This window comes from Chrysoperla carnea, chromosome 2 (assembly GCF_905475395.1).
Source record: "Chrysoperla carnea chromosome 2, inChrCarn1.1, whole genome shotgun sequence".
In the NCBI taxonomy this organism is placed as follows: Eukaryota; Metazoa; Arthropoda; class Insecta; order Neuroptera; family Chrysopidae; genus Chrysoperla; species Chrysoperla carnea.
In genome coordinates this window covers 92,238,219-92,310,307 of record NC_058338.1, presented here as the reverse complement: position 1 = coordinate 92,310,307, position 72,089 = coordinate 92,238,219, and the positions used below count along the sequence as shown (strand labels likewise).

The window sequence follows — 72,089 nt, the reverse complement described above, 5'->3', positions numbered from 1 at the left end:
GTGATAAAACTTTTCAATAAGAAAGAGGAAATTTTTCACTAAAAAATTATCGAAACATATAATAATTTATTATATTTTTATTCACATGGGAACACCCACAGATCACAACCGTCTACCATTTATTACAACCAAAAAAAAGAAGTATTCAAATGATCAAGAATATTTTATTTGAATTCATCAATAATTTTGTTCCTCTAACATTTTTCAAATTTACTGATACCCATTGGTCTTACTATAAACTAAAATATAGGTACGCCATTTTACGGACAATCTATCTTTTAAAAAATATTCAAAATTTAAAACACTTTGGTGAAAAATCGTTGGAGATATCATCATCATATGAAAAATAAATCACCTCTCAGAATCTGGTATAACGATTTGTCAACTGACACATGTTCTTGTACCTGCTTCTCACTCGAACTTTCACATGAACAAGCTCTTCTTTAAAAGCTTTCTTCAGTAGTCAATTTCTGCTACATCATTCTCTTTTAATATATATATATATCTTAATATATATATTTCTTGTGTGCGTGTGTATGTAATTGAACTCCTCCTAGACGGCTGGACCGATTTTGATGAAATTTTTTGTGTGAGTTCAAGAGGATTCGAGGATGGTTTAGATTTACAATTTGGTCCAGTACAACTGTTTTTGAGGGCTCCGTACCAAAAAAATGAAATTTCATTAAATGGTGGGAGCGCATATAAATCATATCACATTATGTATACTATGTGTACTATGTATTTTTAATAGTATTCAGGTATTGTCAATAGGCATTTCTTAGAGCCATATGCGAGCGCAGCGAGCTCTACTATCAAAGGTCAGGCCAAAGGTCGAAGGTCAGGCCACTCCAATAAATAGGAGTTAAATTGGGGTTTAGCGGGATGGGTTTAGCGGACAGGCTAAACGTAGTATAGGTATTCATGAATTGGAGTTACGTTTTTACGGGACAACGTCCGTCGGGGCCGCTAGTATATATATATATATTTTACACTAAAGTTTATTTTTAGTACAATTTCGTTTTATTGAATATTAATACAAAGTATTTAAAAATTACATTTCTTCGCATCTTTCGAGTGATACCTGTTATACCAAAACGAAAGGGTTTTGAAGAACTGGAATTTTGTATATTAATTAATGAGTACTTAGTAAGCCTTATGTATAAAATTTCAAGTTGATTCTCTGAACGGTTTACGATAAATTAATTATTAAAAACAACCGTCGTAATAAATCAATATTTCTCAAGTTGTAAACTTTAAAATCATATCAAACTTAAGAACTCATAAATAGGAAAAACTTTTTTGGTAAAAACACTGACTTTGATAATTAATTTCTCATAACAGAGGCGATCTCATAAAGAGGCGGGATATGAATTTTTCACAAAATACGTATAAAAGGATGATTAATTGATTAATAAGAATTCCAAATCTTTGGTATCATTTTCACGGTATCGAAATACCTTGATAATACCTCGAAATATTTAAAATGAAAATGAGAACAAAAATTTTAAATTTTATTTATCAATTAATCGCCCTTGTACAATTGATATGAATTTTTCACAAGAGTGAAAAATTAATATAATCATTCGTATAATAGGAATTGGTTTCGTGAGAGCGAAATGAAAATGAAACGCATTAGGACAAAACTTTGATGTAAATTTTCTCCAAAACTATAAAGGATAGCCAGTTGAAAATTTGCAGGTAAGTTCTTCTAGTGGTCTTATGGAAGATGCACAAATAATGAAATAAAAATACTAGAAGGTCATATTGGCTGTCCACGAAGGACACACTAGGTTATAGAATACATTGGGATATCGTATATATGTTTTACTATCTTTGCGCTGATAATTTTTTCATTTATCAGCTCCTCGATTTCAGAGGCTGAGTGCACCTCCTTCATGCATATACCATGCACTACCCAAAGCATACCGCGAACGGAATTGGTTACGCCTTAACCAACTGAGCCAATAGGGTGACCTAACCTTAGTTTAGGTTAGGTTACCTAAACTCTTCTAATGTATAGCAAATAATGCAAACAATAACATTCAACACTTTCAACACACAGGGTATTTCAATAATTAACTCAGTCAATTGTTTGTTTTCACTAGTCTTATTTGATTTGTGCAACCTTCTTCTGAAATACTTTGTAATATAACCTTAGCGTGGGCCACATAGACAAAGTACAACCTCTCCTGTAAGTTCCTATACATTGGTCGATTGGTTAGTTATTTATTATATTCCTTATACTTCCATATTAAAATTGTAACATTGTTCTTATCACGATATGATAAAGGTTAAGTATTTCGTGAGAATATTTTAGTTTTAAAACCGGAGGTAGAAACTATTCTGGGTGTTGTTATACAATTATTTCAATAGATTTAAGTACTTTTATTTTAGAAAAGGGTCTGTATATATCTTGTTGTTAGGGGACCAAAGATGTTGCATTTAAATTAATACGCGATTGGTATTGCATATAAATGATATAGAAAACGAAGATTCGGGAAGATATCATGATGATGATAATAAAATCAGGACATATATTAACGTTAATCTTCCGTCTTAAGGTAGTACGAGCGCCAAGGTAATTTGAGATTTAGGTTTGAAAATTATTTGTATCTCACCTTTGATGATATTTTCAACTTTGATGATATATGTTGTTGAATACGAATAAAATTTTTCGAAATATCGAAAGCTAAATAATTAAACGGAAATTTTTAATTTTCGATATTTTGAAGATTACTCCAGGTATCGAAAATTTTATTCTTTCTTTTCTTATATTGTCAAGTTATAACATAATTCACTATCAAAATTGTAAAAATATATTTTACTAGATTGATACCCGCCCGCTTCACTGTGCTTAAAAGTAAAAACCATCGCTTTATAGCCTCCACTCTCCCTTAATATACACAGTTTTCAATTTTTTTAAATGTAAAATAGTCATAATTCATTGAGTACTTCAGAAAAGTTGGCCATGATTTATTTGACATTTACTACTTTTAATTTTTACAGAAATCTTTAATTTATGGTTCAAAATGATGATCATAAATTTGCTCCGTCTATAATCATCATTTTGAACCATAAATTAAAGATTTCTGTAAAAATTTAAAAAATGGTAAATGTCAAATTAAAATAAAGTTTTTTATTTTATTTTTTATTCTTTAAATATATCTTTATAAATGCTAGTTCATGTGTTATTTTAATATATCAGCTATATTGCTGTACAGTTTCATTAAAAACCATTCGCTAGTTTTACCGTGAAAACGTAACAAACAAACAAATATGCTGACTTTTACATTTATAATATATAGGGATACTACCGTGCTCATACATCCTTAATTAGTCGGGTACAATAGGTTGTTTTTGTTTTCAATAATTTATAAAGATTTTAATTTTAATTTAAATAGTTTTCTTTAAATTTTCGCCGACTGGTTAGAGAATTTCGTTCGAGCTCGAGTTCGAAGAGGGTTCGAGTCCCGACTTCTGTGTAATTTGTTCGTTTCTTTCTATTTGTTTAAATAAAATTACGTAATGTGCGTTTTCCATTGAACTAAACAGTCTCATCCTCATATATTTAATGGTATAATGTGTTTAGAAAACAAAAATTTTTAAAACTTAATTGTATAAGGGACTTTGACTTACTGCAAGTACACAGAAATTTGAAATAAATGTAAAAATTTAATTTCAATTTCTTTTATTAACCCCCGAACTAAAAAAAAGGGATGTTATAAGTTTGACCGCTATGTGTGTGTGTCTGTGTGTTTGTCTGTCTGTGGTATCGTAGTGCCTAAACGAATGAACGGATTTAATTTTTTTGGTTTCATTTGAAAGGTAATTTTACGGAAAGTGTTCTTAACTATGTTTCAAGTACGAGCTTAGGGTTACATACCCGAAAAAAACATTGACGAAGATCTTCAAAATCAATTCAGTTTGGAAAAGGTATGACAAATAATTTTAACATATAAATAATAACTATAGAAATGAATGGTCAAATAAACCTGGTTCAATTCATTTCGAAAAGTGAAATGGTAAAATAATTAGTTGATTCAAAACAATAATTCAAAAGAACAAAGTCAACTCAAATATTTCAATTTCAATTAAAATATTTACAAAAATTGGTATAAAAAAATGATAGCTAGCTCTCTAAGCATCCTTTTCATCTCATCTGATGTCCTTGACCATCACTCTGATATTGATTTAAGTAGGAGTGTTATAAGTTTAGTGTTTATCTGTGCATCTTTATTTTTCTCAGTGTCATCGTAGCCCCTAAACGATCGAACCGACTTGATTGGGAACATTTTATAGCTAAGTTTCCAAAAATCGATTTACAAGAATTAAATCGCATTTGTTGAGGGTTTTTTAAAAGCCATTTAACCTTCCATTAAATCGAATTTATAATTTTCAATAAAAAAAAAGCCTTTTAAAACTCCATTAAACTGTGAGAAGTCACATGATGTGTTTCAGCAAACAATTTTATTTAACAAAAATGAGATCATATAAAAGAAGATAAGAAGGGCCAGCCAGCAAGGAGAGTCAGATCAGACAGATATTAACTACGCATTCTATTTTTTCTATATGTTCTTATTTTCTTTATTCTCTTCTTATTACTAAAAAGCAAATTTAATCGAAAGTGAATTTTTTATAGTTCATATTATTTGGTATTATGGGTTTATAAATGGAAATTAATTCGATTTATGAAAAATATTGTTTGTAGAGTAAGAAGAAAGCAATTTTACTTTCTTTTTTCCTTTGTGTTTGCTCTTGGTATATATACTCTTCTTTTTAAAGATAATGCAATAAAAATAATAATCAATGGATAATTTATCACAAAATAAAACAGCAGCAAGGAAGAGGAAACTGTTCAATTATAGTTTATTTATAAAGTAGATAATTTTTAAAGAGATTTAAAATGGAATTTTAAAGCAATCATAATTCTTTTTCCATTTATATTAATTTCTCTTCGTTTTTTTTTTTTTTTTTTTTTTTTTTTTTTATATCTGTTTATAAATATTTATAATAATTCATAACAAGGCTCTCATATTTTGATTTTCGATGTTTTAATGTAGAAAAAAAAGTGGAAAACAATAGAAATAAATGACAGACAATTTAGCTAATTTTCTACTTAAAATTCAGATGCATTCTTTCTATTCCGCTACCGCTATCCGACTGAACTGTTATTTGTTGATTTTGAAAAAATTTCTTCTTTGTGAAAATGCAAAATACGATAAAAATCAGAACATAGTTTTCTGGAGAGAATAATTATAACTTCTGTTATCTATCAATATAAAACTGAACCCCTATTTCTCCTGGTCACAATATAACTTAAGAATGAATGAATCAATTTCGCTAATTTTTGCTTGTTGTGTTATTTATAATCAGGAGAAAGTTCTTATGAAAGAAAAAATTAAGGAAGTTGAACGAAACATTTTAAAATTTAAGATAAAATATTAAATGCAATAAATGGTGGAAGCGCATATAAATAATGCATTTTATTACCTTGCTATGTTCTTATGCATTTATTTGCGCTCCGACCATATTTATCTAGAATTGTGAACTGGCATTTGAATAATATTAAGGTATTATTTATTATTATTCATGTATTGTGAATGGGTATTTATGAGAGCTATGTGTGAGTATAGTAAGAGAGATTGTAGTAAATTTGTGTTTAGCGGACGTGCTAAGCAGCGGGTAAGCTTGCGAGTGGACTTAACGGGCTTAGCAGACGGACTAGTATAGCTATTAAAGAATTGGAAACTGTAGGTTAATTAAAATAAATAATCGCTGATCAATAGTTATAATTAAGTAACTTGTAGATGAGACGAAGTTCACCGGGTCATCAAGTAATTAATAAAATGAGAATATTTATCCAAGTGAAGTTGTATTTATTATTTGATTATTTATCGTGTATGACTAATTTTTACAAAGATATTAGTGATTTAATTGCTACTTATGTCAATGCTATTTATCTATCGTGTGAAATCTGATTATTAAATACTCAGGTAAATTACGACATTTATCCAAAACGAGATTATAGTTATTGTGATTTTGACAATATAATTATTTACTTATAACCGATTTGGTCTAGATTAATAAGGATCCAAAAATCACAAAAATCTAGTCAATTTGACCCCCAAGCAAGTAGTTTCTTACATATTGCTAAACTTTATCTATTGTACCGAGAAAGCGCTTTTCGTGTGAGATTTTCGACTCTAATTCAGAAACTTTACATATCTAATAGTTGACTTATCAATGATTTTGTTTTTGGAATTTTGTTTTCTTGAATGAAGAAAAGAGCAGAAAATTTTCTATAAATAGTCTGGCCTCCCGGATATATTGCAAAAATATTTATTATTTTAATTTCGTTGGAAAAATGTCGCTAAAAGCGTATTTTATTTTCAATTATTGTGAATGTTGTTGCTTAAGGGTATTTCTTTGAATAAAATGGATATGTCTGTAAATTTTCTTATTTCTGCACTGTTTTCATCCCTAAATTAAAAGTATAAATATTGGTGGTAAAGTTCTGGAATATTATTTAGTAAATTTTCTATTCTTTCAATATATTTTTTTAAATTTCGGATATCTTTAATAGTTTTCGAGATATTTGCAAAAACACCCACTTTTTTTGTTTTTAATTTATTTATAAATTTTGTAATTTTTGTACCTTGATCATAATTTCCAAGAACTAAATCTGATTCATCCCAAAATGGATTGACTAGACTATGAATAAAAAAAGGAATATTGTATCTGTAGTAGAGGAGTCATTAAAAATAAATTAGCCTATAGTTTGATAGATAAATACCAATATGTTTTGAACCAAACGTAAAGCAACCAATCACTTCTTTGAGAAATCAGTATCAGAGAAAAGTTTATTTTTTTCAACATTTTTATAATTTATACATCAAAGTGTTTCTTTGAGTATTTTATACTTGTTGAAAATGTATAAACAATAGAATATATCGATGATTGTGTTTTTGTGATTAGAGGATTTATTATTATTCTTGTTTATCAACAATATATAAGAGAGTCGTAGTATTTTACAATAAAAACAATTTTTTATTTTATTTTTTTTTCTATCATTATTCTGCGAATAGTTGATAACATACAGATGAAAAAAAAATGTATTGAACGATGAATTAAAAAAATACTAAATCAACGACAACAAACAATTCTCATCGTGGTTTAACGTAAAAGCAATATTCTGGTGTTAAACACTCAAACGACTTCGTACACGATCTTATACCTTGGTTACAATCTCGCATATATGTATAACTTTGGTTACGCTAATAATCCAATTACCCTCAGAAAGTGGACTTCAAGATATCAATAAATGTTGTTTCCATTTCTCTCCACATTCAAATATAATAACTGCCTCTTACAGAATCTAATCCAAAATCAAAATGAAAACTGGAAAATATAAGAAACAAGCCGTGGGAAAGGTTTTGTGCGACCCTTAAGGTCCGCATAATAAATAGTTATGAAAAAAAAAAAAAAAAAAACTCAATCGAGTCCAACCGACTCGACGTCGAAATGTTATGAAATTGTTATCGGATTATATTGCCGTTAATACGCTTCGTTCGACGCCTCAACGAAGTCGATATCATTTTTTGTTCGATTGATATCGGTGACCAAAAAATCGACCTTGGACGTACGTATACACACATACACACACGTACACATTTACACACATACTTCTTCTCCAAATTGGTGTTAATGGCTTGTCCTGATCATGAAACCTTAAAATATGTTGAAAATTTCGATTTCGAAAATCTGGCCCATTCCAATAGTAGGTAGAAAGTTTATTATTTCAGAAGAAAATTCATACAAATAATGTTAAATTGCTTTGGCTGGATATGCAGTGACAAACCAATTTTCTATACAGTTTTAATGGCTTCAGCTCTTATTTTAGTGACTTTAATTGCGTCTTTCAAAGCCTTAATTGTCCCTGGATTGGATGATTTTTTACTTAACGACTTAGTGCAAATAATGGGGTCTAAACATGCAAATTTTTTCGCATGTTTCAGCAAATTATGCAAATACCGTAATACCCAATTAGCCAGAGAAAAAAAAGTAGGTTCATAATGTAATTTACTGCAGAAAATTTTTATACCATGTATATGAAATATATACAAGGTATATTAAGTTTAGTCTCAAGTTTGGAACGCTTGAAAATATTGATGCTACATACAAAATTTTGGCATAGGTGTTCATAAAATCACCTACTTAGTCCATTTCCGGTTTTATGTCTGTCTGTTTGTCCGTCTGTCTGTCTGTCAACACGATAACTCAAAAACGAAAAGAAATATCAAGTTGAAATTTTTATAACGTGTTTAGGGCGTAAAAAGTAAGGTTGAGTTCGTAAATGAGCAACAAAGGTCAAATTGGTCTTGTAAACCGTTAGAGATAGAACAAAAGTTTAAGTGTAAAAATGTTTATTTTAAAAAAATAAACAACTTTTTTTCGAAGCCTTTTATCGTAAACATCACTGTTTATCTGCGAGAGCGCGAATGAGGTGCACATTTTTAAGTATGTATTATATGGGAATATCAGTTACATGTTTGTGGATATCTAAGAGTGGATGATATCTTTCTTTATTTACATGACGTAAAATAACAAACGATTGAGTCATCAACACTGTCTATACATGGTATGTCAACAATTAACTCAGTCAATTGCTTGTTTTCACTTATGTTTTTGTTGGAATATGTTCAAAGGTATCCCCTGAATGTAAACCCAAGTTGGCGGACTGGAAAACACGTTTAATCAAACATCTCGATAAAATAGAAGCAGTCATTTACGTAAATAATAAACTGATTTATAACTTTTATTTAAAACTTTTTTCTGTATAATGCATACATAGGTTTTTAATTATTAACTTCCCGGGGAAGTAAATATAATGGGGCCGATTTTAAAAATCTCCAGTTTTACATATTTCCACGGTTTTAAGGCCGCAATATCCGAATCAAACCTTTTCAATGTATGTGTGTGTGTGTGTGTGTGTGTGTGTGTGTGTGTGTGTAGGTATGTGCGCATATTCGTTCGGATTCTTTCGCCTCGATTATCTCGCGAACCAGTTATGACATTAACACGCGACTGAGCTTATTCGACGCGTAATCTCGTATTTAAGAACTGAGTTTTCAGCAGAATTAATTGAGCCGTTTTTTAATGGTAATAAAAAAACTGGAAGAAATTGGATAATCCGAATCTAAAAAGAGAATAATCACCCCATTTATATACGGAGATAATGATCGTTCCATCATAAGCTGCAGTATATGTTCGAAGAATAATCTATGAAGGCTAACAAGACCTTTTGTTTAAAGCTTTTCCCCCACTGGGAAGTTAGTCGCGTGGACTACAAGGGTCGCACTCACACGACTTTAGTACCACACCAACTATGTACTGCAAATTTTTTTATCTATTTATTATTTTCAGAACTTGTCCTCTTCACTCAAATCAATTCTTTTATCACTCAATGTCGTTTTCTTTAAGACCTACATGCACAAAAATTTATGACTTGTTCTAAATAATTCCAATCGAAAAATGTAGGTTTATACTGGTCTAATAAGATACTAATAATTTTCTTGTATTAACAGTCATTTTTTCTTTTTAAATATAAATGGATATATTTTTCATTGTGCAGCTTTATTGTGATAATCAATGTCCGATCACGTATTTGATATTAGTGGAATGAACATTTAATATTTTATTATTATACCTATAGATACAAAAAAATACATAAAAATAAATATTATTTCTTTATAAAACGATATTTGAAACCTGTCAATATGTGGTATTATTTATCTCTATTGTACGAAGGTGAAAATGAAAAAATAAATATATATATAGGTTTCGATTTGTTCATAAAGTTGTATTAGCCGAAAATTAACCTGGGCTTTACGGTTAATAACACGAGACGAATGATTTTTATTGTCCGTGATAACTTTTGCCAAAAACATTTTTCTCAAGCTAGCGTATTTTCTCCGAGTTAAAAAAAAAATGTTTTAAATAAAAAATGTTAGTTTTTTAATGAGGATCAACTTCCTAACTTAAAGTGTTATTCTATCTCTTATCCTTTTAGGATCTAAATTGCCTAAAAACAGAACATAATGTCCCCGCGTATATTCCTGAGACTTGTTGTAAATAGACAAATAAAAAAATATGATAATATAAAAGTATGAATGATTTAAGAAAGAAAAAAATACTATCATTGAATTATATTCGTTGAATTTGAAGTTTAATAAGGGAAAAAAAAGCTTAATAAGTGAAAAAAGGTTTAACATTGGACTAAATGGAAAACATAAATCGATATTTCCCAAGAATAATATTGATAACTATACGTATACTTTAACCAGTTAAAAATTATTTAAACTTTTAATAGAATTTCAAAAAAATTTTTTCATTAATTTAAGGTTTTTTTATTAATTTAAGGTATAGTACTATCGGTAATAGACTTTGCATTCAGAATTAAATGAAACTTGGTATAGTTTTTCATTATTATATCATAATTAAGCAGTTAAATTTTTAGAGGCCTTCAGAGAACTGAAAAAAAGATATTTAAAAGATTTTTTAACATTGATTCTTATGGTAAATAACAGATTTTATTTTATTTCACAAAACTGGACGTTCAGATTATCAGTTCTCTGAAGCCTCCTAAACTTAACTGGTGATATAATAATGGACAACTATGCCAAGTTTCATTAAATTCTTAATGCAAAGTCTATTACCGATAGTACTACCATAAAATTAGTTTACATATTGTTTCCCTACGAACGCACATAGCAAAACAGGTTGATGAATAAACACCCTTAAATATCGAACAACCTTAAGTATGTAAACTTTTTCTATTTGTTAAAATTTGAGAAAGTTTTTTTTTTTTATAAGTCAAATAATACTTACTTTATGTATTAATAGATCATAAAGCAAAAAAAGGGTTTCACCACTATCTACTCGTAACAGTTTATGGTAGATATTCCATTTTCCCCTTACAGTAAAACTGCATATGTACAGTACATACCCATAATTATATTTTAAAATTAATTTATTAAACACTAGACTGGAAAATATAAAATTAAAATGCAAAAAAAGGAATTTTATACAATTGGTATTTAACCAACTAAAGTTGGTGGAGAAAATGTACAAGTAGGTATTAAATGGTTGTATATGACTAAGCATTAAATGGAATACCATGTACAGTGTCTTTCAGAAGGAGATCAAGCTGTACTGTCAACACCATTACACCATTACAGAAATAGCAGTCCAAAGGTCAGAGTACGTTTATTTAAGGTTTGTTTGAAGCGTGTCAAAAATTGACGTATATATTCACTCCTTTCTTATAGATGGATGGATGAGAAGTACTTCATCAAAATCAATTCATTCGATTTTACCTAATTTTTGTCAAAAATCTATTTTTTCGATTTCAAAGAAAATTGGTTTATTAAAACAAATTCAAAAGAGAACTTATCTTCTTTTTTCTATTCTGTAGTGCAATAAGAATCCGAAAATTATAAAAAAAAAAAACAGTATATTTGATCATTAAACAAATAGTTTCTAAGATATGGCAAGGAATCGATCTGATAAATCGCTGTTCATGAGGGACTTTAGATGGTATCTCAGTAACTATTCATCAAAACATTAAATGAAACCTTTTTTGTAATTTGTTGGTCAAAATTATCTTTTATAACGAGTTTAATAAAGTTTGAAACAAAAATTTGTTGGGGTTTTTGACAATTTTTTCAGGGGGTTACATAAAAAATTCGGGACAATTCATTTGTTTCCAATTGCAGTTAAACTCATTATTTAAAAATTGACAGATTATGAAATGTGTTTGCATATTCTCAAAATAAATAGCAAAGTGAATCGATTAAAATTTTAGTTTCCTAGGGAACCTATATTGTCGAATTTTTATTTGCAATTTTTTTTGATTTAATCTCCCACCAGCAAACAAATCATAACGTGCGATAAGGAAAATATTTCCAAAAATTATCATTATTTTTCTGAGAGCTTAAAATAATCAGATCTGTTAATCCAAAATCACCCCTCTATTCTGCAAATAGACGTCATTTATTTTTGTTACACGCTGTACGTATAATACGATAAAACGTACAGATCGTAGGGTAAATAACTATTTTAATACACATTGCTGGAGCTAGAAGGTACCTCTTCAATGATCATTCACTTTGTTAACAGAATGTACCTAGGTACTATATAGAGATACCGTCAAGCTAGAACCACCATATCATACCAGTCTGAATTTAATACCCTTGTTACTACCAACGTCTGCACACAAAAAGGTTTGTTAGTAGTTGCATGGACTTTAGAATGGACATAGTGGAAATACACAATAGTATATTGTGCAACAAGTGTACAAACTTGTCAACTACATACGGAAGCTTTCAAGTTTGGTGTGTACGAAATGAGTACTTTTAGCACTCGAGTGTGTAAAAGACAACTCTGAAAAACTCAAGAGTTTCACAAACTATTTATTAACCCCCGACTAACAAAGTAGGGTGTAATAAGTTTAACGTTTTTTCGAGAGCTTTTGTTGTTTTGTCGAGAACTTGATGTTTCAAGTTCAAGTTTATAGTTCCGTACCTGATAACAACTAGAAAAGACGTGATGATGTTCAAATCTCTTGAAATTACCTCTCCAACAAAAAATTTTACCGTTCGATTCAGCCGTTTAGGAACTACAATGCCACAAACGAATCGATCGGATGACTTTTTGTCGAGGGTGTCCTTAAATTTTTAATCTATGAGTTATTTTACTAGTGATTAATTCTATTTCTGCACTATTTTCCGTTCAATAACAAATGGTTAATTGTGCTCATTGCGTTATTTGAGTGTGAGATAATAAATTAGGAGCACGTAGTGGCAATTTAAATGCAACAAGTAAATTTGGAGAAATAAAAGGAGTACTTTTATCGCTCAAATATGTAGGAGAAAATCCGTACACAACGTTTCGCTTACTTTTTTTTTTACATATGCGGAAATATATATCTTTTTCTGCACGATTTTCTTTCCTGAAAAATGACATCGACTGTTGATACGCCAATATCTTTATATGTTTTAATACCTTCAAAAAACATTCTTACCCCTTTTTTACAGTTTACTTCGAAATATAACGATTTAAAATTTTTTCCCTAAATCTTAGCGCCATTTATATCACCAATACAAAAAGGAAAATGCTAGATAAATTTAGTTATTTTACTTAAAATTAAAACTTCGAAAAAATGGCCGAGCCCTAAAATATGTATGAATCCTGACGCCATTTATCAGTTTTGCGTCAAGATCTAATAAGAGATAATCCTGATGTCGAATTGGTCATATTATCTATCCATAAAAATGTAAAACTAGACTTGATACCATGCCATTTGAAAGTGAAATTAAAATTGATTAAAAAACGAAGAACTTATAAGCAATCAAAGATTCCAATTCTTTTTGAAAGGATTCTAAAAATTAAGTAAAGATCAGAGTCTCGACCGAAAGATTAGAGTAATTTGAGTGCAACTTGTAAATTTAGAGCACGCTGTGTCCAGGAAACTGTGCGGAAAGAGAGTACTTATCTCCAACATGCGTATATACAAATAATAAATGCATTCGCCACTCACTGACTTGACTCTTTCTATATGTAAAAGTTTTCCATTATCCAAATATATGTTTGAAATTTCTTTTAAAAAAAAAATGTCTTTTGCATTTATTATTATTATTATCAGAGACTTGTACGGACCACTGAGACTATATCATGTATGCATAATCTTTTCTTTTTTTTTTTGTATTTTGTCTTTTCATACATCTTATAATAAGAATGCTTTTGTGAACACTCCTACATCTTTATGTATTGATTTAGCTATTTTGTAGAGAGGAGTTTTTCATATTTGTTCAATTGGAAAAAATGAACGCAAACTGGGAAAAAGTGAAAATTTGTGCAATTTTCTATTTTTTTGTCCAAACAGGTGATGCTTTTAATATGCAGCAATTCACAGACGATATAAAGAATTTTTTTTTAAATTTCAAAACTGTAAATTTAAATAAAATCTAGAAAACTATTTTCAATATCAATGAAACTGTCTTTATTGGAGAGATAATTTTATGCTATTAACGTTTAAATATGATTTTTCGCATGTGTTCCAAGTGTTCAATCGTCTCTGGTTTATCGTCGTAGATACGCGATTGGACATATCTTTAAAGAAAATAATCTATTGGAGTTAGATTGCACGATCTTGGAGACCTATTAATAGGTCCATTGCATGACTTTATTAAAAGCTTTCATAAATGTTCATAAAAAAAAAATTTTAACAATTTGCAAGCGTTGCTCTGTCGTGTGTCATTCATTTAGACCGTGGAACAGTACGGGTATGCTTTGTTAATTTGACAAGACTTTCTGCCTACGACTTTTCTCAAAAGTGCTGCGTTTTCAAATGAACATGACAACGCTATATTTAAGCTTTTTGTCTGAAATTTAATGTTATCAAGTGGTCCTGGTCAATGTTCATTTGAAAATGCAGCACTTTTGAAAAAAGTCGTTGGGAGAAAGTTTGCCATATACCCAAAATGGATTTACGATAATAAGCTTCAACTGGATTTTATCAGACATTGAATAAATATATGGGTATTAAAAAATCATAGTAGTTTTTAACAATTTCTGTTCAAATATATAATTAAACTGTCTTACAAAGAATAACCCACTCTAATTAAGGGTCTAGCCCTTCAAGAAACTACTGCTGTCGTTTAAGATATCAATCTACTTATTATCTGACTAACATATTGACTGCTTTACGTCAATAGTTATTTTCCCAGCACAGAGTCCTCCCAGTACAGAGTTATTTTCCCAGTCCAGAGAATTTGGAGAGTCGTGGTTGTAGCCTTCTTATATGTTTTCTTCAAAAAAAGTGCTTAAAGTAACATTTTCAATTGACAAATGATATTTAACTTTACAATTACTTCCAAATGACTGTTTTATATGTTTAAAAAAAAAGAAATAATTTATCTATCAATATTTAAATATGGTTGTTACATTTCACTTAAATAATTGGTTGAAATTTATTTCAAATAAATTCTTTTATTTTAAACAAGAACAAGACGGCCAACAAGAACAATTCTATTATCAAAGATAAAATAAAACATTAAAAAAAAATACAAAAAGAAGAAACCTTTAAAATATTTTTTTTCACACACCATTAAACAATTATCACTGATATTTATTTTATTCGTAGCATATATAAATAGTATACTTGTGGATAGTATTTGCAAAGTTATATAAAATTGTACAGAGTTACTAACTGGTTAGTAGGTAGATAGTATAATCCAAGAACCGGTAATAAACCTGTGTCCAAAAAATAAGGTGAAATTTAAATTTAAAATGCGCGCGTTTGTTGTGCATTATGAATTTCTTCCGCCCGGCCAAACAGTCAACAAGGAATATTATTTGAACGTTATGGGTCATTTGCGTAACGCTATCCGCCTAAAAAAGCCGCAATTGTTGAAAGACAATTCATGGTTTTTACACCACGATAACGCACCATCCCATACTGCACTCATAATTCGTGATCATTTCGTCAAAAACTCAACCCATATCGTTCCGCAACCACCGTATTCACCTGATCTGGCGCCGTGCTACTTCTGGCTGTTCAGCAAACTCAAAACCGCTCCTGGGACACCGCTTTGATACGATAGAGGAGATTCAAGCCTTAGCGAAGTCGGAACTGAAGGCAATCCCGGAAAGTGACTATAACCAGTGTTTCGAAGATTGGAAAATCTTTGAAGGGGATGAAATTGATTTTCAAGAATAAATAAAGAATTTTCTTACAAGCTTTAAGTGTTAGTTTTTGACCCCCGATGAAAAAAGGGCTGTTATAAGTTTGATCGCTATGTCTGTGCGTATGTCTGTCTGTCTGTGGCATCGTAGCGCCTAAAAGGATGAACCGATTTTGATTCCTTTTTGTTTAGTTTGAAAGGTAATTTAATGGAGAGTGTTCTTAGCTATGTTTCAAGAGTTTAGGGTCTGCACTCAGAAAAGGCCTTAAGGAAAAAGGTCATTACCGGCTCAGTGGTAGGGCGGTCCAAGGCGTTAGACCGTTTGGCTACTGACTGGGAGGTTGCAGGTTCGAGTCCAGGCAGCTACAGTGTAAACAATTACCGAATCCACCCACATCAAAATGTAATATTTGTATAGTTAAAGTTAAAAAATATTAACAAATAATGAAGTGGGTGGCCTCTGTTATAAGGCGTATATGTCAGAGAAACGGAGGTTAAACTCCATAATAATAATAATAATTCTTATTATTATTATTTTTCTCCACTATGAGTTTGTTTAGGTTGAATTTAGCTGTTTCCATCAGTTTTGTCATAAATTTCACATGAAAAATTATGTTGAATTAAAGTGATTTTCCTTTGGCCCATTTCTGTATTCTATGAAGCCTTGCAGTTTTTAGACACTGTTGTACAATCTTTCTATTAAGTTAAATATTCGACATCGGTTTTATTAAGAGGAACTCTTGAGCTTTTATTAAGAGGACTCCTCTCCTACTAAAACGGAGCCATAATAAGAGACCTGATCATAGAATATAGTATAGTATCGTAGAGTTAGTAACCGGCTAGTAGGTATGATGATAGTATATGATTACTCAACCGGATATAATCAGTGTAAATTTATCAGTAGTAGGTAAGTATAAGTGCTTTGATAATAATAATAAAGTCCCTTACTCTTTGAACTAAAATATCGCGATGCACATCACCAAAGTTAAAATCTTGTATTACCTAACAATTATATCTAGAATAAGGGGTCATTTTTATCTATTTATAACTTACTTCATTTCACTTTATATAGAAATTATAAAAGGGAATATGTAATTTATTATTTTTAAATAAAAATATTAGGGAAATAAAAAAGAAAATCATATCGAAGTCCCATTTATTCCGCAAATGATGGGGAACGTTAAACTAAAGACAATTTTTGTAAGCAGGCAAAACATCTGCTTACAAAAATTGAAAATATGACAGTGTAAGCTAAGGATCTTGCATAATTTAAAGCTTATTTTGAATAGGGTGTCTGCTCGAAAATTCTCGAAGATTTTTCTTTAACCGAGACGGGAATAAAACTCAACATCTTGGAAATTCGATAAATCAATTCCATGCGCTAGGTAACTAAAAAACATGCATATAACACGTTTATAATAGATTATATCCTAACTCAAATTCTTGTTCAACCGAAGTTTCCAACATCAACAAGCAACAGAACGAAAGGACCTCAAGTTCAATGAATAATTTGAACTTCAACTACAAAGGCAATTTAAACAGATAAAACTGCAGACAAAACCACTCATACTTCATGACTAGAAACTTATTTAAAAAAATAATTTCAGCGATTTGAGTTTACTGCGCAACGAACGCCTTCTCTTGAAAAAATTTCTAATGCTATAGTGATTATTAAGTCAACATCGACGGAAAATGATCGTGATTTCTCGATGTCGAGGAAAAAACCGTCAATAAAATGATGCTGTTAATACTTTTGTATTTCTGAAAGCCCATTTTATAAGGCAAAGCTTTGAATTAAAAATTGGAAACGGGTAGAGACCCAAAAATACAATCGGGTTTTATTATAAATTTCAAAATATCTCGAGATACTCTCGTCGAAGATTATCGTGGCTCGAGAAATAAAAAAGGTCCATAAAACAGAAACCTTAATGAGTGTTGGTTTTCTTGGGAAGGAAGGACACAAATAAAGTGCATTTTATTTTTAAAATTTTTATTTTCCGACGTTGCGACCTCAATTGGGTCTTTTTCAAGGCTCTAAAAAGATAGCTTACACCTTGGTCAAAATATAAAATAACTAACTATAGTGTATTACTGTATTATTGTGTATTACAAATTAAAAAGTTAAAATTAACTAACACTTCATTAAATGTCTTTTGGTAAGTAATTAAGAAACCTTAATGGTGATTGCGAAAACCAACGGCAGAGGTATAAGTGTTCCACCCGCTTGGAAAAGCCTAACGGCACTTAATTTATAGCAAATACAATAACGTCATGCATTACCCCTTGTTTTTGGGAATTGTGAGCTATATTTCTAATTTTTCTAAGCAGCTATTTTGACAATATTCACAATATATCCTTTTTCTATAATTGCAGCACCCTGTATCTAGAAAAAGACGCTATCCTACTAGAATTGTTTTGGGAAATGAAATTATTTTAAAGTTATCTACAATTTCATGAAATCTTGTCAATATTACTTACTGGCCTATATAAATTGAAAAGTTAGAGTAACTTCTGTTATATAAATACGTATTTCAACTACTATGTAATCATCATCAGTATTGAATACGTTAAATTTAAATTCATTAATTTATAATAAACAAGTGAAAACAATTGACTGAGGTAATTGTTGAAATGCACATGTAAAGGCAGTGTTGATTACTCTGTCACATTACACATATACCTATACATGCCACACATACATAACTTATAATACCATATCAATACATACTATAAAATTTGTATCTAATGTGTGCCCTCTAACATTTTTTACATTTAAACTTTTGTTCAATCTCTAACGGTTTACAAGATGGGTCCTACGGACCCAAGACCCAATTAACCTATGTTGCTCATTTACGAACTCGATCTCACTTTTTACGTCCTGATTGCGCTGTAAAAATTTGAGCTTTATATCTTTTTTCGTTTTTAAGTTATCATGTTCACAAACGGACGGACGGACAACTGAAAATGGACTAATTCGATGATTCTATGAACACCTATACCAAAATTTTTTTCGTAGCTCCAATATTATTAAGCGCTACAAACTTGGGACTAAACTTAGTATACCATGCATATTACATACATGCATGGTATAAAATTTTAATATTTGCAAGATAAATTAATACCAAGCAATTAAAAATTATAGCAACGCATTTAAAGTTTTCTAGTATCTAATATTATATTTTCCAAGAACAGAAACAAATATTTAATTTTAATTTTGACTTTAGAAATATTTCTATTTTATGATTTTATGAGAGAATGATGAAAATAAAATATATTTTGTAGACAAATAAATTGTAGTCTAATTTATAAAGTCACGTTAACTAGATTTTATTCTAGAATTGAAATAAATTTTGTACATAACAACATGTTGTTACATTATTTATATTATTCATATGTTACACATAAAATAACATCTACGAGTATATCAGTTCTCATCAGCAAAGATTGCGACTAGAAAATACTTTACGATCTCACAACAATAGCGTAACCAGAATATTTTCTAGGGAGACGAAATTTTCCAAAATTTAAAAAACCCCCGACATATACGATTTATTTTTAGTAGCTTAGACAGTAATTGATAACAAACAGTTCTGAGAAACTAAAACAATTATACGAAATAACAATTTTGATACAAAAAAATAATTTTGGGTAAATATTTTTCTATTTAATTTAAAGAGTTTATCTATCGATTACCAGTTCGGGAGTAAAGTGAGTTTTTCATTGAGCTAGAAAATTAGGTCAAGTTAAATGTCTGCGTAAGATGTGAGCCTACACATCCGACATTTTTCGCTTGAAACATTTTTATCGATAAAATATATTTTTCGAGTTTCAACGAGAAAAATTAAGCAAAAAGTATTGTAATTTTTTAAACTCCACCCTAAAAAGGAATAATACGTTGGAAGTGATTATCTGCCTATGTCTCTTTTTGTGGCAAAGTATGGTGCCTGTAAGCGGTATACAGTAAAGTAAAACAAATGAATTTCTATATTTCTCATTATATCAAAATGCTTTATTTCAATGCGCTTCCACCATAAAAATATAATTACTAGAAACTAATTTTAAGCACTCGACACGAAAAAGGTTTTAAATTGACGTTGAAAAAAATGAAATTGATCGATTATAGGGTTCTTAAAGACTACACAGAAGATGGAGGATAAGAATCTTTTTGGTAGTCTATTTTAAACAACAATCAATCGATTCCATTTTTTATCATGGTTAAATTTGTTTTTACAAATGAGATATCACAAAGTAAGAAGTGATAAAAAAAAATGAAATCGATCGATTAGTTCTTTTAATAGACTACCCAGAAGATTGAATTTTAACCGTCCATCTTAAGAGGGGGTGAAACTTAAAATTTTCTAAGTACCACTTTTGAACTAACCCCTCGATAGCTAAATCGACGTGTTTTCACTAAAAACAATAATCAGGTCAAGAGTTATTAAGCGTGGATACTTACAAATTATCATACTGTCTAAGGATTCCTAGGAAGATTTTTCCTTAAATCCACCACTAAAGGCTACGCTCTTGTCGTACAGCATTAACCAACAGGCATCCATCCATCCATCCATCCATCTATCCTATCTATCCACCAAACATCGAAATGAAGAACACGAATGACTTCTCAGGATTAATACAATTGTCAAGACAAATACATATCAAAGTCATACCACTATATATGAAATCTCTAAGGATTGTCTGCACGCAAATCAACTTCATACATACCTAGTTTTATTTCTTATTGTTTTAGTTTTGAAAGATATATCTGTCCGTCATTTTAAATTAAGGTGTTTGTTTATATATTTTGTTTATTATTTACTACATTTTCATGTAGGTAGAATATTTAGTAGATGTACTTTCAAGTGAAGGTTATCTCATCATTCAGGTAAGGCTGGTGGTGCTTTCACCTGAATTAAAAATAATTTTATAAATTGATGTTGTGTTATTCAACTCAAATTTATTTTATATCGTTTTGTATTTCTATACGTTAAAGTTAATTCAATTAAGGTTTATGGTAGATGACTTTCAATTTATGATAAGACATGTTTTTTCGTGGTTTCGTGTTTCAAAGTGAAAAGTAAAAGTTTTTATACCATGCATATATGTAATATGCAAAGTATACTTAAGTTTAGTCCCAAGTTTGTAAAAAATATTGATGCTATGAACAAAATTTTGGTATAGGTCTGTCCGTCTGCCCGCCTGTCTATCAACACGATAACTCAAAAACGAAAAAAGATATCAAGCTGAAATTTTTACATCGTACTCAGGACGTAAATGAGCAACATAGGTCAATTGGGTCTATGCTCCGTAGGACCCATGTTGTAAACTGTTAGAGATAGAACAATAGTTTAAGGTAGTACCAGCATGAAATCACTTTTCGACAGATTTGGCCGAATTTTTTTTCTCGGGTTTATAATAGCTTTATTTATGAATTCCTAAAATTTCATAATTTTTGACCGTTTAGATCGCGAGATATTTAGAGACAAAGTTCGCGATTTTGAGGGTCATGTCCCATTTAAAGCATGTAAAATGTCCGGTCTCTCCAACTATTTTTTATGATATTATTATATATTGAAGAAAAAGTAGAAAAAAATGTTTATACAATACAATTCTAAAAAAAAAATTTAGAAATTAATTTTCACTTTCGAGATATTAATTTTGACGTAAATTGATCGAAATTGGGACGTTGGCATAATTATTTCCCATTTTAAACGGTCAAAATTTCTGAAACTTTGGGAATTAATAGTAAGCATTATTAAATTCTTAAATTTAATTTTTCGTTAAATTCTGTCGAAAAAAAAATTGTACCATTGCTTTAACATAGAAACTGCAAATACCATGCTGGAAATACCTTAAATGTAAAAAATACTCCTTATAAAAAAATAACCAACTTTATTTATTATTATGTATGTTATGTATGTGTGACATGTATGTATGTGTAATGTGATAGAGTAATCAACACTGTCTATGCATGGTATTTCAACAATTAACTCAGTCAATTGTTTGTTTTCACTTGTTTCTATTGTTTTCTCATATCTTGTGACTTTTTTGGTAATTGATTACCAATACTAAATATAAGTATGATCAAAGATAATAAATGAGAACTCTACTATATTTCGCATTATTTTTTCCCTAATTTCTAGATCAATTTTGAATTATGTGTTATCAGTATCCTTTGCTAAGCGTATTACTCTTACATTTATTACATCTAGGATATAGCGCGTCAAAAAATTCATGAACTTTCTGCCGCATGGTAAATAAGCTCTTGACTCGATGTGGAGCATTTTCTCTCGTAAGCCAACGATCGTACCAATGTTCCAGAATGCTGACAGGCATATCCCCCCATTCCTTCCCGTCTATTATCAATCAGACCATGTAATCCCTTTTCGGGTGTTTGGGAAGAGGAAGAGAGAAATATGTTGGCCAGCAGTGCGTAACGTTTGTGAGATCATTAGGGAGTTTATTGTGTAAAGAGCAGAAATTTTGCACAATTTTTACTCATTTAATTCCTAACCCTATCTCGAAAATGCCCGTTCTGCCATATATACGTCCTATGAGAGCAAATGCTCCAAATCAACCCAGGAACTTATTTACCACGTGGCAGAAAGTTACTTAAGTTTCATGGATTCAAATTCATTCTGATGATGACTTATTACATATTTTGAGTACTTGGTTATCAAAATACGTATTTTTACAATGCAAAATTTATCCTGGAAATTGGGTAAAAATCAAAATTTATAACGATTACTAAAGGTTTTATTATTTATAAGCCACTAATAACCCAAAGCACAAAACACGGAAAATTATTACTTCCGATAAAAGTATATTATCCCAAAAGGTTCCCCAAAGCAAACCGTGGAGAAATGTGATTTTTTTCTTTAAAGTTTAAATTTGATACAAATTTTTTGAGCAAGAGGATTTAATACAATATTTCCAAACCTTTTAAAAACGTTTTACACTTTTCTATTTCGAATACCAAAAAAATAAGAAGGTGTATTTTATTTTTTAAAGAATGATATAGTTAGAATAAATCATGTTCTACGAATTAATAGAGTCGGCTAAATCCATTCGAAAATGCCCGTTCTGCCATATATATGTCCTATGAGAGCAAATGCTCCAAATCAACCCAGGAACTTATTTACCACGTGGCAGAAAGTTACTTAAGTTTCATAGATTTTGTATGTTATTCGTTGCACACTGGTATCGTAAAATATCAAAATCTAAAACGATTACTAAAGGTTTTATTATTTATAAGCCACCAAGAACCCAAAGCACAAAACACGGACAATTTTTACTTCCGATAAAAGTATATTATCCCAAAAGGTTCCCCAAAGCAAACCGTGGAGAAATGTGATTTTTTTCCTTAAAGTTTAGATTTGATTCAAATTTTTTGAGCAAGAGGATTTAAATCAATATTTCCAAACCTTTTAAAAACGTTTTACACTTTTCTAGTTCGAATACCAAAAAAAAAATAAGAAGACGTATTTCATTTATTAAAGAATGATATATTTAGAATAAATCAGGTGCTACGAATTAATAGAGTCGGCTAAATCCATTTAGGGCAATACGTGTAGCTAAGGCTGGTATTCAATTTCATTTTTCGAAAGATTTATTCCCCTTTCGAGAAATACAATCGATTACCAAAAATTCATATTTTTAAAGACAATGAATAATAAAATTGAATATTTTCTTTCAGTAACATATAATTTTGAAATTGATGTACAATTTTAATTGCTTTATTTATGTAGGTATACCTACGTTTTAAAGAAGAAGACATTGGCATAGACAATCAAATAAGAGAAGGGTATAGTTATTAAAACATTAACTTCTCAAGTACATGAATTTAATTATTTGAGACTTGTTGTCCTGTAGTATATGTACATGGGGAACCCTTCATGATTAGTTTGTCTGTTAGCACGTGTTTAGTATTACTGTATGGTTCTAAAATAATATGTCCATGACAGTGGATTCGTTTTTGCATTCTGAATTCTTTATGTTTTCTTGTCTACTTAAAATTATTCGCACCGTGCGTGAGTTTTATTTGAGGCGATTCCATGGTAACGATACACTAAATTAATTATAGAATTGTTTGGATGCATATATAATTGTATGGATTGCATTTATGACTTACATTGAAAATTTAATATTAATGTCTCACAAATTTAAATAAATAATTATAATAATTTATATTTTAAAAATAATATTTGTGCAATTTGATTTCTTATTTTCACAATTTTTAATGCATTATGTTTAATTAATTAGTGTTTTTCAATAATTTTAATTTGACATTTTTTATAACATTTACATGTAAAGAACTGAAAATTAGTCAAAACAGCCTCCTTCATAGCCAAAATTTTTCACTGGAAGCGCTGGAATCGATTTTATTGTCCCGACCATGACTACGCACACAACGAATACTAAAAATTCTGGAATAAAAAATGTAATTAGATTGAGTTAATTGTTGAAATTCTCTATATAGACAATGTAGAATTTCAAAGTTTAAGAAATAAAAATATATCGTCAAAAGAGTTTAAAGAAATTTTTATAGACATAGTATTTTATAGACATATTATTATTAGATTTTTATATGTAGTAATAACATTTTTTAAGCTCTTTTGACGTGATTTTTTAAGTATATATAAGAAGGGTTCCACGAAGCCAAAACGTAATTTATTTAAACATTTTTTTAGTTTACAAAAAAACGAATATTTTCTGAATAAACAATAGGGAATATTCATGTATTTTTTTTTATATTTGTAATTCATTGTTTACACCGTTATAACATAGTAAAAAATATAAATACTGTTTAAAAATGCTTTCATTAAAAGTAAAAAAATTTTTAAAATACAGAATAATTTTGAGATATTTAAGCGCAGTCGTTTTGGCGCTCTCTGTTGATGACGTATTAATATGAGAACTGTCAATTGGTGAAAGTTCAATGTATAATTTATATGCTCAAAAAATGAATAAACAACACAGAATTTACACTCATTATTATTAAGTTTTCTAATAAAAAGCCGTAGAATAATATAATAATATGTAATATCACAAAAAATATATAAATTAATACCATTCAGTATGTCAACAAATATGACAAGACACGTGTTCTGACGTCACGTCCGTTTTAAAATTTATTTTATTAATTAATTTTAAGTAATTAAAAAGATATAAATTACTACAATAATGGTTTAAAAAATTTGAACCAAAATTAAATTTCATGAATATTTCCTATTGTCTAACTTGTTGAAAAATTAACTCTTAGACGAATTTCCAACGATAATAAATTCTTTAAATTGTTTAGAATACACCATAATTTTTTCAAATTTTTAAATTAATATTTAATGTCTTAAGCAAATTATTTAGTGTGAGATACTCGTTTTTGACGGTATAACAATCTAAAAATGAAAAACATCTTTTTTTTTTGTTAAAATTATAAATATTGGAGATAGACTCCCCGGATTGGGAATTTTTTATTGAAAATTCCCCCCTCTTTAAGATTCTCTCTTTAAAATTTCTTAAATATTAATATTTTATTCCGAATCCAACCAGCTATTTCACGCATTTTTACGATAATTATTTCTATATTTCACCAATTTGAACCTGAACTATATAACATGAATGTACAAATTTTGTCTCAATAATTCTAATTCTATGCTTTTTATAGCATTGTTAATTCAAATAGGCCTCAAATGCCTCAAGGTATCTTACTTATAACCAATGGTGCGAATTGCCATCATTTTTTAATGGTTTGCAAAACTTTTTACACAACCACTCGGTATTATTACTTATTTATCCAAATAAAATGGAGTGTTTAAATCAACGTTTGAAATGATGTGCTTGTTGTGTGCTACGCGAAACTCTACACATATACTGAACCAAAATATTAAAGGCAAATTTTTAACACAAATTTTATCAAAATTTCCAAAAAGCTCAAAATCATCTAATTTATAATAATTATAGCTCAACTGTAATTTTCTAGTTTTGGAATCTATTACTCAAAAATGTTTATCACCGCTTTGCGCGGATGGTGGAAAGGGTGAGAATAGGTATCACTCAGTTTTATATAAAGTTTAGAAGCGCACCAAAATTTTAAAATTATTACTAATTTTTTAAGAACACTCAAAAGCTTGTATATTTTTCACATGCTAAAAACAGATTTTTCCCATATTTTTGGCGTTTTTTTAACCTGGCTTCTATTTTATAAAAAAAAATCTAAAATTTTATCATGCTTATTAGAAAACTTGAACTTTCTAGTTTTGGAGTCTATTGCTCAAAATTGTTTATGACTACCTGCCGCTTTGTACGGAGAGTTGAAAGAGTGAGAAATTTTGTTATTTATATAAAGTTTAGAAGCTACCAAAATTTTAAAAATTATTGTTCCACTTTGTTAAAACCACTAGAAAGCAAACTTTATTTTTCTTGAAAAATTAAAAATTCCCGTTCAAACTTCGTGGATCAAACCGTTCACTTTCCAATCGATTTAAAATCCTGTATCATTTATCAGATTTAAAATCCTGTATTATCTGAAATAATCATCACACTGAAATTTTGCTGATATCATTTGAAAACTTAAACTGGCTCCTTCAAATCTGTTTTTTGACATGTTTTAAAAACAAAAATTGGAAGAATGGTAAAATTTTTTACAAAATAATATGCAAGGGCTTACATGAAGGCAGTGTTAGTTTTCGAATGATAGCAGATCAATATTAGTGCAATGACTATTTGAGATAATACAGGATTTTAAATCCAGAAGTGTCAATTTTGCTTTGAAAGGCTTTGCTTTTTGAATATCTTGGTCCAGAAAGCTCGTAAGGAAAATTTTTTAAGCTCATTTTCAAGAAAAAATAAACTAGCTTTTGAGTGGTCTTAAAAATTTTTTTTTTAATTTTAAATAAAATTTAGTGATAACATTTCTCACCCTTTCCACCCTCCGTGCAAAGCAACAAGTGTTGATAAAAAATTTTGAGCAATATGTTCCAAAACTAGAAAATACAAATTTTGAAACATTATAATTGTTCCAAATTCGATTATTTTTCGAAGAGATTCGCCTTCTTGAAGTTTAGGTAAAATTGTTAAAATTGTAAAAAAAATTTTCCTTTAATACTTTGGTTCGGTATACTTGAGTGCTTTATAGTATATAGAGAAATGTTTCTCTATATATGAAGGTACTTTCTTAAATACAACTTTCACAATTTTAATATTATTAACTAAATTATTGTCACTAAAATTAATATTTACGACAAAAGTAAGTGGATAATCTTTTGTCAACTATGTACACCATCTTACTACATCTTACATAATAAGAGCTTCTTCTTTCTATTGTAAATGACAGCATACAAAAACTGTCATCAACTTTTATCTGTGCATTCAAGGAGAGATTCATTTTAACTTTGTGTGTGGTTTGGTTAATTTATTTTCCACTAAATCAAATATTAATTTCATATTCATTTGTTTTTAATGAAAAGTTTTATTTTTTTCGTACTTAAAATCTTGATATTTGTGTTTGTTTCGCCCCTTTTTTAAAAAGAAGTAGGGAAGGAAGGAAGTATGAAATAGTTTTACTTTCACTCGAATAATTTCTTTTGTTGAATTTTATAATTAAAAAACATTTGGTGAAATGTGAGGGCATATTTATGAAAAATTTATAAGTATATAATGTGTCCCCGGATAAAGGTAACTATGTAAATTTTTTCTACTTGTAAATTTTCTTATTTTTCATTTTTAGAAAAAAAGTCACTCTTAATAAAAAATTTTGCTTATTTTGAAAAGTATGTAGGAATATTTAAAACTTCTAAATAACGTACAGGGTAGCCAAAAATTTGGTATCCCTATTTTTATTTTGGTAAACTACCCATAATTTTATAAGTTGACAAAATGTTACTAAGAAAAGTTGCTCGAAATTAACAATTATGACTCTATAGAAAATATCAAGAAGATCCGTGTACTTTAATTATAGTATCCTTTTTTATCTGAACAAAAGTTGTAATTACAAAAAAAAAACGTGTCCAAGAAAATAATAATAAATCAATTAACATGTGCTATTCGAGAGTGTATTTTTTTTGTATACTATGTTAGAAAATTAAAAAGCAAATTTATTTTCTCGGATAAACATTCACTATAAGAATGGAAGTGTCAAAGTTGGAAAGGTCATCTATCATCTAGGAATTCAGTCATGAATTGGAATCTAGAGTCATAATTGTTAATTTCGAGCAACATTTCTTATTAACATTTTGTCAATTTATACTAAGTTTACCAAAAACATAAAATAGTGATACCAAATTTTTGGCTATCCTGTACATTATTTAGAAGTTTTAAATATTCCTACTTTTCAGAATAAGCAAAATATTTTATAAAAAATGACTTTTTTTCTTAAAATGCAAAATAAGAAAATTTACAAGTATAGTTACCTCTATCCGGGGACACACTGTATTTTATTACAGTTACCTATAACTGAAAAAAGTCAGAAAAAGATTTTAATATTACAACCAAGATCGGTTCTGAACCTAGCACACGCGTTAAGAGCAATTTACTCACGCTTTATTTAAAACCACACGAGCAAGGGGTCAATCAAGAGGTTAGGTCACGTCAGTTGTACGTCGATTATGATAAAATATACATCCAATCACTCGATTAATAAAGACATTGATAATTTTTTGTTCGCCCATGTAGTTAAAAGGCCTGTAACGGCTTCATTTTTATTGTATTATAATCGTAGCTAATTTTTTTAAATCATATTTGATACTTTAAGGATGTACAAGCGCGACGGCAATTTTGGATGAAAGCCTTGATGTTTTTGTATATGAAGTTTAACTTAGTCTAAATCAATTCTGAAAATTTTAGGGGGTTGTCCAATTATTTAAATAAATAAATGACTTCAAAATTAGCCATATTAAACATTGGTACTATGGGGAAACGGTAGATGGGTGATATGTTTTCATAGATTTATCCAAAACTAGTCGATGGAAATTAAAAAAAAAAAAAAAAACAACAATTAAATTAATGTTTAAACCTTAATAGATTATTGAAGAAAAAAAAAACCGTTGTGCCCGACTTATTAAGGTTGTACAAGCACGGTAGTGGGAACGCAAATTTTTTAAAAAATATTTGATGGTGAATTATATTATAATTTGACAATATAAGACGAAAAGTAATTAAACAATTTTTTGATATCTGGAATAATTTTTAAATTATTTAGCATTCAATATTTCCAAAACCAAGGCCGATATCGAAAAATTTTATTCTGATTTTTCTTCTACATTCATGAAGCTATAACAAAATTCATCATCAAAGTCGAAAATAAGGTAAAAATAATTTCAACCACAAGTCTAAACTTGTCTTGCCTAACTTAAAATAAATATGTAAAAATAAAATTGTTATTGATTAATCGATTTTTATAGTCCTAAAATTCATTTTAAAAGTATTTTTCTTGCATTACTTCTGAAGATAATAAAAACACTTATATTGAACAAGGAAAATTCAAGAAATTGTTGGTTTTTCTTTGAGCATTTTCCGCCAAATATTCTTTTTTTTTCGTTTTTCTTATTATCCCTTGAGATATATGCAATTTTCCTACAAACCTCCCCTTATTTTAATGAGAAATCTAGAAAATTTGATAATTAATAATAAATAATTCATCAATTAAAAGGATTGAATAACATAAATAAACAATTAACAAAAACAAATATAAATAATTAAATAAATAAAAATAATAATAGTATTAATTAAATTAATAAAAAAATTTATAAAAATGAATTAAATGATTGAATAAGAAAACAAAAGGAAAATACTCAGGTAAATGTATGTAGTTCTTATGTATACAAAATCGTGTAATTAAATTGATTTTTAATTAACTTTCTTTAATAAAACAGGCAAGTTAGTAACGTATATACATATTCCATACAGGTGCAATAAAACATGGTTCAAGTTGATGGGATGGGTTTTATAATATTCATTTGTAACTATTAGTCCTGGCACTTTGGCTCCGATCCCGTGTGCATGGTAAATATTCATAGGCTTGTTGACTAAAATTTGTTATCATAACAGGCGAAGTATTCTCACTGCACGGGCAGAAAAGTTTTTGAAAATCTTTAGAAGTACGCAAAATATGAACGTTTAAAATTCCTAATTAAACAAAGAGGAAGAGAAGGTTAATGACATCATTGTCCGGTATCACCGTAGAGATATACTACTGTGCCCAAAAAATAAGGTGCCATTGTATTTATTTTGAAAATTATTTATTCTTCCAAACCAATTTCATCCTTTTCAAAGTAACCCCTTCCCGATGCACTGCACTTATGCCAACGAATTTTCTAATCTTCGAAACACTGGTTGTAGTCACTTTCGGAGATTGCCTTCAGTTCCGTCTTCGCTGCGGCTTGAATCTTCTCTATCGTATCAAAACGGTGTCCCCGGAGCGGTCTTTTGAGCTTGCTGAACAGCCAGAAGTTCACGGTGCCAGATCAGGTGAATACGGTGATTGCGGAACGATATGGGGATGGTGCATTATCTGGGGTATAAAAACCATGAATTGTCTTTCCACAATTCCGGCGTTTTTAGGCGGATAGCGTTACGCAAATGATGCATAACGTTAAAAAAATATTCCTTGTTGACTGTTTGGCCGGGCGGAAGGAATTCATAATGCACAACAATGCGCGCAGTTTAAATTCAAATGTTATTTTTTGGACACAGTATTATATATAAAATACATATTAAACTTTGTTTTACTAAACAGAGATGGGCTACAATCTTTGAATGACAAATAATTTCTTCGTTTTTTAATCAATTTTAATTTCACTTTCAAATTTTGTCATGGTATCAAGTCTAGTTTTACATTTTTATTCGTATTATGGCAAAATCGACAACAGGCAACTACCGTATTAAATAACAAGGGTACTCTGTATTTAAGTTGTTTCATTCTTATCATTTTGACGAAGCACTATTCTATACTTCTTGGGTACAGGTGCAATGTTTACAAATACTGGAACAAGCTTAATTATCTGTTTAGCTATAAATGTGCTAGCGTTGTCAGCCTTTTCCAATCAAAAAGTCCAAAACTTTAAGACTTTAAGTGAGAACGTTCTCAATTAAGTCAATTAGGTTATGTTATATTGGCTGTCCACGAAGGACATACTTAGACTATAGAGACCATTGTGATACCATATATGTGTTTTACCACCTTTCCGCTGATAATTTCATTTATCAGTTCCTCAATTTCAGAGGCTGAGTGCACCTACTTCATGCATATACCATGCACTACACAAGCCCATTACAACTATTAATTAAATTAATTTTGTTGCGACGTAGGGAATCGAACCCGCTATCCTAAGCATACCGCAGGCGGAATTAAGTCAGTTGAAACCCGAGGACTATGAGTTGAAAATCTTTTTTTTTTCTCCAAGGCTATGAGTTGAAAATCGTATTTTATCAAAGTCAAAGCCCAACATTATCAAAGACACAAACAAATAAACACGCGCTTCTGATCGGGAAGTTAAATAAAAAATACGTTTTAAAGGTCTTCGGAGTGCCTTTTCACAAGTAGTCTTTTACACGTATGAGTGGCTCAAAATTTAAAATAATCATTTTCTACTTTTTAGTACAATAAAAGCTTGTCTTTGAAAGTAAGTAATTTTTATTTCATCTTTTAATTTAAAACTAAAAAAGGTGTGTTCGTAAAATATGGTGGAAGCTAATTTACATATGTTATTCTCAACAAACCCTTTCATTTGTTACCCATATAATGAGAATATATAAAAAATTACTGGTCCGTCATCACAGGATGACATCACTCAGCTAACCATGTATTGTCATCCAAACTAAACGTGTATGCAAAATTTCAGCTATACAGAATGTTCGATTTACATCTAGGCATATAAATATCACGAGTTTGACAGAATACATGCGTTAACAATGCATCTAAGTGAAAGGTATTATATACATGTGTTGAAGCTTCGATATGCGTTGAGATAGTAGTAAGACGCTTGGAGAGTGGGAGTTTCTTAGTTGAATAGATGAATTACAACAGATAAGCCACGATACAACCTCTTACTTAGATGCATTGTTTAACGTATGTACTCTGTCATACTCGTGATATTTGTATGCCTAGATGTAAATCGAACATTCTATATACATACATTGTACTTTATTAAAATGAAAAAATTAATATTTAATGAATTAAGTACAAATTATGATTCATCGCGAGTTGAGAATATTTTCGTATGTATAAAGGTACTTTATTAAACACTAAAAATAAACCTTCAACGTCTAGACTATGCAGGTAGAAAACTAAAATACAATCTAACAAGAATCATATATAACAAACGGATAAATGATCGAAATATCTTGGGAAAATTAATTAAATCAAATATTGTAAAACTACATAAATGATAATAATTCTATAGATATATAAAAAAAATTGTCAAGAATGTAGAAGATCATGCTACTAAGGGTTCGTAAATGGAACAGTTGCAATTATGAATGCTAAAAAAGTAACTAATTATTGGCAACATGGAAATAAGGGAGGAAAGCTCTAATAATCCTCTTTTGCATTAAATATTCATCAATAATTGAAAAACTTTCTAAAATGTTTTTCCCCATTTGCAGCGACATCACTATTCTTATCGACAGCCAAGTAGCGGTAAAATCCTACTGCTCGGTGTACCTAACTTCAAAAGCAGCACAGAGCTGCAAAAATCCATACATGACCTGGCAATCATTGTAAACCTGATGTGGGAACCGGGACACAAGGATAAGGGAATTGTGAACCTGACATGCAAAGCTACCGGATACAAGCGTCAATAGGCATCCGGAAGTTCCGTTTGCGAACTGCAGCTGGTCTTGAATTAGGATATCTTATAAAAAGGCAAGCTTAGATGGAGGGAGGAACACATTTATGGTATTGCAGAGCAGATAAGGTCTGAGTACAATTGTAGGCATTCCGAAGAACTTATACCGTTTCCAAGGTCCTCTATCAGAAAAATTGTTTCGGCTATTACAGGACACTGGCTTGCCAGCAGTCATGCTGAACGTCTGGCCCAGACAATATGTCACGACTATTACAGGAAATGTCTCAGTGGGGATGAGGAAGAAACGATGTATCATCTTCTCCGTTACTTGCCATGAGGAAATGGACTCACTTGAAAAACCTTCTTGGAAAACCGTAACAATGTAAAGTTCTTTGACGTTAAAGTACTCCTGCTGTACTTAAACAGCTCGAAAGGGTTCATGGTGTTATGGTCCCATGACATTCGTCTTATCACTCGGTAGTAAAACGCTCTGTGGTAGTTAATAAATCAGTATATTGTTCTCGTGTTTTTTGCGAAAATTGCAGTTTTACGTATAATACACAATATTTTATAATATTGTGAGAATTTGCAGACTCAGACCTGGTGTTAAAACTTGTAATAATTACACGTGTCACTTGAAGTCATGGTCAAATTTGAAACACGAGGATGATGTCTAAAGACGCGGTTGAGTGTTGCTTCCCCTCAGCCGCGTATATAAGCCAAAGTTCTCTGAAGCTATGGGAAATTTGTTACTTGCATTTGTTACAGATCCATTTGTTTTGCGGATCTATTAGTGGAATTTATTAGCAAAATTCGTTGTAGGACCATTCTTTTTTTGGTTCTACTAGTTATACAAATTAATTAATTAATTAATTTTCGGCTTTCGATTCGAACACTTCATACATAATTTCATTGTGAATAATCAACATCAAATAAAGAATACTTAAACAATAGTGAGTTAACTTTAAATATTATACGCTTCAAAAATATATCCGCTCGTCCAACCCTTGATCCACAACAATGGATAGTAGCTAAGGATAAGTTTGACCCACCGCAGGACAGCGGCTCTAACCTAACCTTACCCAACCTTTCTAAAATTTTGGATTTATGCAACACAGTCATAAAACACTTTTTACTTATTTCTCATCAGCCAAATAGCGATATATAAGAAAAAAAGACTTGAATAAACAATGGAACCCAGCTTTGATGGTTGAATCGATGGATAATTTTGTTATGGAAATTTTGAGTCGAAAAAATATAATCACTATTCTCTCCTACGAGATTTAAATATAAGAAATCATAATCAGAACAAATCTTCGAAGATAATAAAAAATAAAATACAAATCAGACTAATGATCACAATTTTACAGTCAAAACACGTATTCATTCATAATACTTATAAATAATAATAAGATTTCATTATTTTTTTTACTACAATCCCCTTCAAAATTACTTTTTAATAATATGCTATTCATTGGACTTTTATATATAAGTGTGCATATTTCAAATAATTCTATAATTGGTCGCTATTTTAAGAATTTTTTCATAATTGTATTTATAAATTTAGGGGTGAAAATTAAATAAATTGTTTTTTCATAAACCAATTTAAATCTTCGTATATTCATATCCGAAAAGGTGCATTTTTTTTTTGCTACATCTTAAGGTATTTCGATACCGTAAAAATGAAAATAGTACCAAAAATTAAAAATTTTATTTATCAATTAATCACTCTTATATCCGTATTAGCTTGGTACCCGCCCGCTTCTAGTAAATGTCACTTTGAATTTAATTGTTTTAATTTTTTTTAATTATATCTATATCTTTATAATTTATAACTCAGGAGTTATTCTGATGTAAGAGCTATATTGCTGTTCAGTTTCATTAAAAACCATACGCTAGTTTTTGCGTGAAAGCGTAAAAAACAAACAAACAAACATCCTTACTTTCACATATATAATACAGTAGAACCTCGATAAGTTAAAGTCCAAGGGAAACACAAAATATTTTAAGTTATAGAGGTTTTAAGTTATCAAAGGTCTATGTTAGGTAAAGGTTAATATAGAGGTATGTACATGTTTCTATGTACCCTAGTTAATATAGAGGTATGTACATGTTTCTATGTAGTTATTGAGGGCCTATACAGAGATTATTTATTTAAGTTATAGAGGTTGCGTATTTTAAGTTATAGACGTTTTGGGCTCTGATGGGAAGAGAACATAGTATTTTTTGAAGTAACAGAGGTTTTTATGTTACCGAGGTTTAAGTTATCGAGGTTCTACTGTATATAGGGATAATGATTTTATGAAACATTCATATTGAGTCTGTATAAACGGTTTTATGAGAAATTAACTATTTTAAGTGGTTCGGTTGTTTAAGTACGATGAATGTTCAAAATTTTGAATTATTTTATTTTAGAAATTGTGATTTTTTAACAAAGAAGCTTATGGAAGAACTCATCATAATTTTAATTGTACAAAAATTCATCGGTGAGCTTCAAAAAAGTTTTCATCATGAAGAAAGTTTATCACAGATTCTGTTTATGTAAAAAAAAAACATTACCTTACGGCGCTTTCCAAAAAGAAAACATATGAAACTTTGGTTTTTGACGCTTTTTCAATATTTTTAGAGCATTTTTTTACATTTACGTCATACAAATTGCCTAGTTGACTAGTTACGAGTCACGAAAAATCGTTTTTTTACGAAAAAACGAGCACATTTTCCATGAACCGTACAGGGAATTGATATGAATTTTTACAAAAGACGTATAAATGGATGATTATTTGATAAATAAAATTTTAAATATTTGTATCATTTTGAATTTTATTGTTTATCAAAAATAAAAACAAACAATTGACTGAGTTCATTGTCGGAATACCTTGATAAAGTATTGAATGTAGTGCTTGCATTATTTTTTTTATAAGTTTAAGAGTTTAAAAAACCAACACATTTATTTGGTTTTCGAAATTTTTCGAACATTTTTCACTATACCACTATTTGAAGCCAAAACTTGCAAATTTTCAACTCCCTATCTTTTTAGTTTTGGAGAAAATGTACAAAATAGTTTTCCCCTAATTTGCGCCCTCACAGATAAACAGATGACAAATGAAAATGAATTAATTAGGAGATTTTATGAACACCTATATACCAAAATTTTGTTAATAGCATTAACATTTCTAAGCGTTATAAACTTGGGGCAAAAACTAATATACCCTGATATATATTCGTTATTTAACAGATAAAATAATATTAAATAATATTTAGTGGAAATACCAAAATTGGAAGCGTTAAGTATTTAAAAATATAGCCTGAATAATTAAAAAAAATTAAATCGTCGTTTTGAAAATTCGAACATAGAACAGAAGAAAAAACACTATACCTATAATAAGCGGAAAAGAAATTGTGAAAAAAATTAAAAACAAATTTTAAAATTTTAAAAATTTAATCAAATAAAATAGGAATTAACTGATAAAAATCAGTTTTAATCAATTCGACCATTCATTAAATTTAATCAGTGCTCCCTGTTTCTCCCAAAGCAACTAACAATTATCGACAATAAAGAAAAAATAAAAACCATATACAAGTTAATACTACTAGTGTACTCTATTGAAATCTGTTTAAACTTTTATTGAAGGTTTGTGTCATAGCTAGGATAAAGTTTATAATCGACAATAATTTTCACTATATTTTTCGACGCGCATGTTTGAACTTGATTTTGCTTTTACAATCTTCACAACAATAATAAACATTATATTAATGAAATTGACAAACAATGGAATAAAATACTGGTAATATTGTCCATTGATAGAATTATTGTAAAAGTAAAATATACATATTTTGATTTTTTCAACTTTATGACGTCATTAAAATCCAAAAAATTGAATTTTTACTCTATCATATCTAAATTATATCCAATTTTAATAAACCAAGTATGGAGTTATACTAAATTTGGGCCATACTTTTCAAATTTGTGGGCAAATTTAACCTATATCCAATTTTAATAAACCAAGTACGAAATTATACTAAATTTGGGCCACACTTTTCAAATTTGTGGTCAAATTTAACCTAACGATAAAAATTTTGAAGATATTGGGGTCTTAATACTAATATTTTGCTCTAAGGTGAAGGTAAGCTAAAAAATAACATCAAAAATAAAAAGTTTGACCCAAAATTAGTGCGCATCAAAAAAAAATTTTCATTCAGATTGGATAAAATTTGGGTATTTTATGATAAAAATCGATTTTTTGAACTTGACGACGTCACCAAAATCCATAAAATTACATTTTTGCTCTATCACATCCAAATTATATCCAATTTTAATAAACCAAGTATGTCCTAATTTTTAAATTTGTGGTCAAATATGACCTACCGATAAAAGTTTAGAAGATAGTGGGATGTCAATGCCAAAATTTCGCACAAAGATGAATTTTAGTTGAAACATAACACATAAATGAAAAGTTTGACCCAAAATTAGTGATTGTAATGATTAGGATTGTAAAAAAATTTCATTCAGATCGGATAAAATTTGGGTGTATTATGAAAAAATCGATTTTTCTACTTGATGACGTCATCAAAATCCAAAAATTGGAAAAGTATGGCCCAAATTTAGTTTGATTCCATTCTTGGTTTATTAAAATTGGACAAAATTTGGATGTGATGTCATAAAGTTGAAAATATAGTAGGGAGCTGGTGCCGATATTTCGCATTTTTATTTAAGTTACTTTTTGATTGAATAACTACACAACGTGTTATTTGCCATAATAGGTTAAAATGATCCATCCTGTATACACACTTACATTACAAAAAATAATACAAAAATAACGCTTTAAATTTAAAAAGCTTTTAGTTATATTGAATCCATGTTATATTGAAATGAATGTTAATTTCTATTTAAAAAAATCCTACATATTGTATTCAATTTCAATCGTTTTAATTAAACAAAATATCAATTAACAGAATATTAATTTAGCCGTTGATTGGATAACAATTATCAGAAAAACAATGGAAAAACATATTTTTCGAAAAATATTCTTTACAGGGTGTTCCCTGACATTGTTTAGTAAGGTGGTTTAATGTTTTATTTTTGGAACTATGTTCCTAATCGCACGATATTTTTTTGTTGATTGGGAGTTAAAACCAAAAAAAAAACTGCAACAGACACCAAAAACCGACATCTAGGTTACCTAGGAAACTAAAACATTTTTTCAGATTGCCATGAGTTTTAAGAAAATCCAAAAATCTTTTTAGAACTGTCAATTTGTATTTTTGTCAAAATTTTATGTTTTATTTTTTACAAAAATGGAGTTATGAAAGTTATCAGAAGTTACAGAAAATAGAGATAATTTAAAGTAAATACAATGCAATTTTATATTATGTCATAATAAATATCCTGATCAAACCAAACGTAATGTTATCACATATTGGGTTGGTTACTAAATTAGAATTATGTCTTTTTTAAAATAATACAATTATTTCATACAGTATAAAAACTAAAAAGTAACTATAAAATTTAATAAAATTTATACCCTAAATTTTCGGAAAATGATTTTGAAAATAAAAAAAGTAATCGCTACATTTATAATGTACGGAAAGAACAGTACCTACAGGGTGCACACGACACTTCTCGATCTTTTTTTTAAATTTTTGTATAGAAGGCAGTTTTGATTTAAAATTATCTAAGGAATACGCTCTTAAACTATGTGCATCGAGTCACTCTGTATTTAGAATACAAGCGAGAGCCTTTATATATCCCATAAATCCGAAATTTCCCATTTTCATTTGGATATTTGCTTACATTCATTATTTTACCATTATATATATATATTGTATGAATGTTCAATTATAGAATTCAGATTATATTACAGATTTTGATTGATTAAATACAACGTTGAACTTTGTCACAAACTTCAATTCACTAAGTTTCTTGACATTTAATTAAAATCTATTATTATATAAAATGATGTATGACCTATAGAAAGCTTTGAAAAGCTCATACCTTACATATTTTGGACTGTTTGTTAATGAAAATACTAGCTGGACAATAAAGATTCATTCACGGTACGAAAATGTGGTTGGGATACTTGGTGTTGCAAGCATATAAAAAAGCGTTTTTTCTATATCCTGAAAAACGGTAATTCGAATTTTTATTAAATCCCTACGTATTATAAATGTGAAAGAAAGGTTCTTTGTTTGTTTGTGAGGCATTCGCACAAAACCTACTGAATAGATTTAATTGAAACAAACAAAACAATAGAAAAACTCATACGTCAGACGAACACACGAGCTATAATTTATAAAGATAAATTTAAAAAAAATAAATTAATTAACTAAACTTAGTTTAACATTTCACTGTGCCATTTATGAGCATCATTTTGAACTATAAATTTAAAGATTACTGTAAAAATGGTAAAGGATAATACTGATGTCGGATTGGCCATAATACCCATGAAAATGAAAAACTAGACTTGATACCATGACAAAATTTAAAACTATAATTAAAATTAATTAAAAAACAAAGAAGTTATAAGCAATCAAAGATTACACTCAATGGTTTCCCATCTCCTTTTAGCAAAACAAAGTATTATATGTAATTTTTACAGCGATACACACTCATGACGTCACTAGTGGGTATCTTCCTCTTTGTTTAATTAAGAATTTTAAACGTTCACATTTTGCATGATAGCAAAGTTTTTTAAGAAGCAACTTCACTTTTCTAATCGTGAAGTGAGAATTCTTCGTCTGAGGTGGCACAAAAAATTTTGTACAATCCTCTATTATGACTATTTTACATTTAATAAAAAGAAACTGTACATATACTTTACCTGTGTAAAACAGTTCCTATCCCTATTTCGAGTATTTTGGAAGGCGGATAAATGAGAGCAAGGGCGATGAAAGCTATAATACGGTGATCTTTACCACTTTTTATACCATGTATATATGAAATATACATAGTATTATAAGTTTAGTCCCAAGTTTGTAACGCCTAAAAATATTGATGCTACAAAAAAAAATTGGTATAGGTGTTCATAAAATCACCTAATTAATCCATTTCCGGTTGTCCGTCCGTCCGTCCGTCCGTCCGTCTGTGGTCACGATTACTCAAAAACGAAAAGAGATATCAAGCTGAAATTTTTACAGCGTGCTTAGGACGTAAAAAGTGAGGTCAAGTTCGTAAATGAGCAACATGGGTCAATTGGGTCATGGATCCGTAGTACCCATCTTGTAAACCGTTAGAGATAGAATAAAAGTTTAAATGTAAAAAATGTTCCTTACAAAAAAATAAACAACTTTTGTTTGAAACATTTTTTTGTAAACATCACTGTTTACCCACGAGGGCGTTAATTAGGTACAAATTTTATAGTATGTATTAATATAGGAATATCAAAGTGAATATCTTTTGTTATTTACATGACATCAAAAAAAACAAACGATTGCGCATCAACACTTGCGCATTATATGAGAATATCAGTTAAATATGTCAGATATGTATGTATGTGAAATGTTATTAGAGTTATCAACACTGCCTATACATGGTATTTCAACAATTAACTCAGTAAATTGTTTGTTTTCACTTGTTACTTTTAAACCCAGCGAAGCGGATGGGTATCAAGCTATAGTAACATATAAATTTTCTTAGATAATGACGCATAAACATTTTATACTTGTACATATTTCTGAATAAAAACAAATTTAAATATTTCCTCTGTTGATCTATGTTTCATTCGAAAGGAAAAATTTTACATGCAATTGTAGCTTTTCCGACAACAGGAAAGAAATAGGTATATAATATGTACATAATATTTACACATATAGAACAGATTTGGGTACAAATATGTTGAATTGTCAAAAATAACCTTTTGTAAACATATATCATCGTAAAAATCAACATATCCGCAAAGATATATCATTCAAGATACTGGGTATCCTAGGATAAACTACTATATTATAGCATCTTCAGCCTACAGATCTCGTAGTTAAAACTTGGTCAAGAGATACCAAGTAGAAATATTTTATTTTGACATATACGTGAATCTTAAAAAATAAGTTTAATCGAGGAAAATGTTTCAAACGAAAAATTTTAGTTGCAAAGGCATACATCGTATACAAGTGTGGTGTTAACAATGACGATAAATTTATTCAACACTAGAATTCTAGACAATTCTAAAAAGAAATAAACAATATCGTTTTTTATTACTTAAACAAAGATAGAAAACATATACAAGTAAAATATATGCAATAGAACATACGTGACAGTTCTAGAATTTGCTAGACTGTACGGTAACAATTGATTGTAACTATACACAATGTGCGATACGGTCAGATTACAATACAGACTCTTCAAGTTAACTAGTCAAGTTTTATCATCTATCAGAATAACATTTAAATAAAAGTATTGTCAATTATATTGCATTTGTATGTAGTAAAAAAACTTAAAAATAAAAATTCGTATATAATTCGAGTATAGACAGTCTTTTTTTCATTACACAAATTTGATTACGTTTAGCCCGCTACACAAGTATTGAATTTTGTCAAGGAGTTTTCAGTTTCAATTAAAACTCACTCTGATTCATAACTGACAAACACTTTAAATAGGAAAGTTGTTCTTTATAAATACGCAAAGATTTTTTGTAAAACAAATAGATTAGACAGTAATTCATAGGAAAAATTTAGCTTTTTGCGGGTTTCTTTATCCAATTTGAGCAAAAAACGGTCGCTTCAGAAAAACAAGTCACTTATATTGAAAAAATTTGTGCGAAGTGTGCCCAGATTCCTCCGAAACAATACAGTCGCCTTATGTCGAACTTGCCATATTATGCATTAAATTATATAACTAGACTTGATACCACTATAACAAAATTTGAAAGTGAAATTGATTAAAAAAACGAAGAAGTTATAAGCATTCAAAGATTGTTGCCCATCTTCTTTTAACAAAACAAAGTTTTATATGTATCTCTATGGTCATATTTTGCGTACTTCTAAAAATTTTGAAAAATCAAGTTCACTTTTCTGCCCTTCCAGTGAGAATTTTTCCCCTGAAGTGATAACAAAAATTTAATCAACACGCCTATTTTTATGTAAAGTTTCTTCGAACCTCTATCTATTTATTCAACAGCTGCTTAGCAAAATAATTTTGCGCAATAGTATAACTGCTAATTCTGATACACTCTGTATAAAGAAAATAAATGGTTAATGTAGGTAAAAATACGATGAAATTTGTTATTTTAGAGAATTTATAGTAGGTACCCAATTTTAAGCCGTTCAATTGATAATAAAACTTTTATTAGGTTTCTCTCTCTTTAAAAGATTTTGAATATAAAATTTAAAATATAACATTTCACAGTCTACCAATTCTAATTTCATATTTTACAATATTAGGTAAGAATTCATTTTAGTATATAAATATTTGTTTTAAAATGATAAAACTTTATCTTTGGTGCTTTTATTTTTATTTTTCATTATTATTAATATAAAATTCGTATCGCAGGAGCAGCGTTAGCTAAGCGAATTTCCTTAGAGATTGAAAAAGAAATAACAAATTTTTCTTAAAATCGAATATTTCATTTTTAATTTATCAAGAATTTTTATTTCGAAAACTAATCGTTTAGGGAAAAAATCACAAGAGTACTTTTTTGCTCAAAACTGATCAAAAAGTACAAAAATATTTTTTATGTTGAAAAAATTAAAAATGTTGTACTTTGCGCATCCCCCACCACTTGTTTATCGGTCGATTGTTCTCTTTAACGAACTTGACCTCTCAAATACTCAAATCCTTCTTGTATCTCTATATATATAAATTTTAACGGTGGTCATTTTTGACATCTATTAGGTAGGATCGATGAACGTTTGAAGAAAGAACATTTTTCAAAATTCCATCATCAATACAAAAGCTATAGCTCCATTTCCTTCGGCATTTCGCTAAAATTAAAATCTTTATATATACATTCATAATAAATTATTGTAAACTTTTTAATCAACATAATCATTTTCTCTATTTTTTACTATTGTACAAAATTATTATTTTTCTTTTTTCTGCCTAGAAGCAAGTTTTCAAATGATAATAAAAAAATACTAGTTTTTAAATCTGGTACAGGATAATTTTAACTTAAATATCCTTATGGATTTTGCAATGTATAATCTAGATTTAACGTATTCGAATAATAGGGAGTATTCATGAAATTTTTTTTCGCCACATTTGGCGACACTAAGAAAGCCAACATCTTTCGTATGAATAAAATAATTAAAGTGGTTCGACATTCACGTGACTAGTCAACTAATCAACTAGGCAATTTGTATAAAGTAAATGTGAGAAAATGCTCTAAAAATATCGTAAACAAGGCAATTTATACTACGTAAATGTACAAAAATGTCCTAAAAATTTCGCAAAAGCGTCAAAAACCTAAGTTTTTTATGTTTTCTTTTTGAAAAGTGTCGTAAGGTAATGTTTTTTTTTCCATAAAAAGAATCTTTGATAAATTTTCTTCATGATGAATCTTTTTTGAAGCTCATTCACTGATTAATTTTTTTCAAGTACTACGTTAAAAATCACAATTTTAAAATGAAATAATTCAAAATTTGACCCGAAAGAGGCCCCAAAACTGTGTTTATTGTGATTATGAGACTTTGAACTATCATTTACTCCAAAAAAAATTAACATTCACCGTACTTAAAATTAAAATAATTATTTTGAAGAGACATTAATATTTGTTTTAAATAAAATTTCCACACTATTTTCCAACATTTACTGTCTAATTAATGTAACTGTCCAAACTAAACGTTTTTTAACTGATACCTGCAAAAATAAAAAGATGTCTTTTTACCCGACTATTAAGGAGTGGTTATGTTTTTCGCGCGTATCTGCTATGTATGTATATTTGTAAAATTCTTGATTACCTCGTATTTTCCAAACGGCTCAATGAATCTTAACATTTAAGGTATCAATGTATTTGTCTCAAAACCTCAAATTTTCTTAGATCGGTGGTTGAAAAAACAAAACAAAACGGATATTTGGAGCGAAATAGTACTTTATACGTTAATAAAAAAAAATTGACAAAACCTATCGAATAGGGTATGAAAATAAAGGAAATAAATGATTAAAGGAATTTCAAAAATATATAAATATTTAAATTTAATTAGGAATACTAAATAGGCTTAAAAGATTTAATGTAGTAAGTAATAAGAGGGTTTTGTTTATTGCTGGGACACTAAATTGTCTAAAATAAAATAAGTAATTTAAAAAAAATGAAAAACCCAACTGCGTTAAATACAATCTGAAGAGAAAGAAACAAACCCCGTAGTTTACATACCTAATTTAACAGTCGGGCAGTTTAACACCAATAAAATCTACAGCGACTTAAATTTTCTAAATAATGGGCCGTGAATGTTCAAGCCGCTATGTAAACTGCTGGACTTGTTTCTGTCTTTCCCGATTTTTACTTAACGCAGTCAAATTTTGGATTCTTTTAATTATATATTTTATTAATTTGATTGTTTTCAGCTTGTTCGTACTTTTTATAAAGCTTGCAGGGAAAAAATACTTTAAAATAATTGTAGCATAGGTGTAAGGGTTGAATTAGACAAAAAGTTTCTTATAAGAATTAGCATTTTTTTCTAAATAAATGTTATTATAGTACTAAATCCTTCAGTAGTTCAAAGTACCTTATTAAGCTCTGATATACTTAAATAACTCTCCTTGATATATAATAACTATAACATTGAATATTGTTTGATGGTTGTTTATGCATTAACAATATATTGAATTAATTAATATCTCTGTTGTTTAAGTGTAATAATTAAACCAACCATATTATTATATATAACTATTATATATAAGTAGATACAACTAAGGAATCTATTATTAAACATTACGTTATATATCTACCTATATATACATTATATACAAGTATACCTAACTCTAAAGTCCTTGCTGGTGGCATTAAGATAACGTTTAAGTAACTAAGAAGTGGTTTAATAAATGAAGAGTTGTATTTGTATATATACAGGATGTTAAATAAGTATTTAATATCTGGATGACCGAGCTTTGCTCGGTATTCTTAAAAAGTCACAAATTTTATCACTAATAGAAGACCGTTTTAAATGTCTCCACACAAATACCAATTTGAATGTCCCGGTAATGTATTTTATTTCATTAACTACGATATACACCAATAGATGTCAGGAAGAGTTATAATTTGCATTGTATTTCATTAACTACGATATACACCAATAGATGTCAGGAAGAGTCATATTTTGCGATGTATGTTTCAGTTTTTCATGAAAAAACGAATAAAACGACGTTTTTTTAAAATGAAACCTTGTTAGATCGACTTATCGCCCCAAAAAACCCCTACATACTCATTTTCATGAAAATCGTTGGAGCCATTTCCAAGATCGTTGATATATATATATATATATATATATATCAACGATCTTGGAAATGGCTATATAAGATATAATGGAAATATATATAATGGAAATATATATATAAGATACAGAACAATCTTATATATTACTAGCTGATTCCCGCCCGCTTCACTGGGCACACTAACCATTTAGATGTGAATCTATACTTCTTTTATTAACGAAATTTCGATTTGATATTTATTGTAAATTTTTCAAATTTTAAATATGAAAATATAGTGCCTGTCAGTGAATACACAGATTTCCACATCACCCATGAGGTACCATGTATTGGGATGCGTTTCCGTTATTTATTGAGGCGGGATCCCCAGTAGGCTTTATCCCCAATAAGCTAGTTGATATCGGAGAGTATTCATCGACCACTTTTAAATTCGTCTCTTTTCGATTCGGCTGAAAATTTGTCGTCACTTTCTACCTCAGACAGTACTCATAAACTGTTTAAATTTCTTTATCCAAACTAAAAAATTATTTAATTTATAATAGTAATCTTTTTTTTTTAAATAAACAGAAATTTTTACAAAATTGACCTATTAGGACTTTTTTTCATTGTTTATTTTTAACGAATTTTTCTGAAAAAAGTAATTAAACATTAAATTAAAAATTTGAAAATCCGGTGGGATAGAAATTCCGTAAAATCCGTTCTTAGTGGGCTTCTATGTCACGAAAGAGATAAGTATGCAAAAATTGAAGTCATTCGGACCGATAGTTTCGGAGATTTCGTGATGAGTCATTAGTGGTAAATCGCTTATGTAGATATATATATATATTAATCTAACATTCCCTTACCAAATTTCATAATTTCATAATTCACGCTTCATTTTCAAGCTTATTATGTATAAGTTTGGCGAAAAATAAACTCACGGTCTAAAAACGTATCGCTTAGGAAAAAACACGCTAGACAAATAATTTGAACGAAAAAATATCATACATTTAAAAAATAAATTTAAATAATAAGTTTAATAGGCAAACATGTGGTTCAATTACTATTTTTAATACATGTTCTCAGCTAATATCAATTTAAGAACTTTTGACTTTTTTCACCACGTTTCTACGAAATTTGTTGCTTGTTATATTTAGCCACGGGTTTAGGGTAGCCATGGATTATGGTAACTACGGGAGCGGAATTCCGCAAGGGTCGAGCTAGTATCAGCGTAATAGATATTAATTTGTTTAGTATAGAGAACATCTACAAATAAAACCAGTATATCCTATTAAATCCGGTAAAATCCGTCATTAATCATGAATAATACTTGCAAGATCCCATCCTAAAAATGCTCCTGTACGCTAAAGTGCAGGATTCCGGTGGATAACCCGGTAACCATCATATAATTGGTATCAAAATTAACAAAAAATATTCTTAAACATTTTTCTCTAAACCATCAAGTTTTCGAGTAAAAAATTCGTAAAATCTGAAAAAAACGCGATTCTTACGATTTTCAGCCCTCAAAAAGTCTATGAAAGAATTGGATTTTTAATATGTATAAAGTTTTTATTTGTAGTTCAAACCTTACTCAACAATATCACCCGCCAAGATTTTTAGCCTTATTACATTTTAAGTGCTAAATTGTTAAGACCGCGCGCGAAAAACGACTCAAAAATAACGATTTTCTGTTCTATATAGGATGGGGTTTTCACCAATAGACTCGAAATAATTAACAGATCAACTCGAAATAATTCAAATTAACAGAAAAGTTCGAAAACTTTTATTTTCCACAAAACATCCGCCGGAAAAGCGGTCTTTAAGAATCGATTGGGCGATTTAAACAGAAGAAAATGGTACAATACTGTTTGCTCTTTTGTATACTCAAAATAGATATAGATATAACGCAGGTGGCTAAAAACCAGCTCATGGTTGTAGCAGGTTCGAGATTATATTGCAATTTTATTCTTTAAAACTAGCATTCGAACATTTTTCCTTAAACAAATATAATGCAGCATGTAAAATTTTACTGAAAGTGTGATAGATTTTGTTTAATTATTATACCATGTATATATGAAATATCCATGGTATATTAAGTTTTGTCCCAAGTTTGTAAAGCTTAAAAAAATTGATGCTACGAAAAGTTAGGTATAGGTGTTCATAGAAACTTCTAATTAGTCCATTTTCGGTTGTCTCTCCGTCCATCCGTCAATACGATAACTCAAAAACGAAAAAATATATCAAGCTGAAATTTTTACAGCATACTCAGGACGTAAAAAGTGAGGTAGAGTTCGTAAATGAGCAACATAGGTCAATTGGGTCTTGGGTCCGTAGGACCCATCTTGTAAGCCGTGAGAGATAGAACAAAAGTTTAAATGTAAAAAATGTTCCTTATAAAAAGATAAACAAATTTTGTTTGAAACATTTTTATTTGTAAACATCACTGTTTACCCGTGAGAGCGCAAATTGTATAGTATGTATTATGTGGGAATATCAGTTATGTATGTGTGACATATGTAAGTATGTGTAATGTGATAAAGTAATCAACACTGTCTATACATGGTATTCCAACAATTAACTCTGTCTATTGTTTGTTTTCACTTGTTATATTATTGGTTTAGTAAAATTGGATAAAATTTGAGTACCTTAGATAATTATCTTTGTTTTTTAGATTTAAGTGATGTCAATAAGTACATAAAGTTATTTGTGAAATAAGTTGGCTATAATTAATCCGATATGTAAAATTTAACTAGTGGACTAATAGATAAGAGACGTGTTCTGCTCGTGATCTATAGTCCTTCCAATATTGTTGTCATTATGTAAAGGGGGTGTGGGAAGAACCTTTATCGGTAATGACGGATTTAATCCTCTACCCTTGCATCAGTGATTTTATCCACCATTACCGAACACCACACCCCTTTTACAACATTGGAACGACTACAGATCACGAGCAGAACACGTCTCTATCTCTTCGCCCATGGAAATTTAGAAAATATGACTCACATTTAGTAAAATTATCTTATTTATATTCGCCATGGGAACTGATTCTAACGCTGTCTAGTGGTAGAAAATAGAAGCTACCTATGACAAGTCAAATTTATGCATGGCTATGATTGAATTGTTTATTTATATTTTGATAATGAGTGAAATAAAAATAAATAAATTATTTAAACTTTTGACACGTTCGTACTCTTATTTCTGTTGAAATTTGACTTGTCATAGACAGCATTTATTTTCTACCACCAGGCAGTGCTAGAATCAGTTCCCATGGCGAATAGGACTTAATTTGCGTCTGATTTAGCCAAATCAAATTTTGTAATTAAAAGACTGTTAATAATACTTATTTATTACAAGTGAAATTTACTAAATTTGAACAAACCCTCGACAAATTTTTCGGGTGCAGAACCCTAGACTCGCTTGAAACATATCTAAAAAAAATCAAAATGGGTTCGCCCGTTTAGCAACTACGATGCCACAGACAGACAGACACACATACATAGCGGTCAAACTTTTAACACCCCTTTTTTTTGTTCGGGGGTTAAAAACTACAAAATTGAATTTACTTTATTAGACGCAAATTTAGTCTAATTTTTAAGTTCCCAGAGGAAGTTAATGTAATGGGGCCCATTTTGAAAATCTCCAGCTTTACATATTTCCGCGGTTTTAAGGCCGCAATATCCGAATAAAATCTTTTTAATGTGATGTCTGTGGGTGTATGTGTGTGTGTGTACGTATGTGTGTATGTTCGTATGTCGTTCGGATTCTTTCGCCTCGATTATCTCGCGAACCAGTTTTGACATTAACACGTGACTGGACTTATTCGACTGAAAGTTTCAAGCAGAATTAGTTGAGTTTTTTTTATAATAGAAATAAAAAAAACTGGTATAAACTGAATAAACAGAATCTGAAAAGTGGATAAAACACATCATTTATCTATGAAGATAATGATCGTTCCAAAAGCTGAAGTACTTGTTCGAAGAATAATCTATGAAGGCTAACAAGACTTTTTTCCTCCTCTGGGAAATTAGTCGTGTGTTAGACTACAGGAGTCGCACTCACACTACTTCAGTACCACACCGACTATGTACTGCCAATTAATATGAATGTTATTATTTTACTAATCTTGTTTATCCCAAAACGTTGACTAATTTCTTAATCACTCCATAGATATATAGAATACTAGATACAATAACAGGTTGGCTGATAAGTCCCCGGTCTGACACATATATGGCGTCGCTAGTATTAAATGCATATTATTTTTATATAGTACCAACCTTCAAATGATTCGTGTCAAAATTTGACGTCTGTAAGTCAATTAGTTTGTGAGATAGAGCGTCTTTTGTGAAGCAACTTTTGTTATTGTGAAAAAAATGGAAAAAAAGGAATTTCGTGTTTTGATAAAATACTGTTTTCTGAAGGGAAAAAATACAGTGGAAGCAAAAACTTGGCTTGATAATGAGTTTCCGGACTCTGTATTTTTTCCCTTCAGAAAACAGTATTTTATCAAAACACGAAATTCCTTTTTTTCCATTTTTTTCACAATAACACAAGTTGCTTCACAAAAGACGCTCTATCTCACAAACTAATTGACTTACAGGCGTCAAATTTTGACACGAATCATTTGAAGGTTGGTACTATATAAAAATAATATGCATTTAATACTAGCGACGCCATATATGTGTCAGACCGGGGACTTATCAGCCAACCTATTATAACAACAGTATGGTATTTCGTAAACGATTTCTTCTTATACAATAATATCTTAAAATCAATATCTTAACTATACGTTAGATACATGTATATACGTTGTATACATGTATGTATCGGTCTTTTTATGCCCTATTTTAAAATGCACAATAAAATTTTCTTTAGAATGTTTTTAGAATTTTCTAGTAGCTAGGTATTCGTATAAAAAAGACAGTTTTATAAAAACGGGTTGTCCATTTATAAATGCAGTTGGTACCTCATTTTATACCAAAACATGTGGACTAGAAAGGAGATTGGAATATTAAAACAAGTGGTCTTTGTACGTACGATATACATTTTTTTACCTCGAAGATACAAGGGAATTATAGTCTCGTTAACACTCTAGTTATCATATGGGGTGAATGTCGGTCGTATACGGTCTCCTTTACTAAAACCACATAATGTTAAAAATAGCCTCAGTAACATTGACATTATAGCAAGCATTTGTCTATAAAATTATTTACATGGGATTTCTATATACAAAATTGCATCCAGTTTTTCACCACCTTAGGAGTTTCACCAAAAATCCCATCTTATAGTGCTCACTTACGTAGTCTAAGAAATGTTTGTGGAAATTTTATGCTTCTAGACCCAGCAGTGTCAGGTGTGCGTTGATCGATCAGTCAGTCAATCAGTTTCTTCTCTTATATATACAGATACTTATATCAATAGATACAAATCGATATTAAATAAAACAAGTGAAAGCAAATAATTGACTGAGTTAATTTTTGAAAAACCATGCATAGACAGTGTTGATTACTCTATCGCATTACACATACACATATACCTATACATGTCACACATACATAACTAATATAACTGATATTCCCATATAATACATACTATGCAATTTACGCCTAATTTGCGCCCTCACGGGTAAACAGTGATGTTTACGAAAAAATGTAGCACACAAAAGTTGTTTTGTTTTTTATAAAGTTCTTTTTTACATTTAATTTTTTGTTCTATCTCTAACGGTTTACAAGATGAGTCCTACGGAACCAATTTACCTATGTTGCTCATTTACGAACTCGGCCTCACTTTTTACGTCCAGAGTATGCTGTAAAAATTTCAGCTTAATATCTTTTTTTGAGTTATCGTGTTCACAGACGGACGGACAACCGAAAATAGACTAATAAGGTGATATTATGAACACCTATACCAAAATTTTGTGCGTTACATCAATATTTTTAAGTGTTACAAACTTGGGACTAAACTTAGTATACCTTGCATATTACATATATGCATGGAATAAAAAGGAAAATTTTTGGTCGTTTAATTCGTGTACAATATTTTAGTGGAATTATTTTGTACTATAGTATATGCTGGGTCTTTAAAATGTATGAAACTCTCAGATCTAGCCTGAAAGTAAAAGATAGGAGAAAGTCCATAAACAGAAAATTGTTTACTATTTTATTGGTCCAATTATTTTTTTCTCAAAGTGAAAATTTGTTTTGGAAAGAAGGCTCCAGTACCAAAGGGTAATTATTCCAAAATTTTAAGTTTTTACTGCCGCCGACAGTCCCTCTGACTTACTATCTTTTTTTAAATATTTTTCGAATAGATAACATTAATTTTACTAAACCTTACCCTGATCTGAACCTGATTTGTACTTTAAAAAACATTCAATAATTTTCTAAAAAATGTCTTTTTTAATCGAAAAATTGGCATAGGGATCATATTATAGTAGGATATCTCCCCTGATGATCATTTAGCTGAGATCTCTTTTGATACTTTTCTGAAGAAGTATAATTGGGGCTTGAGACAACTTCCTTCTTTGCGCGTAACGTAAAGAATAATAATATTTCCTTTAATAATTTAAGGTATATATATACTTTGCAATAAGATTGCTATGACTGTCATGTCTCTCATATAATATCTTGTCAAAAATAACAACATGTACCTTTATCTTCATATCAAGATGAGAGAACAGAATGTCCTCTTAAGGTGAAACTAGGTCACATATATTAAAAATAAAAGGGGAAATAATAACTAAGGAAAAATAAAAGTTATTTTTAAAACAGTGTTCACCATATTATATTTGTGTCTAAGGCCAGTGTACATTTCGGCAAATCATTTTAGTTAGGATACCTGGAATAAAATTTACTCGGAGTCAAAAGTCACAAAAACTGGTTTTTCGTGATTTTCAGCAAAACGGTAAGTTTTATCATAAAATTAGTTTGGAAAAAAATTGTAGATCAGATAATTAAATATAAAAAAATGTCTTAACGCTTTTTTTCCGAAGAGCCACCGTTTCTGAGATATAACGATTCAAAAAGTTGGAAGAGTTGTAATCATCATATGATTCTATGGATGGACATATAATTCTATGGCTTATATTGAGAGTTTAATAATACATATTTTCTAACTTTAAGTCAGTGAATTTACATTTAAAAAATATTATTTATACAATTTCAAATCTTATTTTCACAATTTTTAATGCAACAAGTTTAATTAATTGTTATTTTTCAAAAATTGTAATTTGACATTTACTATACCATTTATATGCGTGTGGCGTACTTAAACATATTATGACGATTACCACTCTTTCAGAAACGGCTGTTCTTAGGAAAAAATTGTTAATACATTTTTTAATTTTAATTGTCTGATCTACAACTATCGCCCGAACTAATTTTATGATAACTTAACGTTTTACTGAAAATCGCGAAAACCCCGTATTTGTGACCTTAAGGATTTCATTTATGATGGTGTTTTGAACAATCTCACAAACTTTGAGTTGCTTTACGACTTTTTGTGCCATCGGATGTTTAATTTGAACGGGTAAACTTGTCCTTTCTCCAATATTTATATCAAATATGGTGGTAGCGATGGGAAAATTAGGTCATGCTTACAATAAAAATGAATTTTCATCCGATTTACATTTATTATTCGTATTCTTCTCAACGAACCTTTTCATTTAAAATAGCTAGTCCGCCATCAAGTTTGAATGTAATTGAAAATTTTCCTTGCTAGAAATAAAGAGATTTTCTGGCTATCAAAAAATTCGTACAGGAAAAAGGAAGATTTTCCAACTTGCTTGAAACAAAGGGACTTTTCTGGCTATCAAAATATTCGTACAGGAAAAACTTGTTAAACATGCATGCCTTTGACAATGGCCTCACAAATAGGGTATTATCGTTAGTCAAAAATAAATTATGAAATTTGAAAAAAGTTAAAATTTATGTAAAAATATACTTAAATATTTTGATTTCGAGTCATAAAAGCACATTTTTCTTTTAAAATAATAAATTTAAAAATAGTAATTTTTAAACTGTATATCACGTGACCTAAAACGCTGGCAAGAACTTCTGTGATGTTTTATCGGTATGAGTCATAGACCATCAGTTAGTTCAATGTAGACAGCTGGGTATAATGTATCCATAGATAATAAATATTTATATTTATTATAATTAGTTGTCTATGAATATATCTGTCAAACTTATTTGTGTTATTTCGTATAATGATACCGATAATACGTCACCAAATTGGATGCCCGAGTTTTTGACAGTTTAAAAAAGGTTTAAAATTTAATTTAAGTTTTTGGCAAGAAAGCGTGTGTATTTTTCCGAAATAAATTTTTGGTGGCTTCTTATTAGCAAAATCAACTTTTTCAAATATAGTAGAATACCCTATTTTCAAATACTATGACGCCTGGCTCTAAAACTATTATAAATTGTACTTTATATAAAGAAGAATGAGAAAAATCTGATAGGTTTATATTAAAGAAAATTGTGTTTGATTTATATATAAGTGAATTTCAAAGATGGAATAGCATAGAATATAAATGTTTTTACATAATTATATTTCTATTTGACTATAAATATCATTCCTTTGTTAAGGATTTTCTAAGAAATATAAAATTGATATTTACAAAATTATTCATTTCAAATAAATATTCATTTCTAGTTTAAATATTTCTATTTTAGTTTAAATATTTTTTGGAAACAAAGCATTTTTTTCGTAGGATGTCAATTTTTCTAGTTATTTGACAAAAACTGATGAAATCGAAATCCAATCGCTAATAACTCGAAAAATAATGACTTTGGAAAATATGTTTTAATAATACTTTTTGCTTTATGCTTTAATAATACTTTTTGCTCTCTCGATCCCTTCTGTCATTTTTATTCTTTCTAGAAGAGAGGGCTACCACCCCCTGCGAAAAAGCACCACTTCGCACCATAAAACGTTTGCTTCTTGGCGTCGTATCTACTTACTGTACAATTTTCAAGACAATCGGAGCTATGATACATGAAAACCATTCGTCAGATTTTTTCAAAAAATTATTTTATACTAGCGTGATACCACCTCTCTTAATCTCACTTATCCTCCTTCCATAACACTCGCAGAGATTGTTTTACACAACTAAAATATATGCACACTATATTAGAAAAAATGGCTATGGATTGTTTGACATTTACCATTTTAAATTTACAGAAATCTTTAATTTATGGTTCAAAGTGATGATCATAGATAGAGCAGTAAAATTTCATATTTAATTAAATTTTGTTTAAAATATATCTTTATAAATTATAGCTCATATGTTATTCTGATGTATTATGATTTATATTGTTGTACAATTTCATTCAAATCCGTGCGGTAGTTTTTGCATGAAAGTGTAACAAACAAACAAACATCCTTACTTTCACATTTACAATATATAGAGACGTATGAATTTTCAATACATTACCTAATAATAATATTAATTAATAATATAAGGAAGTAGGAGTGCCAAGGCAAGTTTTGAATTGTGGTTTTAATTATATTTGCATACCTTATTTTCAACTTTGATGATGAATTTTGTTTTAACTTCATGATTGTAGACGAAAAATTAGAATAAAATTTTTCAATATCTTAATTTGTTTTCGAAATATTGAAAGCTATATAATTTTAAAAAAATTTCGATATTTTGAAAATTACTCCAGGTATCGAAAAATTTTATTTTGACTGTTCGTCTTATCTTGCCAAATTATAACATAATTCATAAAATATATTTTTTTAAATTTGTACACCCCCTAGCATACTCTTACATCCTTAATTAGTCGGACACAACGGGTTTTTGTGTTTTCTATACTTTATTAAGTTTTTAACTTTAATTTAAATAGTTTGTTTTTAATTTCTTTTAACTAGTTATAGAGAAAACATATCATCCATCTACCGTTTTACCATATAACCAATGTTAACTATGCCTACTTTTGAAGTTATTTATTTAATTAAATAATCGGGTAACTTCCTCTAAAATTTTGCGAATTGATTGAGACTTAGTCCAACTTCATATAACAAAAATCAATCATTTTATCCGAAATTATCCTGCCGCTCGAGCATCCTTAATATTTGATCAACCTTAAATATAAAGGTGCAAAGAAAATTCCATACAAAATGTATTAAAAGTTTTAAAACCATGTAGGTTTGTACCTATACCCATGACATGGTATGTTGTTATATACAAATATTTTTTATTATAGACTTTAATGCAATTTAATATTATTGCGTTTATAAAAAATAATTATAAAGATAAAACCAAGGTATGTAAAATACATAAAATTTCATTATTACATATTATACATAGGTTTACATACAGGATATATTATATGGATTATACATAGGTTTTCAATAATATTGTAGGTGGAATGGAATTTAAATTATTTTTCACAGGACTTATACCAGGCCCGGATTTAGAAATTTGCCACCCCTAGGCAGTTGCCAAAATTGCCGCCCCTCCACCACCCTTGAAATTTCTTAAATGGTGGAATTAGTTTGTTTTATTCAATAGAATGCATTTTTCTTGAAATTTTAATTATAATCAGTAGCCTTATATCCATGAACTGCTTGTTGAGCATTCAAGTTTTTTCTACAATAGATAAAGTTAGATAAACTGTTATACAAAAATCATTGCTGTTTTTTCCGATGTTGATTTTTATGAATCTGTTTGTAGGAAAAATCTTATTTGTAAAGATAACAAACCTGAAATTTATGGCATTGAAACTTGTCGCAGCACACGTAACACAATGAATTCTCGACCGCCAATGTTCGTAAATAATCACAGAGGAGTTTATGTTTTATTTCACAACACGTATAGGAGAAATCAACATGATTATATAGAAACTTATCGAATATTCGATATTAAGTCAGTATCGAGATGACACTATAAATCGATTTTTTTCTCGATTCAGACATTTTCCACTTTTGATGTTGGTACGCGTGCCAACAAACCAGGCGGAAAATTCAATTCCCGCGAATTGAAAAAGTTTTCGAAGTTTTCGCTAAAATTTGCCGCCCCTCAATTCTTGCCGCTGTAGGCGACTGCCTACAATGCCTGCATGGTATCCGGGCCTGACTTATACATTTAAATCAATTAAATTTATGTTAGGTTTTTGGTAGTACATATTATATTATAATAAATAATTAAAACATAGTGGAGAGTCGTTTCAATGAATCTTTATAAAAAATGTGCGACCGCATGGTTTAAAGCTTTCTTAAAGAAGTTAAAAACAAAAATTGGTGTGATCTTATCCAGGGGGTGGGAGAGACCCCTTGTCGGAGGTGAAAAAATTTGTGCTGAAAATGGCATATAGATATGATATAGAAATGAATTCTAAGTGTCATTGAAACATATTTCGAAAAGCCAATACTTTCCAAGCTATTGGCTATTGAACTTTCGGAGTATTTATAACATCAAATAATAGAAAAATTTGACGTTTTTTGAAAAAAATATATCGTACAATTTTTAAAGTACTATAAAAAACTTTGAAAATGAAAAAAAGTTTCAAGTCATTTGCTCATAAAATAAGATCATGAAAATTAAAGGAGTTGCCGCTTTCCAATTAACTTTATTTAGGTACCGGCAACTGGCTCAAAAAGTTCTAGCAGTTTCGGAGAATTTTTTTTTTAAATATTGTGAAACTCAACTGAAAAACTGAAAAAATTTTTCGAAAAAATTTTTCAAAATAAAATTGAATTTCGAAAAATTCCAAAAATAATTGCCTTTATCGTTAAATAACTTGAATATAATAAAGTTGCAGAAAAAATTTTCGAGGGGGGAAATTTAGCTTTATTTCAGCAAAATACTTTACCTTCTAAACTTTTTTTTGTAACTTTATTTGTTTTCGAGTTATTTAACAATAGACATTTTTTTGTACGAAATTTTTTTAATTACAATAATTCAAAAAATATTAATCAGAAACTGCTAGAACTTCTTGAACCTGTTGCCAGTAACTAAATAAAGTTAATAGGAAAGCGGCAAGCATAAATTTTAGTTCCCGAATTTTGTTTTCTTGCTTATTTCAATTAGGGGAACAGACTAAATGTTTTATCACTTCAAATGAAGAACTTTCACTTTACGAATAGAAAAGTGAAGTTGGTTTTTAAAAATCTTTACTAAGTATGCAAGATATGAACGTTTCAAATTCCTACTTAAACAAAGAGGAAGATATCCAATAGTAACTTCATACGTGGGTATCGCCACAGAGATTACATATAAAAATTTCTTTTGTTAAAAGGAGATGGGCAATCTTTAAATGCAATCTTTGATTGCTTATAACTTCTTCGTTTTTTAATAAATTTTAATTTCAGTTTAAAATTTTGTCGTGGTGTCTAATTTTACATTTTTATGGGTAATATGATCAATTCGACATCAATATTATGTCCTTTTTCTGCTACGGTATTTAATAAACTTTTTATATGAGATTGTGGTTGAACTGTAGTATATGATACCATGAAAATAATATATATAAATAAACAAATTTTCAAATATTATATTATACTGCATTGTAGTATATATATATATATATAAAACCTACCTGTAAATACCATTTTATATACGAAATATATACCGGTACAATAAAGGGTTTTCCATTAAGAACTTGCCAACTTTCCAAATTAAAACAGTTTTATATGAGATTTCTATAAAACAATATTTTTGAAAGTGTATTAACTACAGGTTATATAGAAGCTAGGTACTCTTGTCCATAATGCACTGCATTACAGGAGTTATTTTATTATTTAAATAGGTTAAGTATCACGTACTAAATGCACAAAATCATTACAAAAATAGAAAGAGGAAGCGTTATAACGTCATAAATATTAATTTTAGAAAAAAAAGTTTAAAGTAAATGTTTTAGGAAATTTATAGACTTTAAAGTTAAGTTATTATCATTTTCTTGTTTAAACAAATATTAGAAGACAAATCGGTCAAATAGTCAATAAGTAAATCGTCATAGAAGTATAAGTCATAAACGGTTAATGATACAAAAAAATTAATTTACAAAAAAAGGTAGGCAATTTAATTATCTACAATAAAAGTTATTACCATTTTTGGTCTAAAATTCCCAGTTATGGATATATAGCTTAAAACTGTTTTCCTTAAAATGGAGGCAGTTCCCCCTCTTATTTTTGTAAGGATTTTGTACATTTACATTCAGTCCATGATACTGAATCTATTTAAACAATAAAATAACTCCTGTAATTTAATGCAGACAAAAATTCTCTGTAGTCTGAAGTATATCAAGAGTGTTTTTTTAGAGGTTCATAATTTTAAATTAAAATAGAGCAAGCGAAGACAAACAATTGACAAAAATATACATAGCCGCTCTTTGACACAAAGTAAAAAGAGAATACTTTCTTCTCATTTCCTCAGTGGATATTGTATATCCTATTAGCGACCCGCCTCGGCTTCACACGGCTGCAATGCTGATACTAAATATACTACAGAATGGCTTTATACACAAAAATATGTTCATTTACGGCACCAAACTCAAAACCTTTAAAATTATCTGTGTTTCTCTTCTATAGTATGTATGCATTATATATATAAACTCTTGAATCACTATCTATTTAAAAAAAAATCACATCAAAATACGTTGCGTTGTTTTAGAAATCTAAGCATACATAGACACAGGCGAGCAGCGGAAAGCGACTTTGTTTTATACTATGTAATGATAAACAAGCATACAAAACAAAACACACATAATGTATGTGACGTATAAATTTAAAATATATACAATACCAACCTGTATACATACTACATAAGGTTTCTAGCCTAATTTACGTCCTCACGGTTAAACTATGTTTACGAAAAACAAAAACTGTTTAATTTTGTTTCAAACAAAAGTTTTATATTTTTTTACAAAGAAACTTTTTACTTTAAACTTTTGTTCTATCTCTAACGATTTACCAAATGGGTCCCATGGACCCAAGAACCAATATTGCTCATTAACGAAGTCGGCCTTACTTTTTAACCGACTTCAAACAAAAAAGGAGGAGGTTATCAATTCGACTGTATTTTTTTGACTGAGCGAACCGATTTTGATGATTCTTTTTTAGTGACAAATTAGTTAGTGTACTTCAGATTCACTAAAAGTCACAAAATAAAAATAAAAATTTTAACAAAAAGAAAACCGACTTCAAAAGAAAAACTTTTCAAAAATAAATTAATATGCACTAAAAAATTTCAGCTTGATATCTCTTTTCTTTTTTGATTAATCGTGTAATTTGTTAGCGTTAGAAACTTGGGGACTAAAATTAACATACCATATATATATTTCATACATAACATGGTATAAAAATTGAAATGGTATCTTAATATGCGCAACTTATTTAATTTTATGTTCGGACACTCTTAATGGAAAACTCTTTATAACATTAAGTATAATACCGTTATAGTTACACTACCGTTTATAAAATTTAATCACACCTACACGTAGTTTTCACACGCTTGTTAGACAAAAGTAGCTATATATACGTGTTTATTTACGCTAAAAACGTGTAGGTACATTTGTATTGTATATGATAAGATCTGAATATTGATAAAAACCACCCCCTTTCCACCAACGCAAATTTTTATCTTTATTTTTGTAGTTCCATCATTCACTGAATAAAAACTAAACTGTTATATTTATCAAGAACAAAACCGGCTAAATTTTTTTTTCGTTCTCTGGGCGCCGTTTTTTTGAAATCGGGTAGATTTAATGCTTGGATTAGTAAATCATCCAAAATCTATACAAATACAAATACAATATAATTCACAACACTTTTATTTTAATGTTACTCTGATAGATGATAAAACTTGACTAGTTAACTTGAAGAGTCTGTATTGTAATCTCACCATATCGCACATTGTGCGCTGTTTATATAGTTACCGTACAGTCTAGCAAATTCTAGAACTGTCAAGTATGTTCTATTGCATATATTTTACTTGTATATGTTTTCTATCTTTGTTTAAGTAAGAAAACGATATTGTTTATTTCTTTTTAGAATTTAAAATTGTCGGGTTGTTTATAACGACGAAATATTTATATTGTCGGGTTAATTGTCAGGACGTAAAAAGTGAGGTCGAGTTCATAAATGAGCATCATAGGTCAATTGGGTCTTGGGTCCGTAGGACCCATCTTGTAAACCGTTAGGGATAGAAAAAAGTTTAAATGTAAAAAATGTTTCTTATCAAAAAATAAACAACTTTTGTTTGAAACATTTTTTCGTAAACATCACTGTTTACCCGTGAGGGAGCCAATTAGGCGGAAATTTTTTAGTATGTACTACACTTGAATATCAGTTATGTATGTGTCACATGTATGTATGTGTTATTTGATAATGAAATCAACACTGACTATGCATGGTATTTCAACAATTAACTCGGTCAATTGTTTGTTTTTCACTTGTTTAATTTTATAACTAATGTATATGGAATGTAAAAACTGTACAAATTGATAATTGAATAGTGTTATGTATTCAAATAATTCAATAAACTTGTGATAATTATAGTGTGATCAAATAAAAAAAAATGGCGTCAATTTTTAGATAATTCTGAGTTCGGAGAAAAAAATTGAGCTTAGTATATCATTATGATACAAATTGAAGAAACTAAAATCTAACATTTTTTGATGGTCGGAAAGGGTCCAAAAAAATGGTAAAGTGGCCTAATCCGGTCTTTCGCGTCAGACACCGTCGTATTGAGTTAAAAATAAAAAAGCGTTTAATAAGCTTAGGCGCCGTAAAAAGGCGAAAAAAATGACCTGCGAATGAACCCGATTGGTCCATCGATGTCCCCACAAATTGCAAAAAACCATCGATTTTGCTCGAAATTTCAAAACTTCATAACTCTTGTTGTTTTAAAGATTCAAAGCTGAGATTTAAATGGATTGTAGCTTTTGTGCCCATGAAGTATCACACACAATTTCAGCCAGATCGAATGTATACTTTTTGCAAACCGCAGCTGAATGCAAAAAACAGGACTTTTGTAAAATGGCCCTAAAAAAGTTGTGGTGCTGTAACGCGCTATTTTTTTTACTCGATCATATGCTTCAATAGTTAAAGTAATACCCACTAAAGTGCCAACCTCCTATCTTTAGTAAAAGTTACTAAAATATTAATTTTAAATTACTATTATTAAATAATAGTAATTTAAATTATAACATTAAAAATAGGATTGGAGTAATGGGAGCAATTATTAAGAGACAGAATTTATGTGACATTATAGTATGATGCATATGCATTTAATATTGTGATGCACTTACTATATTGAACTTTTGCTATTTTGATATTGTTTTTTCATGCCTTTCTTTGGCGCGTCAGACACGACATCGGCGTTTTTCAAACAAGGAAAGAATAAAATTGTAAGGCTTAATATTATTTCAAAAAACGGTAATCAAATCATTGGTAAATTATTCGGCGGAAAAAATAATCAACAGTCGTTAAATGATTTACGATTTACACTTTTTTGCAAATCAGTAAATCGATCGTCGTTTCAGCTGCAAAATTCGAAAAGTTAATTTGATCACACTATTATGAGTGTGTACCAAAATAGGTATAAAAAAATATTCTAAGCAACTTTTTCCAATAGTTTCTTTCGATATCTCTGAAGTCAGTTTCATTTATATTAAAAATATTTTTCTTGTTTTCATTTTAAAGTTGTGAACCTGTAAAAACAGCACGTTACTTTGAACGGTAGTGTATTTTTAAATGATATTACAAAACGTAGGTATATTTAATAATATAACCGGATAACCATACTGAATCAATCCCATTACGTGATTTAGAACTAACTATACATGTGGAGGTTTTGGTAAAAATAAATTTTCCACTTTTCCATTCATATTTATTCTATACACATCAACCTATTTTAATTTACAAATATATAATACTTACATTATGCCTTTTAGTAATTATATTTAGTATATAATATGTATATACTACAGGTGATATAGAAGCTAGTTACTCTTGTCCATAATGCACTAAATTACAGGAGTTATTTTATTGTTTAAATAGGTTCAGTATCACGTACTGAATGTAAATGCACAAAATAGGCAAAGGAAGTGCCTCCATTTTAAGGAAAACCTTTTTAGGCTATATCTCCAAAACCGTGCACTTTAGACCAAAAATGGTAATAACCTTTATTGTAGATAATTATATTACCTACCTTTTTTGTAAATTAATTTTTTTTTTGTATCACTAACTGTTTTTGATTTATACGACTATAACGATTTACTTATTGACTATTTGACCGATATCTCTTCTAATATTTGTTTAAACAAAAAAATGATAATAACTTAACTTTTAAATCTACTTTCCTAAAACTTTTACTTTAAACTTATTTTTCTAAAATTAATATTTAAAAAATTATAACTCGTTTGATGTTACAACAACCGGGTGCAAGATTAATAAAAAAGAAGTTTACATAGTGTAATGATAAAAATTCAAGAAATATAAGAAAAATGTTAACGTTGGTGACATAATAAGCAATAAATAATTTGCCTTCTTACCTGCAAAAGCAGCGTCCACCCCTTAAATAATTTTTTTTAAGATTACAAAAAAAAAATTGACTAAAAAAATACGAAATTTAATTATCTACAAAAAAAGGTCATTACTATTTATAGCTTAAAAAGTGTACGGTTACGGAGTTATACACCGTAACGGTTTTTCTCAAAATGACGACACTTTCCCCCTCAAAATTTGTAAAGATTTTGTGTATTTACATTCATTACATTATAATAAACCTTTTTTTAGAAAAAATAACTCCTGTAAATTAATGCAAGAAAAAAATCTCAATTATCTGTAGCTGTAATGCAACATTAAAAGCGTTATAACGTCTTAAATATTAATTTTAGAAAAAAAAATTAAAGTAAAAGTTTTAGGAAAAATGTAGATTTAAAACTTAATTTATTATCATTTTCTTGTTTAAACAAATATTAGAAGAGATATCGATCAAATAGTCAATAAGTAAATCTACATAGTTGTATAAGTCATAAACGGCTAGTAATACAAAAAAAAAATTTGTTTTACAAAAAAAGTAGGTAATTTATTCACAATAAAGGTTATTATCATTTTTGGTCTAAAGTGCACGGTTTTGAAGGTATGGTCTAAAATGGAGTCACTTCCCCGCATATTTTTGTAAGGATTTTGTGCATTTACATTCAGTGCGTGATACTGAACCTATTTGAATAATAAACTCCTGTAATTTAATGCAGAAAAAAATTCTCTGTGATTTGAAGTAATAATCAAATATTAGTATATACGGATTAGCTACGAATAAAGTTAGCTAAAATTTAATTTAATGTAATTTTTTCGAAGAATATAAGGGAGCTAATAGCTCGTTTTGTAGTTAACTAATTTTAAAAAATTCGTAGCGTAGGAGCTGCGGTAGCTAAGCGAATTCCCCCAGAGATTGAAAAAAAAAAAAAAAACACATTTTTCTTAAAATCGAATATTGCATTTTTTATTTTAAAAACTTAGCGTTTAGAGAAAAAAGTACAAGATTACTTTTTTACTTAAAACTGATCAAAAAATAATGAACTTGACCTTTCAAGTGCCAAAACCCTTCTTGATACCAAGTCGGACTTGCGACCACCGATATCATTTCGCGTAATATCGACGACGAAAAAAATGTCTACGAACGTACACACACACAGTCTTTAAAGTCTTAGCCAAGGAAAGACGAAACCTGTACCAACGAAGGAGGTGGAGCACACTGAGCCCTGAAGAACTCAGAGCAGAAGAACGGCGACATAGCGTCTCACGGTAGCAACTAGGGTGAGATGCTGCAGAGAAGGGCAGGTGGACATACCGCCTTATACCACGGACTGATGTTTGGCTGAACCGGAATCACGGCGAGGTCAACTATTATCTGACGCAGAAGCAATGCTGCCATCAAAAGTGGCCTAGAACGCAATTAACACTTTTGCCACAGTAGTCCTTACAGAGTTGCGCTCCATTGATAGAGGAAGTGCGAATGACGCCAATTAGATGAGTAAGAAGAGTAACATCTTAGCTACCAGAAGGAAGAGCAGTAGCTAGATCCTCCCCCCATGAAGTAATGGGTAACGGCGGCATCCGTGGGAATCAGAGGTTGGAGGATAGCGGAGGTTTCTAGTCGGTATTATGACATATCTGCCAGTCAATGTTCGAGTCCGACATATCCAGGCGAAACACCTATGCCTGGAATACGTAAACGTATTTTCTTCCGCAAAAAAAAAAAAAAAAAACGTACACACACACATATTCTTCTCCAAATTAGTGTTAATACCTTGTCCTAACCATGAAACGTAAATAATAACCATGAAAATTACGATTTCGAAAATCGGACCTATTTCAATAACTTCTTATATAAAGAAGTTAAAAATATATCTCTCAATAAAACCACAAACTATGAAATATTCTAACAAAGAGAAAAAAGATAATCGAAAAATCGTTCCATTTCAAGAACACTATTCAGATCTAGAAAGAAGTAATCTTCAATAAATATGGTTCATTATATTTATTTATCTCTGTGTACAGTTAATTTAAAAAGGTTATAGAGAAGAAACAAAAAAAACATACATACATTGTCTATGGTATATTCTGTACGATAATATAGGTAACTACTATATCTACCAACATGAAGATGACAAACAAGTATTATTTCTTTTTTTTTTCAAATGTTTTTCTGAATAGAAAACTATGACGAACAAAGAAATAGAAGGAAATTTGTACTAAATAATGTATTACAAAAGGATTGTAAAAAATTTGTTTGGTCTTATATGTCTATTGTATAATGGAATACATGGGATATGGAAGGAAAAAAAAACAAAATATGCTGAGCTTGTTGTAACCTTCAGAGATCAGATCATTTTTCATGTCTTTTGAGCAATATCAATTATAATTGGCAGACAATTTCGACGTTAACAACAGCGTCCTAGATATTTTTATTATAATTTAAAAAAAAAAAGTCTGTGTGGCTGTAATTGTAATATGATTTAATTTTATTGATAACTGGGAGTAGCAACCCGCCAACTGGAGATAATAGTTTGTACTAATAAAAACAAGAATAGCTCCCCTTTTCAGTTGTTCCAATTTAGACTATCAGATGGCAATACTTGTACTTACGATTTTTGAAAAACAATCAAAATATTCAAATTGAAATCACTTAAATCCCGCCAACTGGTGATAAAATTCGTACTAATTAAAACAGGAAGTGTACCGATTTTTCGGCAGTTCCAATTTAGACTACCAGGTTACTTACCATTTATTTACAATTAATGAATGTAATTTTAATTTGCCAGAAATCCGGATCCTTTACTGGCGCGCATCCCGCGTTAGGTAACACAAGTCTCAGGTGCAAGACGTACTTTATTCCTACGTAATTTCAATAAAGAAAGAAAAGTTCGAAATTAAGTCGTTTTAAAATCCACTCTTGAAAACGCTGCCTGCTTGCCATTTTTACCATTTTGCCAATTTCTTAAAATTGTCTTGTCTGGTCATGTGTAAATCAAAATATAAACGTGGTTCAATATCAATCAGAGAGCTCTTCACTGATACAGAGCATATCCCATTTTCCTTGCTTAGTTTATCTTTGCCAGATAAGAAAATCGTCGAATATCGATGTCCATAATTTCAACACTCGAACCACATTCACAACCAAATGACAAACTTTAAACATTAGGATAACAAAGTTTGATTTTGATTTTCAAGATGAAAATAAAAACTTTCTACCAGATAGATAACAAAACAAGTAATGATAGTGTAAGTAGGTGCCCGCCTAGGTGTATCACATCCCTGCGATGCTCTTCGTCGTCTCTATATAGATAGTCGCAGAAACAAAACACTAAAAATGATCAAAGTTCGAAAAATTTGAACAGTAACTCGGATTTGAAGGCGATTTTCGGCATTCGATTCGTTCTAGCGTCAGGAAATTTTGTGACCTTAATTGATTTTTAAGAAGCTAATTATTTGAGGGTTTTTGGGGCCGCTGAACACGAATTTCGCGCCAGAATTGGTATCCGAGGTACCTCGTACCAGGGGTAGGGTATCTGGTGCCCACTTCTGTTGCGATATTCGTGTTCAGAGACCCCAAAAATCCCCGAGTAACAAGTTTGGAATCATTTTCATCATTATTAACCGATTTGTAAATTTAGTATATTTACGGTTAATTTAAAATGAAATTGCATATTTTTAATTTCTTATAAATCAATTTAGATCACAAAATTTCCTGATGTTCTAATGAATCGAATACCAAAAACTGCCTTCAAATCCGACCTACTGTTCAAATTTTTCGAACTTCATTGCTTCATTTCTGCGACTTATAGAAGAGATGTGTGTACCATACAGATTCTGTATATGGTATATACAGAATATTCTAGGTAGAAACATGCTGGCTGCATGTGTATAGTGAATAATCCCCACGAGTGGTTGTCAGTGAACCACGATGCTCTTCGTCTGGAACTACTGATATTGATCGCCTCTACAATGTTTTTACTTATAAATTATAATACTGTTTATTTTGCACATTGCAAAATAAAATATTAAAAAAACTGTTTTGTATTTCGAAATACATATATTCCCAATACGATATAAATAATTCGAAAACTATAAGAAAATGGGTATTCAAGTTACCTGCATTTTCTAGGAAAACATTTGTGGAAAGTTATTATTTATGAATGAATTTAAGGTAAGCTAAATGCATTGTCGAGTCATCCAAATTTATTGTGCTTCTAGTCTGAATCTAGAGCAGCTTAAAAACTCAATTGAACCGACATTTTCTCGTTTGAGATAACTGTTCATTCTTTGAGTACTTATTCATTACTTCAAGGACTCAAAGGACAATGCAGTTAATAATATATAAACTACGAACAAGAAGAAATTTACCTTAAAAATTTCTTGGTTCAAAATATTTTGTTCTTTTTATATTCTTGAGCCAAGAGAATCAATTTCCTATATATAAAGATATGTCGCTACTTATTAGACAAACAGAATTCTTATGCTGCTTATATGATATCCATCGCCCTATTAGCTAAGTTGGTTAAGGCGTAACCAATTCCGGCCGCGGTTTACTTAGGGTAGCGGGTTCGATTTCCGCCGTCGCAACAAAATTAATTTAATTAATAGTTGTGATGGGCTGGTGTACATGCATGAAGGAGGTGCACTCAGCCTCTGAAATTGAGTAGCTGATAAATCAAATTATCAGCGGAAAGGTGGTAAAACACACATATGGTATCACAATGGGCTCTATAGCCTAAGTGTGTCCGTCGTGGACAGCCAATATAACCTAACCTAACCTATATGATATCCACACTGAGATTTTGTGCATTTCCTATTTTAGTTTTCGAAATTTAGTTTTCGAACGTCATCGATGTAACTCACTTTGTCTTTTTTCCTGGTACCAGGATATTCTATTTTTCACCCATTTCTTGACTTGACATATTTTTGTACGAAATCAAGTTTTGCCTGAGATATACTACTTTCATTTCAATCCATAACGTTTTTCGGAATTTATCTAAAAGAGGTAATATTTACTCTTTCACAATTTTTTATATTCCGAAACATCAAGTACTCTTTCTAGTATGTACTTGAATTCGTAACCCTACCAGGAGTGAGTCTATACATAATGAATGGCAAATCAAGGTTTTGTTTTGGCTTTAGTCCTTACGCGGTATGAGTGTTTTGTAGGAAGTAAAGATGGGACGCGACGAGTAGAAGTAGTGTTTTCTGAAAGTTTTTCGGTCGTCGATAATAAATATGTACTTAGATTTTTAGTAAAATGAGACAAACAAGTTTTTAACAATTTAATTGTTTAAATCTTTGTGACTGGAAAACTATCGATTGTAGCGACAAAAACTGATAAAACTTGCAGTGACTAGATGGAAATGTTAGTTTGGAGTGTAAGTAATATAGTAAAAACTAATTAAACTCGAGATCCTTGGAAATGGTGAATTGGGGTTTGATTTTAGGGGTTAAAACCGTTTTTTGCGATTTAGGGCGAAAAATGACGTCCTAGCGAAAAAAGTTCTGTAGAAAAGTTGTAGATATTAAAAAATTGTAAAACGTTTTTAAGGAACTTGTTTCAACATAACTTCAAATATCATGAGAAAATCGTGAAAAACGATTTATCGAGCACAAATGTCTGTGAACACGATAACGTTTGCTCATCCCAGTTATACTTCCTACGAAACTCATATCCCGCGTAAGGACTAAAGCTAAAAACAACACCTCTGAAACATCCCTTCTACCAGAACTATATTAGAATATGCGAACACATTTACTATACTTAGTACAAAAAAATACTACATAAGTTTTAGTAAATATAGGTAAAAGTACTGTCTACTGTCTACACGTAAAAGTATTTAGTTTGATATATAGATATAACTATTTATATTCGTATATATTCGCACATATTAGATATAATAGTGTGTATCGTATGTTTTTGTTTGTGTCCTTAGTGTGTTTGTAGGCCGACCATGCGTTTACACTCCTTATTATGTTACTAAAAGGAGTAAAAAGAGTAAAAGGACTACTATTCCTTTACTATACGACACAGTACGCACACACACATTTAATTTGTTACAATACCCCCGTTGTTTACCGTTTTTATACACGATTTTGCTTTCTAGTTTTCTACCATTGTAGTTGACATTCTTACTAACGAATTTCATCCGAAGATAATGGTAGCTATTGATTTTGTACTGATGATGGAATTTTGAAACAATTTCTCGATAACTCAAACCTCAAGGGAAATGCCAAAAATTTCTAGTTAATGAGTTTTCGACTTAACAAGTAGTTCGAGACATAGAGGATTTAATTGTTAAAATTTCGATTTAGCAAAAGCGCGATTATATTTTACTATCTATAACGTCATTATATTTTACTAACTACGACTTACGGAATTTCCTTTTTGAAATTCGAGTTACTGTACAGTAAAAATAGGTACTATTAATACCTTGCAGAGAATTAACATTTTCGAGTTGAAAAGTCTAACTAATTCAAGATACCGCGTATTTAGCAGTTTAGCAGAAGGGACAGAAGGAAATGGCATTTTTTTTCGACTTACAGAGGATTACGACTTAACAAAAATCAAGCTATCGAGGTTCCACCATATACATATAATATATATATATATATATATATATGTTAATAATAAATGTTAAAAAATGCAATATTCGATTTTAAGAAAAATGTGTTATTTTTTCAATATCTTAAGAGGGAATTCACTTATCTAACGCAGCTCCTGCGCTACGAATTTTTATTATATTATGCAAGTAATTGATGTGCTCTGTATTTAATAGAGGATAAAAGGATATAAAGGTTAAAGAATCAAGTGAGAAAGGTAATTGGCAATTCAATAGAGAATTTATGAAACTTTTAACGAAAGTTATTTTGCATTCTCTACTTTCTGGTGATAAACATCTATGATTCTAGATCTTAATATGTTGTTTATTAAACTGTAGTTTTAAGACCACGAACTCATACGCTACGTGAAATTGCTATGATTCTTTTTGTCTACCATTTGAAAGATTAGCAAAGGTAAGTTTGTAAATAAGGATAAAACGAGTTCTTATACCAAGTATATATGAAATGTATAAATCACGGTATACAAAGTTTGTTTAAAAATATTGATGCTAGGAGCAAAATTTTGGTATAGTTGTTCATGAAATCACCTAATTAGGCATTTCCGATTGTGTGTTCGTCTGTCCATCCGTCGACACGCAAATTCAAAAACGAAAAGAGATATCAAGCTGAAATTTGTATAGCGTGCTTAGCACGTAAAAAGTGACTTTGAGCTGGGCAATCGCAGACATAAAGCTACGTATATCGTACAAAACTTTATCTACGACTCTTAAATGTGAAAAAAAAGCGGTAATTATAATATAATATGTCATGATGAGTTATTGAGAAAACTATCGAAATTGAAAAAAGTTACTATAGTACCTTGTTATTAGTTTAAATTTTGACAGTAATTTGGCTAATTTGATTGATTGGAAATAAACTATTTATTCCACAAAAAATGAATCGCATAAGTAGTTCTTATCTCACGGGCATAGAAAATATATAGCAGCTTTTTCAATTTATTGGTGCTAAGCATTGATGTTTCTTGTTTCAAAAATTACAAACAACAGAAAGTTTCAATTTCTTTAAGCGTATGAAATTTAAATTTGGTTAAAAAAATTTTTTCCGTAACTTTATTGACTGGACATTTCAACTAAATCATTATTTTAGTAATTAATATCTTTTTAATTACTTAAAGTTAATTAATAAAAGTGCAAATTCAACGAGAGAAATTCAAAAATTTCTAAAACGGAAATTCTAATTTTAAAACGTACATAACGTCATAGTATTGACTTGTCAAATTCGTTGACATACTGCATGGTATTAATTACTTATATTTTGTATGGTATTACATTGAGTTATATTATTCTACGACTTTTTATTAGAAAACTTAATAATAACGAGTGTAAATTCTGTGTTGTAAATTCATTTGTTTAAAGTGTAAATTATACATTGAACTGTCACCAATTGGCAGATCACATATTAATACGTCATCAACAGAGAGTGCCAAAAAACTGCGTTTAAATATCTCAAAATTATTCTGTATTTTAAGTATTTTTTTACACTTAATTAACGCATTTTTAAACAGTATTTATATTTTTTACTATGTTATAACGGTGTAAACAATAAATTCAAAATATAAAAAAAATACATGAACATTCCCCCTATTAGCTATAATATTTTGAAATCTATAAAACAAAATAAGGATTGTTTAACGATTGAATTGTGTTAATATATGGAAGTAATGTGAGTATTTGCCAGCAGATTTTGTAATACATATTAGAGCATGCATAATGAATCATAGGAAATGAACATTTTTCTATTCGATTATTTTATTCTAGTTAACAATAATAAAAACTATGATTCATCTCAGTTTTTATCTTAGAAAAAAATATAAATAGATTTAACTATAAATTAAATTTATTAGATTTCATTACTCACCGAAAAATACAATTTACATAGAATTGGTGTTTTGAACAACATTAAAACTTGTATGCGTAAAAAATAATAATCTTTTCGAAAAATTCCTTATTGCCTCTATTAGTAGTAGGAATCGTGGCAGGAATCAGAGGAGGATTAGGAAATTTTCCGCCTGTAGCCAGTTTCAAAAATTAGCGCCCCTCGTAATAAAAATCTATTTTTTTTTTTGAAAAAAATTTTTTCAGTATATCAAATATTTGAAAAAAAACATTTTTTTCAGTGACTCTCTGAGAAACAGACCTGATTGTATATGTGTGTTGAAGGATGATTATCTGTTATCATTAATTATGAAAAATCTTAACAGAATTTATTAATATTTTATTTAAAAAAAAATTATAGTTATGAATTATTTGTTTTAAAATAAGCCATTGTTCTCTAAGAATAAATCGGATGGATAAGATTTTCTAAATATTAATCATGACATGTAGATAACAAAACACAAAATTATTCTTAATAAAAAAACAAGTGAAAACAAACAATTGATTGAGTTAATTGTTGAAATACAATGTATAAACTGTGTTGATAACTCTGTCACATTACATATACATACATGTCACACATATATAACTGATATTTCCATTATAATAGGTACATACTATACAATTTGCGCAAAATTAGCGCTCTCACGGGTTAACAGTGATGTTTACGAAAAAATGTTTCAAACAGAAGTTGTTTATTTTTTTTATAAGGAAAATTTTTTGCATTTAAACTTTTGTTCTATCTCTAACGGTTTTCAAGATGGGTCCCACGGACCCATGACCCAATTGACCTATGTTGCTCATTTACGAACTCGACATCACTTTTTTCGTCCATAGCACGCTATAAAAATTTCAGCTTGATATCTTTTTTCGTTTTTGAGTTATCGTGATCACAGACGAATAGACGACAGACAGACAGACAGACAGACAGACAAGCGGAAATGGACTAATTAGGTGATTTTATAAACACCTATACCAAAATTTTGTTCATAGCATTAATAATTTTAAGCATTACATACTTGGGACTAAACTTAGTATGCCTTGGTATATTTCATATACATGGTATAAAATTTGGGACTAAACTTAGTATATCTTGGTATATTTCATACACATGGTATGATAAAGATTATTGTTATTTTTAGAAAATAAATCCAGTAAAATTAAGTATTGAGTCACGTGACAGCAAATACCAATCAGAAAGTGTTACGTAACGCCATGCTAAACGCTATTAATGTTTACATTTTCATTG

The 72,089-nt window shown here is 29.5% G+C and overlaps 1 long non-coding RNA gene across 1 annotated transcript; it reads right to left on the bottom strand.

Moving 5' to 3' along the window:
* Window positions 1–26,294: 26,294 nt before the first annotated feature.
* LOC123293930 lies at window positions 26,295–39,395 on the bottom strand. The gene is made up of 3 exons (XR_006535065.1): window positions 39,324–39,395; window positions 36,244–36,246; window positions 26,295–26,308 (listed from the first exon to the last, which is right to left on the bottom strand). It is a non-coding gene; the product is annotated as an uncharacterized LOC123293930 (long non-coding RNA).
* Between the last annotated feature and the right edge of the window lie 32,694 nt (window positions 39,396–72,089).